Source organism: Bombyx mori, chromosome 18 (assembly GCF_030269925.1).
Source record: "Bombyx mori chromosome 18, ASM3026992v2".
NCBI lineage: Eukaryota > Metazoa > Arthropoda > Insecta > Lepidoptera > Bombycidae > Bombyx > Bombyx mori.
The window spans coordinates 1011648-1083736 of record NC_085124.1 but is presented as its reverse complement, the minus strand read 5'-3'; the positions used below and the strand labels follow the sequence as shown (position 1 = coordinate 1083736).

Below are 72089 nucleotides of genomic sequence, written 5' to 3'. Positions count from 1 at the left end.
ACTGCTTCACGGCAGAAATAGGCGGGGCGGTGGTACCTACCCGTGCGGACTCACAAGAGGTCCTACCACCAGTAATTACGCAAATTATAATTTTGCGGGTTTGATTTTTATTGCACGATGTTATTCCTTCACCGTGGAAGTCAATCGTGAACATTTGCTGAGTACGTATTTCATTAGAGAAATTGGTAGCCGCCTGCGGGATTCGAACACCGGTGCATCGCTCGATACGAATGCACCGGACGTCTTATCCTTTAGGCCACGACGACTTCAAAATTAACTCAAATTGGTATGAAGTTGGAACGTTTGGCTATGTTTGCCGGTAGGGGCGCTATTCCAACTCCATACAAATTTGAGTTAACTTTTACGCTATCGAGAACGTTAGAAAACTCGCAATAAACACACTAGTTAGTATATAACAAACTCTGCCATAAATAAATAGTTGTTAAATGTAATAAACCTTTTTTTTATTGCTTAGATGGGTGGACGACCTCACAGCCCACCTGGTGTTAAGTGGTTACTGGAGCCCATAGACATCTACAACGTAAACGCGCTACCCACCTCGAGATATAAGTTCTAAGTTTTCAGTATAGTTACAACCCTTCGAACCGAAACGCATTACATACTGCTTCACGGCGGAAATAGGCAGGGCGGTGGTACCTACCCGTGCGGACTCCCAAGAGGTCCTACCACCAGTGAACTTATAAAACTTATAAAAACATATTAATTATTAATTTAAAACAAACAAAAAAAACACAGGGAACTAAATACACGGGCGTTTGCGAACGCTCGTGCGAATGAGATGACGAAATAAAAGATTTTAACTTGATTACCATTAGAATTGTGGCCTAGTTCTTTATTGTTAAGTCTTCAAAAGCGAACGTGATAAAAACAAGCTCGAATGCTTTAAAACGATATTCTGATATTTACTGTATATATGTGGGTGCTATATCAGGTATCTGGGAGGAAGCAATGAAACTTATAGCATTATGGGTTTTTGAAGTGAAACTTCTTTATCGACGTAGGGAGGAAAAAACGTATGTAACGTTTTTCGGTTACGCGCCGTCTTAATTTCTTCCGTTACGCGCCATGTTTATTTTAATTCTATTTAGTTTCTTATCAACAGATGTCGCTGCACGTAAATTCAACAATTCCTGAATCGCGGTGACGAGATGTTACACAGTTGATAGACGTTCTCGTATTTCTCTTGCTATAACATACCAACCTGGCGTCGGGATACCGTGTTTATGCAGTCGGTTCCCCCGGGATGCGGCTGCTCCCTTGAACTGCGGAGTGGTTGACCCTTGCGATTTTTGATTTATTTAATGTATTTTTTATGCATTATTTTTATATTTAATAAGTTTCACTTTACCGTGTGTGACTGTGTGACTTGCACACACATAGTATTGTTGTATAAGAATGTAGACTTGCGCAAAACATCACTCCCCAATGTAATGTGATATGACATCACTTTTACAGACAGGTGATATTACTCGAAAACATTACACATCACTCTTAACATTACTCGGTGCGTTCAATAGATACTGTGACGACGAATACATTGTATCTATACACCCGAATCATTACCTGAGTGATGTGTTGATACACATCACTTAGGTAATGATTCGGGTGTGTCATAACATTAGTGTATTACAATACAAAGTATGAACTTTGTATTGTAATACACTGTTATATTACTTGACAGAGATTGACTTACTTAATAATATAATAATTTTATTTTTTACTTAATATAATTTATTGTGGGATGAACGGATTTCATATGGCGACATAGATTGCAAATTGAGCTCGACAATAATGTTAATATACGAGAGCAGTAGATGCATTGTTTCGGCGCGATATCCTCAAAGTGCATCCAAGGAGGACTGTACTTTCATTTAGACGCCGTTATTTCTTTCACTTATTAAACACGCATTAAAACAAATAATAAAACTATCTTCAAACAAGTGCTTAAGTAATTCAAACACAAAAATTAATATGAAATATTACTAAACAATTACGAGCGACTAGCGATTTTACAAAAGTTGCGAATAAAAAATTAAGTAACTACTTGCGGGGAGCTACCGGCTGGCCGCATGAAAAATATAAACACAAATACCTATATTAAAATTCAGACGTACCATAGGTATAAAAATGTACCTAGCGGCCAGGGCATACGGTTCAAAATCACTAGGAATAATTCCGTGTCGCTTGCTCATTTATTTTGAGTCGATCGGTCTGTCTCGCTCGCTCGGTTCCGTTCATGTATTAAGCAACATTACACGACAAAGAAAGAAACATGTTGGGTGATAGTGTGATGTTTGTTTCCTTCGCGTAATGTGTGATGTTGCATTACATCGTAGAGTAATATTACCGGAGTAATATCACTCGCATTACTTACACATGTCTATAAGAATGTTATTGCTCGTCAAGTGGTTCTATTGATCTTAATTGTTTTAAAATGGGGCTAGTTGATTCGATTGTGAAAGCAAGTTGATAAGCTCACAGAAATGTTCATATTTAAGAAACCGCACATTTTTAGTCATCGACAACAATATAGATAGATTACGCTGTCTCTTACTTTCGTAAGGGCAATCGAAGATTCTATTTTCATTTGAAATTGTTTTGCGGTGAGAGGAAATTGGCGATCCGACCTTCAGTGAGATTAGATCGAGTTTCGGCACAAACAAACAATACTTCACGTAATTACATTTCGATGGAAAAAAGAATAATAATTGGAAAATCTTGGAACGATTGATTACTTCGAATAATTATTTTTCTTTGCTTAATTTATTTATTTTTGTCTGATTTAACAGTACCGCAGCTCTGAAATTTTCGTTTGACGTAAACTGTTAAGCAGAATGGCATTTATTGTATCCTGATTTACCCTGAAAGCTCTGATGGCTTTTCGAGGAACTCTTAAACACGCCCACAGGACATGACTTAGAAATATACCAATAAATATTCCAAATTACTAAAATATTGTGATGGTATAATTAGTGGTAGAGTGCCTTCTGAACACTATCCTTGGTAACACTATCCTATTTCCTATCGCGAAGCAGCAATGCATTCAAGTTTACCATATACCATAATATGTAAAACTGAAACTTAGTCCTTATCTCAAGGATGGATGGCGGCATACATGTTGTAATGTTTATGGCCTCCATTGACCACTTAAAAATAATTAGCCCGGGAGCTTGTTCATTTTTCTTTCTAAAAAAATCCTATACTCATGGATTTTTTCAGATATACGAAAGCTAAATAATAAGTATCATTTTGGATTATTTTTTTAATTAATATTAGTATACCCTTATGGTCCACTTGTAGTTGAGGGGTAATTTAAGCAAAAGAACACTGTGATGTGAATATTGAATACTGCCCTCGATTTCAAGACCAAAGGTCGAAAACACAATTGCACTCTAATAAAGGTCTGCAAGGCAACGACTGCGAAGGGGAAGATATTTTAGTGATCGGGTGTTGTTGCTGGTTAGAACGAAGCATACGATTCCCGAGTTGTACGGGACTGGTGGAAGGACCTCTTATGAGTCCGTGCGGGTAGGTACCACCACCCTGCCTATTTCTGAGGTGAAGCAGTAATGAGTTTCGGCTCGAATGGTGGGGTAGCCGTTGTAACTATACTGAGACCTTAGAACTTATATTTCAAGGTGGGTGGCGCATTTACATTGTAGATGTCCATGGACTCCAGTGACCACTTGACAACAGGGGGCTGTGAGCTTGTTCAACCATCTTAGCAATATTTTTTTTTAAAAAGTCCATTAGCTTTCGGGCTTTCTATTCTACGATAGCTTCCACTATAAGTCTTTCTGCCCTAGAAAAGGATTGTTTCACAGTCGCAACTTGTAAGTCAGTGGTATCAACTAATGCTGTCCCACAATATCTTCTGGCACCAGTACTCTAAATTGGAACTTCGAAAAGAGTTAGTAATGAACCTACTACTACAGTGGAGATACTATTTTAATTAATGCATGGGGAGCAGTGGTAATCCCTTCCAGAGACCAGGGTCGCTTATCGATATTTTTCTGTTGATAAATGGAAATATCACTATCCCATAAGATTTCCCGATTTAAAAATGCAACTGGAAAAGAACTGCCTACTAATTTTACTGTCTATCAATATGTATTCAGATGTTGCTTAAAACTCGAATCCTATTTATGAACGATACATTACAAGCGACCACACGAATTCATTGGACTATCCAAAGTCATCAAAACCTATCGTACCAGATTATGACCAGAAAATACACTCTGAATTGAATTAAAACTGGAAGCCTCGCACGGAAACTGTCCCGACTGTTACTGTACTATAGACGGTCTGATGTCCGACGTTGTTTGAAACAACGTAACTAGTTTAAAACTTCTAAGCCCCAGCGGTCTAATGGTCGGGTGCTAACAAATACCACGTTTAGTGCTATCTGATAAACCAGTGATGAAAACTCTGAAAGGAGGGTAGTACCTATCTAATTTTAATTTTTTATTATTATTTATAGTATTGTTAAATCTCTATTAATATGTTAATGTAATGCATGCTGTGATTGCCTCTAATTAGAGTTGCAGTTATCAATTGCTCTATACATGTCAATGTTATTTTATGTCTTACTGTAAACCCTGTCGGTAATCCTTAAATAAATATATAATAAATAAATAAATAATGATGATCGGTATGAATGATCGTTAAATGCTAGTTCACTCGGACTTTCAATCAATATTTACGACGTATTTATGTCTTTTATGGCTAATCGTTGCCTGCTAATATTTGATCTAAGGGGAATTCTATTGTATCTATCTACCTTTTTTTCACCGTTCTCGCCAAGCCCGTCGCTTGCGAAGAAGGGTTCGATGAGTAAATTAACCCATAGACACAGCCTACTGAGTTTCTCGCCGGATCTTCTCAGTGGGTCGCGTTTCCGATCCAGTGGTAGATTCTGCGAAGCACTGCTCTTGCTAAGGTCAGTGTTAGCAACACTTCCGGTTTGAGCCCCGTGAGGTCACCTACACGCTATGGTGAAGTTGAAATAGCCCCTCGAGGCTATCAAATAGACAATAAAGATGTGTGGTGTCCTGGAACACCGGATAGGAAAAAAGTGCCTTAATATAAAAATATTAATTTTAAGTTCTATTCGAGGTATAAAGAAAATAAAACTGGAGGTTTCGCAACAAACAACCCACGATCATTCGGTAGCGTGCGAACTTATTGTGGTACACTTCATTAACGGTTGTTTGCATAAGAGTTAGTGTATTGCGCAAACGAACGCTCTGAGATCGTGGTCATGAATGATAAAAAAACATGTTGTTTTTTGTACGTTATTACAAAGTTAAATCGTACACTGTGTGCATTACTAATAAAAATCTTACGTTACGGACGTTTTTTCCCGGTTAGGGTACCCCTCCGCATCGTCCCATTAGGAACTTTGTTCCAAAAAAAAATTTATTTGAAGGTATGAATTAGCGCCGCGCATTGTTCTAGGAAGCGCAGCCAATATTCGGTCATAAGGCCGAGCCTTCTCAAACGGATGCTGTAAATTCGCAACCCACTAAAGAGGAAACGAACTCATGAATACAAAAATGGAATTTAAAAAGGCTGTTTAAGTTTATTGGGTAGTTATAGCACGTATGAGTTTCAAATTGTAAGACGTGTTCGATCAGCTATGTGTGTTGTTTGAAATATCTTTTCCGAGCAGCACCAGATGAGCAATCCGAAATAAAATAAGAAACGAAATACCAGTAGACCATACCCGTGATCATGGGGCTTGCAACAGCACAGAGTTCTTTGTAACCCATGAATTATTGTGCTAAAAACGCGTTATACGTTTTGCGGTAGGCATCGGCTTGGGTCTGCCCCTGGCATTGTTGAAGTCCATGGGCGACGGAAACCACTCACCATCAGGTGGGTCGTATGCTCGTCTGTCTACTAGGGCAATAAAAAAAAATACAATAGTGTGTGAAATGTAAATTAAAAATACTCCTTAATAAATGAAATTATTTTTTTACACCAATTAACGCATTTAATCTTGAACGAGACCAATAAATAATTCAGTAGTTAATGGTGGTAGGGTGTATTACGCACGGCTAAGTAATGCAGGAAAAACCGAAGGAAAAACATCGTGTAATAAAATTAAAATCTGCCAAAAATATAATTTTCGTAACTACTAGTGATAGGGCGTCTCGTGAGTCCGCACGGGTAGGTACCACCACCCTGTCTATTTCTGCCGTGAAGCAGTAACGCGTTTTCATTTGAAAAGTGGGGCAGCTGAGACAAAACTGAGGCTTACGATTCGTGTCGCAAGGTTGGTGGCGGCATTTAAGTTGTTGATGTCTATACGCTCCGGAGACCACGTGAAGACCAGGTGGGCCGTGAGCTAGTCCAACCATATAAGCAATAAAAAGAAAGGACCCGAATTCGGCGAGCGGCCGGTTGAGGGAGAACTACACCCCGACGATGAGCATATCCGAAAGTTTCCTGAATGTTTTCTTTTGTTTTAAAAATTGTATTCAAAACATGTAGTTTGCACGTATACGTTCATTTTTTTTTCCTTAACTATTCACTGGTGACCTAAGAGGCTATTCCAGCTACGCCCGGACGGGTAGGTGAGCTCACGGGCTCGACCTGAGAGAATTTGCTAACACTGACCCTAGCAAGAGCAGTGCTTCGTAGAATATATCACCGGATCGGAATCGCGACCCACTAAGAAGATCCGGCGAGAACTCAGAGGGTTGTGTTTGTGGGTTTGTTCGCTCGTTGAACTCAGGGCGGTGACCGGTGCTTGGAGGTCCTAAAAGCACCTAGAGTGAATCCGGAGGATCCAACGAGACATATTTCGGGTAAGGACCACTTTGCGTTGCCCCATTGGCGGTCAGATAAGTAAGACGCTCTGGTGCAACGGTGGTCGCATTCCATCTGACAACCTATATATTCTCACCTACCCTCGAAAGCAAGAAAATAGTTTTGAGACCCAAATTCACACCTCAATTCTCATATACGTAATATATTAATACGTGAAGCAAAAACTTTACGAAAATTGCGCGGACGGAGGAGTATGAAATTTTCCACATTTATAGAGAATATAGAGAAGAAGAGAAGAAGAAAACATTACACACACTACGTACCATGTATTTGACGCACACACGCATGCATACTATATAATGTCAATTGTCAAACTTTTGTTCTTGACGTCCGTTGTCAAATTGAGAATAGATTAAATATTATTTGTCTTTGTTAATATTTTTTATAGTGTAGTTTTGGCGAAATTTGTGATTATAGAAGTATAAAATACAATCATAATAGTGTACAAACTTACAATTCCAATTAATTATAGTCGAATTTCGACTACTGCGGGACCACTAGTATACGTAAATACACTGAAATGTTCAAATGGTGTCTTCTGCTAATTTTAGTTATGGCTTATAAGCCCGGTAAACAAGCTTCATTACAACCTATACATGCATTTATTTGTATTGTTAAGAATAATTCGAAAACCACTACTGCTCAGATCTTGATAAATTTAGAAATTTGGACATCAAGACAAGCACCGGCTTTAATATATAGAAAATAATCAAAATCGCTTCACTCAGATAAAAGCTCTGAGATAAACAAAAAAAAAACAAATACAGTCGAATTGAGACTTTATTAAGTCGGCTAAAATACATTAAAACCGTTTATTTGGTAATACTAAGGTTATATTAATATCTAGACAGTCAAAACTGTCATTCAAGTTTGATTGCTTGATATGAAATGCTCAAGATGGAGATGTTAATAAACACTGATATTAACTGCGTTCTGCAAAATGTGACCAAGCAATATTTTAATATAACTTGTTTCTCTTAGTTGATGTAGACAGACTAACTTTTTTTTATTGCTTAGATGGATGGACGAGCTCACAGCCCACCTGGCGTTAAGTGGTTACTGGGGCCCATAGACATCTACAACGTAAATGCGCTACCCACCTTGAGATATAAGTTCTAACGTCACCCTTCAAACCGAAACGCATTACTGCTTCACGGCAAAAATAGGCCGGGCGGTAGTACTTACTCGCGCGGACTCACAAAACTCACTCTCATACGAACAGTGTATGATGCTGTTGCTCTAAATTGTAGTCGAAACTTTCCACTCTTCCAGAACTGAAATACTGACTGGACGATGGTATTACTACATGCGAACTCTTAAAATGTCCTACTACTATATTTCTTGACGATGTTGTTCCTAGTTAAAATAATAATTGTTCATGGTATTGCTCCTGGGCAAATACGCCGTGGTTGAAAGTTTATGAAATAAGGCGCGCCTTACCTAATATGCCACAAGCACCTCCAATTATTTTAGTGTAAATGTGATTCATAGTAAAAAAACGACTAAAACTTAATTGGTAATGAGATTGTGCTTATAAAGTTGGGAGGAAACTGTTTTAAATTGCTATCTCAATAGCTATGTATCTATTTTGTTTTCTTTTATAGCGTTATATTGACTTTATACAGACGAATTATATTGAAAGAAATAACTATTATATTAGAACGCACATTTGTTTCACGGTATAAAACTAAAGGGCATTTTTGGGATCAAGGCTTAGCGAGTTTTCTTGGTCTACATTTGATTATTGGTCGTGGTCAACCTATTGATGTTTGGTATTTTAATAGTAACTATTACAGATCATTGTTCACATGTTCCAGTTTAATTTCTCGTAATACGCACACGAGACAATCTCAGTTTGAGGTAATTGAACGTGAAATTTCCTGTCAAGACTCAAAATGACAACATTGTCTATGTATTCACGTATTAAACGTCTAATTTAACAATATTATTGTTTAAATTGCATTTAAGTATTTAACATTTATAATCTGTATAGTCTTCCTATTCTTCTTCTTCTTCTTTGTCGTTTCCTCATTACTGAGGGTCGTGACCACCTTGGTCCAGTTTTTGCACCAGCTTCCTCCAATGTTGCCTGCATTCGGCCTGCTTAATGGCGCCCGGGACGCTTGTGTTTGTGGCCTCCTTGATAATGTCCGTCCACCTGGTTGGCAATCTTCCTCGACTTCTCTTCCCTTCCACGTGACCTACAACTATTAATTTTTCCAAGTTCTCAGGATTTTGTTGGGCCACGTGTCCGAAGTACTTGAGGAGACGCTGCATACAGATTGTAGATAGATCTTTCTATTAGATACATTTAATGAAAAATTGGCTCCCCTCTGCATGACAAGATCGGTTTAACATATCTTCGTTTAAATACTGACAGACAGTTTCCCTCGGTAGATGTATGATTTCGTTTTCTGAATAATTAGATTTTAGTTTTAATTAAGAAATATTATATTTTAGTCGAATGAAATATATTTTTAGACGATGTTATTTTTGCATCGTGAACATAATAATATATATTTCATTAGAAAATAGAAAGATATCTCTATTTTATAGAGATTTGTATAGAGAGAAAGAGAGAGAGAGGGAGAGGGAGAGAGGGAGAGAGAGAGACAGTGGATGGCTTTATATAAAATAAATAAAAATAAAAAATCCAGTATTTCCTTATCCTTAACTTTCATTTCAAATGTGGTATTTATTTGTTAATGTTTTGAAGGTTATTAATGCTTATTGTCTAAATGTTAGTAAGAGTTAGTTTTTGTTATTGGATATGGACCCCTCCTGGGGTGAAGGCCTCCTCCGGGCCTTTCCGCTGGTCTCTGTCCTTGCCGATAGTTTGCCAGTCCTTTCCTATTATTTCGGTTATGTCGGCAGCCCATGGATGGCTTTATAGTACACTAAAATAAGTAAAAGTACAAAATATTAAAAACAAAAAAAGTACAATGAGCACGAGTACATCTTATCGTTTAAGTTATGATGACTTCAACTAAGAATACTAATTCACTAGATTTGGACATCAAAAGAATAAATTGTAATGTGTACATCTTTTGCTCAAATCCACTTAATACTTATCCGATTTGAAGTCGTCGTGGCCTATAAGCCGTCCGATGCATTAGTGTTGAGCGATGCACCGGTGTTCGAATCTCAGGCGGGTACTAATTTTTCTAATGAAATACATACTCGACAAATGTTCACGATTGACTTCCACGGTGAAGGAATAACATCGTGTAATAAAAATCAAACCCATAAAATTATAATTTGCGTTATTACTGGTGGTAAGACCTCTTGTGAATCTGCGCGGGTACGAGTAGGTACCACCACCCTACTAATTTCTGCCGTGAAGCAGTAATGCGTTTCGGCTTGAAGGGTGGGGCAGCCGTTGTAACTATACTGAGACCTTAGAACTGATATCTCAAGGTGGGTCGCGCATTTACGTTGCGGATGTCTATGGGCTCCAGTAACCACTTAACACCAGGTGGGCTGTGAGCTCGTCCACCCATCTAAGCATAAAAAAAATAAGAGTTGTTTATTTTGTGTTGTTCTTTCTTGTCGTGTATAGTCCTGTTTACAAAATATTGAATTTGAAATATAATTTTAAATATTGAAATAACGGATTTGATGTAAAATCTCAAGAAATATCCGTGAAATGATTGCGCCGTCTCCACACGCAACGACTCTCAAAATTTTCATTAAAATGTTCCGCCTTACAATAAATATTACAGGAACAATTATCCTTCAAGTGTCCTTTATGATTTAATTAAATGCTCAGTTTGTGGAGAATCTGACAGCTAGTCAGCTGCTAACCAGTTTTAAATTAATTTTCTTAATAAGCATGTAAGCTTTGTGTTGACGTTGACCAGAACCATTAATATTTGGGTATGTAGGTAGGTATCAGAAAAACGTTCAACCATCTATACTAATATTATAAAGAGGAAAGATTTGTTTGTTTGTTTGTTTGTTTCGAATAGGCTCCGAAACTACTGGACCGATTTGAAAAATTCTTTTTCCATTAGAAGCCGACATTGTCCCTGATGAACATAGGCTACTTTTTTTTAAACTTTTTTTTAATTTTTTTTTTTTGGTTTCATGTGTTCATGTTTCATGGTTTCATGTTTTTTTTGGTTTTAATGTTTCCGAAGCGAAGCGAGGGCGGGTCGCTAGTTTTTAGTAAAACTCTTTGTGAATTAGCTTAATTATAAAAGTAAAAAGGACGATTCAAATTTGAATATAAGAACAGTAAAGCATGAACATTTAATTGTCGATTCTCTGTTTAAGGTTAGTACATAATTATTTCATTAGTTGATATTTGTTAAGTAAAAGTTTAACTGTATTTAATAAATAAAACTCTGTTTTAGATGAATCATTTAGTGTTTTGTTTTAAGAAGAAAGATAATAGATAATGCATTCGAAGACTTAAGCAGTAATACTTTCAGATCGATTGAGGCTACCGTAAACTTAACTACATCATCGCTATTCTCTATACGGATAGAACAATTTAATTAAAAGTTTAAACACAATATTGTATTTATAGAAAAGTAATTAAATCTTATTAGTATTAATTTCAGCTCCTTGCTCGTATCTCGATAGTACTGGGCCCAGAAACCTTTTTTTTATTGCTTAGATGGGTGGACGAGCTCACAGCCCACCTGGTGTTACGTAGTTAATGGAGCACAAAAACATCTACAACGTAAATGCGCCACCCACCTTGAGATATAAGTTCTAAAGTCTCAACTATAGTTACAACGGCTGCCCCACCCATCAATCCGAAATGGATTACTGCTTCACGGGAGAAATAGGCAGGGTTGTGGTGGTACCTACCCGCGCGGACTCACAAGAGGTCCTACCACCAGTAATACTTTACTTGTATAGCCTTGTTTGGAGTTACAAAAATAACGGTGCCAACTTTTAACGGAATAGGAAAATAATTAATACAAAAACAACAAACAAATAAGAGATAAGTTACGAGGAATATTATTCGTTTTTATTTATTTTATAAATCGATTGTTTACATAGTCGAATTTCTATTGTCATCGGTCTGCTTCTTTTATTCCGCTGACGTAAAATTTATACTTTGATGTAAAGTCTTATTATGTGCATGACCACGAAAACTGCGAAGCTCAGAACAGTTTTGTAGAAAAATAAAAATCTTTAAAAATCTATCCCTTTTTATATCCCAATCAGTTTTATCTCAATTGTATTTTATGAAGGTAATTCATTTATCAATCGGAAAAACATGTCTCATTCGCCGGAAAATTAGGTGGGATGGTGGTACATACTCGTACGCGTCTACGTTGCTTATAATCAAACCTCCTTGTCTTCCTAGCCGTACACTCTTGACACAGTGGTCGTGGTCATGCATCAGTCGGATCCTGCGATACCGATGCTATCGCGATGCAACGCCATGCGATGTTTCGCAGAGTGAGAGCAATCATTTATGTTGCAGCGAGTCATAGATTTTATGAGGTCGGTCCACCGTGTTGGAGATCGTCCGCGAAATCTCTTACCCTCGACTTTCCCTTGCACCACCAACCGCTCAATGGAGTCTTCATATGAGTGATGTGCCCGAAGAAATTAAGGATTCGTATTTGGACTGTTGACGATAGTCTCTCCTTGATGTTGAGCTTTTTCAGGATCGAAGCGTAGGTATGGTGCGCGGTACATGTCTTGTATGCTTAAGCCTCGTTTGAAAATGACGTCATGGCATAGCTATGTCCTGTACTAGTTTTAAAATGCCTTTGAAGAGCTTTTTTATCGGCTCCTGTACATCTGAATTTATTAAGAAAGTCATTGAAAGCGCTGACAGAAATGCATCGATGCCATAAGTACATATTTTGTTTGATATTGTTACGCGCTGCGGTTCGGGATAAATAAACGCCCCACCAAAGTGCAACTTAAAACTGTATTTATCACTTAGAGCACACACAGAACACTTTAAAACTCTCAGTTCGTTTCTTCCACTTCGCTTCGCAACGCCTTTATAGTTGATACGACAAACCCTAGAATCATCGAGAACATTCCTCACATGTCGAGTACCTTCGATGTGTTTCCAATATATGATAATAGATGGCGTTGTACTTCTTGAGCGTTCTAGACGTTTGGTATTCGTTTCGGCTATTCGGCGATAGACGGCGTTACTCTTACCGGCGTAATAATATAAATAAAAAATATGTAAAAAATGTTTCTGTGTACCTATTAAATGTCAATTTCATAGATAAAGACCTGATATTAATTAGTTTGTTATGAAATTAATAAATAATTATTAATTATTCAAAATTTTGTTTGCTAAAATATTAATAAGTATTTAATAATTAAATAGTTCGCACAATATGCAGTCTCGTCGTTGTATAAGCGAGCTACAAAATCGCCAACCGCATTGGGCTTCGCGATCTTATCTGTCTCCGAAAATTGCCGAGTGGTAAAAAAGAGTAGGCGTCCGCAGAAATTAAAACCCAATTCCTTCAAGAAGAGACACTGATTAAGTTAGTGGACGGTCTCTTTGTCATCCCTCATCTGACAGTTCTTCTAACTTATAAACACCGTATATAGGCTACTTAAAACCACACGACAAAATCGTAGATTCGCGCGAACCTTTGGATTTCTTAATGAGAGAAAATCCTTCCGGATAACAAAGGCAGTAATAACACAGCAAGTAGCGAACATGTAAAGATTAGAGAAGGAAAACTCCAGGATTCGACCACAATATGCCCTTTCGACCTCATGTAATAATTTTTTACTGGTGATAGGATCTCTTGTGAGTCCGCGCGGGTGTATACCACCACCCTGCCTATTTCGGCCGTGAAGCAGTAATGCGTTTCGGTTTGAAGGGTGGGGCAGCCGTTGTAACTATACTTGAGACCTTAGAACTTATATCTCAAGGTGGATGGCGCATTTACGTTGTACATGTCTATGGGCTCCAGTAACCACTTAACACCAGGTGGGCTGTGAGCTCGTCCACCCATCTAAGCAATAAAAAATAAAATAAAAAAAAGAAATAAATAGGACAGATTTCATAGCGTGTTCAATCACTGATAAAGCGTGATTTTCCTCTTAGTATACGAAACAAGGAGTCGAAATAAATTTTGCATCAATTTCGGTGGAAACTTCACGATGAAATATCTTTCGGGCTCGCGGTACGATATGGCGGCAAATAAAATTACATTTGACGCGACCGTAACTTAAGCTGTGACGCTGTAGCTGATATTCTTACAGAGTAACGTCTAAACCAAATCAAACAAGAATACAACAATGAAGAAACAAAACTATAAGATACTAGCTGTGCCCGTCCGCTTCGCTGGGCATTTAAAATTAACATTATTATTTCTTACAAAGATTCTCATCATTAACGCCACCGCAACTGGTGTAGGGAGTCCAACACTCATAAAAATATTAGTCTATCCATTAAGTACACGTATTTTCTACATGGATACCAAGTTTCAAGTCAATCGGATGCATAGTTCAGTAGTTATAACGGAACATCTATAAAAACCACTGTAGATTTATATATTAGTATAGATTTTTCTAAAAACACATTCGTATTTTGCTTTATGATGCTACTGAGACTTCTTTCATATATATTGTAATTCTCAGCAGCCCATTTACTGCTTAGCAAAAGCTGAACAGCAAAATTCTAATAGCCTACCTAATTCTGCAAAAAAATCGCAAGTCACGCAATGTGTATGAACTCGTTTTGAACGATGCAATTATATGATCTATGAATTACGAGTAGTAACTGCGAATCTGAGAGGTAGCTTATTTGAAACAGATACTAACGTATTTCCTTCCTCCTTCCTTTTTTATTGCTTATATGGGTGGGCGAGCCCACAGCCCACCTGGTGTTAAGTGGTTACTGGAGCCCATAGACATCTACGACGTAAATGCGCTACCCGCCTTGAGATATAAGTTCTAAGGTCTCAGTATAGTTACAGCAGCTGCCCCGCCCTTCAAACCGAAACGCATTACTGCTTCACGGCAGAAATACGCGAAATAATGAGGATGCTCAATGCTGAGGATCGTGATCACCCTTCTGGATAATTTTCTCTCGCACGATTTTTCTTCATCTGTTACTGTCTCTGGCTTTTACATAGAAAAAGCACCGTGCATAAAACTAAAACCAAAAGAAACAGCGTACATTTTTGACAGACGCCCAGTTTAATTTGAATTACTACGAGTATTACCTTTTTAAGCTATTGCATAGCTTCTATTGCGGGCCTTGAGCGCGGCGACTGAATCAAGAAATTCCGTAACGAAAATAACCTGACACTTCCACTACGCCTATTATGTAGCTTCACACGTTGCGCTGGTGTAGTGTTTGTGAATAAGCGCACGGCGTGACGTCGCACTGCATGAGCATCATGAAAGGTCTGTCCATCTCTCTCTCACGCGGTCTAGCTTATGAGTGTGAAGGGGACAGTTAATGTTTTGCTTTTGTTAATGTTTATAAATATAGCGTGGTCTTATTTTTATTATTGTTTTAATATTAAATTATTATTGTCTAATTGTAATTGCATAAGTTGATAAAAAATGCTTTGCAATAGCTTTACCGCGGCAGTCCCCGAGTGCCACACGTCTTTTTTATCTCCGAACCTATTCGCTGGTAGCCTAAGAGGCTATTACAACTACGTTCGGACCGGTAGGTGAGCTCACGGGCTCAACCTGAGAGAATTTGTTAACACTAGCCCTAGCAAGAGTAGTGCCTCGCAGAATCCACCACCTGATTCAAATCGCGACTTACTGAGGAGATCTGAAGGTAGTATTACCGATTATTTGAATAATATATTTGACCTCTGTACACTTTTGCTGCCCACGGACTGCTGAAACTGTAGATCTAATATATTGGAAACGTATTATCCGAAAATAATACCTATGATTAATTTTGTTTTTGCCCATGGGTAGGTTTTACCATTTTGTCTGTTTCTAACGCATATTTTAATTTTACAGACGCGATAATCCGTTCAGCCTGAAGTCTGCGCGTGGGTTTCTCATTGTAGTAAATAATATCTCTAGCACCAAATGAATGTTAAGCGTTACACAACTATAATATAATGGAGTCCCCGAATCCAAATTTGGTGTTAGCTCCGACGCGTAACTTGAGTTTATTCTTAAACTGATATTGCCCTTGACTATATTAGACAATAGACAGATTGATAAATAAACGCGATAATTATCTATATATTAATACGTGGAGCAAAAACTTTGTACTCCTTTTTACGAAAATTGCGCGGACGGAGGAGTATGAAATTTTCCACACTTAAAGAGAATATAGAGAAGAAGTGCACAATGCTAATATTTTTTTTAAAATAATGCATAAAAGATACATTAAATCAATGAAGAAAACATTACACACACTACATACCATGTATTTGACGCACACACGCATGCATACTATTTATTGTCAAACTTTTGTTCTTGACGTCTGTTGTCAAATTGAGATTAAATATTGTTTGTCTTTGTTAATATTTTTTATAGTGTAGTCTTGGCGAAATTTGTGATTATAGAAGTATAAATACAATCATATTAGTGTACAAACTTACAATTCCAATTAATTATAGTCGAATTCCGACTACTGCGGGACCTCTAGTACATAAAAATATACTCTTTGTTTACTGTCAATTGGGAAACTTTTGTTATTGTCTAAAGTCTGTGGTCGAATTGAGAATAGATTAATATTGTTTGTCTTTAATATTACTGATCTATAGTGCAGTTTTGGCGAATACTGTGATTATGTTATCGAATTATTATAGTGCTTAACAATAGAACCATAATAATGTTTAAACTTATAATTTCAATTAATTATAGTCGAATATCGACTACTGCGGGGCCACTAGTAACAATGAATGCGTGTACTACTTCTATACTAAATATTTGTACATAAATCAAGTACATATAACATAATACAGGTGCTAACATATGTCGTAAGTGTTGTAAGCAGGACAGGGCAAAGTTATTTGACTAGTAATTTTTTTAAAACAATGTTATTATTCATACAGTGTATTAAATTACTGCCAACACTTTAGTAAAAAATTACCATGTGTAATTATTTAAATCGAATTTACGGTTAGCGTGATATGGACATGTGATGCGTAGAGAGGAGATGCATGTGACTAGAAGATGTATGGAAATGGTAGTGCAAGGTAGACGAGGAAGAGGTCGACCGAAGAAGACATGGATGGAGTGTGTGAATGACGATATGAGAGAGAGAGGAGTGAGTGTTGAGATGACGGCCGATAGAGGAGAATGGAATAGAAAAATTTGCTATCCCGACCCCACCTAGCGGGACAAGATGGAGGCAAAGAAATATTAAATCGAATTAAATCAAATTATGTGTGGATATGTTACTAAAAACATACAAATCTTAGACCGTAAAGATTATTATCTGTATATATAAAAATGAATTGCTGTTCGTTAGTCTCGCTAAAACTCGAGAACGGCTGGACCAGTTTGGCTAATTTTGGTCTTAAATTATTCGTCGAAGTCCAGAGAAGGTTAAAAAGGTAGATAAATACGAAAATGCTCGGAATTATATAAAAACAAACAGTTTTGTTTTTCCTTTGATGTGTCCACCGTCGGATGGATTCCTTTTGTTTGTTTTAAGTTTATTATATACAAAAGTTAGGTCTTTTATTTATCGATTGAGGGAATACGAAGTCTGCCGGGTCAGCTAGTTTATTTGAATAAAAATCGTAATGCATGTTTGTTAATTGCCAACTTTAGTAATCGAGAAATGTTCGTAACGCGAGCTTTTAATGAATTCGATTCTTGAAGAGTAACAAAAAGCTACAAAACAACTTACTCTGAGCTCATATTCTCTCATTGGCATCAGAAGCCGGATGTCGTTCATCCCGTGAAACCGGGCAAGTGCGAGGTGCAAATTGCATCCGAGCGGTTATAAGGTCACGTTCACAATACTCTGTTTTGTTATTTAACGGCCATACTAAGTTTTCAGTACGTAACACCACAAACATGGAAAACAAAAAACAGTAGGCAGCGGCTTGGCTCTGCTCCTGGCATTGCTGAAGTCCATGGGCGACGGTAACCACTTACCATCAGGTGGGCGATATGCTCGTCCGCCTACAAGGGCAATAAAAAAAAAACATGAGTAAATACGCTTAACAAAAGAGAGAATAAAGTCAGTGCTTCTCTATTAATAAAGCTGTTACGGCCGACATGGACATATAATATATAATGCTGCTATACAACTTGGGGCAAGAGGTTATAAATTTCCACATGAGATCATATCAGAACGCGTAACAGCTTCACCTGTGTTTCTTCCTTCCGTGTTTCCAATAAGCAGTAAACTATATACCTGCTTACAATACCTACCAATGCGAACTAAACGCGTTGCCCACCCGCAGGCAATAAATATGGAATTGTTATAACTTTTACCACATTATATAATTATTTCATTGTGGAAGTCATTCGCGTGCACGTGTCTACACAAGTTCGTGTACTGTGATACCTGTGGCTTTCGGTCATCATGTAACAAGAGGACGGGAAATTCCAGCTTCAGAAATAAAAATGAAGTCGCTTAGAGAGAGAGAGAAACATACCTTATTGCGCACCAAAACACAGTTAAGATTAGAAAACAGTCAACAAACAGATACAATTGTACAATACGCGGTCTTATCGCTAAAAGCAATCTCTTCCAGACAACCGCTTAATTTTCAGTAATTCTGGAAAAGATAAAGATACAGCAGGTATGTTTTGATGTACCATTATCAAAACATTATTATAAAAAATACATAAATACAATATATATGATTTATATTTCAGTATAAGTCGCTTAAAAGGCCCTTTTAATCTATGTATATAAGAAATAATTACTAGTAATAATATTATATTGTGATAATATGATCTACACAAGGCACGCTCTGTACGCGAATAAACTCTAAGAGCACTAATCCGTAAATCAAAACCTGATTTAACCAACAACAAAAAAACAAGCTTATAACAGTTACAATTTAATCAAACATTTTAAAAATACGAACTGTAAATACGCGTTTAGCCGCTGCGATATTCGGTCATCGTTCTCATCGAACCCGTCGCTTGCGACGAAGGGCTCGGCGAGTAAATTAACCCACAGACACAGCCCACTGAGTTTCTCGCTGGATCTTCTCAGTGGGTCGCGTTTCCGATCCAATGGTAGATTCTGCGAAGCACTGCTCTAGCTAGGGTTAGTGTTAGCAACGTCGTCAGGTTAGGACCCCGTGAGCTCACCTACTAGTTCGGTGAATCTAGAATAATCCCTCGTGGTTACAAGAATAGGTAGCAAAAAAAAGCTGCGATATCAGTAAAGCAACTTTCGTTTTATCTTAATTTTCTTTTTTAGCTGCGCTCTTGTTAATTTAATACATAATTTGTGAGGAGTAAATGGCGTCAGTTGTATACTTATATGAACACTTGCATTAGAATTCCCTTTCAATTTGTGGTTTTTCGCTCTCACACTTCACTTTAAGGATTTGTCTATCGGCAGTGTTGAGAGTCACTACATAGTATTTAGCGTTTGCGTAGTATAGCGTATAGAATTTAGAGAAGGCTCTTCAAAGACTTAAATATTTGGCGCAATTTTTAAGAAGTCGTCGTGGCCTAACGGATATGACGTCCGGTGCATTCGTGTTGAGCGATGTACCGGTGTTCGAATCCCACAGGCGGGTACCAATTTTTCTAATGAAATACGTACTCAACAAATGAATGTTCACGATTGACTTCCACGGTGAAGGAATAACATCGTGTAATAAAAACGAAACCCGTAAAATTATAATTTGCGTAATTACTGGTGGTAGGACCTCTTGTGAATCCGCGCGGGTAGGTACCACCACCCTGCCTATTTCTGCCGTGAAGCACTAATGCGTTTCGGTTTGAAGGGTGGGGTAGCCGTTGTAACTACACTGAGACCTTAGAACTTATATCTCAAGGTGCGTGGCGCATTTACGTTGTAGATGTCTATGGGCTCCAGTTACCACTTAACACCAGGTGGGCTGTGAGCTCGTTCACCCATCTAAGCAATAAATAAAAAACGAAATTGTCACATATTTTATGAGAGTAATGTGTAAAATTCATAAATTATCTAGAGTTTGTCATTAGCATAATAATCTTTCACCTGTGCCACGGCTCCCGAGAACACACATACAAAACATGTAGCTATTTATTTATGTTGGCAGTGTCGATGTCAATTCATCAGAATGAGACGTTATTAGCTTAAAAGCATTTGACTCTTCGGCATTTCAAAACGCAGCTTTACTAATTGTTTTAGCACAGCGTGTGTTTACACCATTGGACGCTTTCATTCAACTAATAAGACTAGTTACTGTTGTGTCAGTATAGTTGTGAGTCGGCTTCTACGCAGACATGAGTCGAATTAGATTCAAAGTTAATGCAATACCATACTCAGGTTAGTAAGTTTTTCTTTTTCTTAATTTAAAAAATAAATCGTATTTTCATATTAATATAGCAATTTTGAAAAAAGCGACTCGCACTGTGTAAATTTCTTTTGCTGAAATCAAACAAAACGCGTCTAAGTTGTCTTTAAAGTTGACTGACTTGGTGGTGCTCTAGTTAGCGGTCTGACTATTGCTCCGAGAGTCGTGGATTCGATTCCCACATCGGGCAAACATTGTGTTATGAACAAATTTGTTTGTTCTATATCTGGCTGCTTATTATCTATACATTTATATATTTAAAAACGTATATGAATATGTTTATCAGTCTCTGGTACCGATAACACACCGAATCCTAAATCGAGGCCAGATGACTGTGCGTGATTTGTTCCCAGTTTTTATTTAAAAAAAAGCTTACCAAAACATGAAATTCTTGACTCTTCTTCTTTTTCTCCACCTTATCCCACTGGGTGGGGTCGGCACAGCTAAATTTTCTCTTCCATTCTCTTCTATCAGCCGTCATCTCAATACTCACTCCTCTCTCTCTCTCATATCGTCATTCGCACACTCCATCCATGTCTTCTCTCTTCCTTGTCTAACTTGCACTACCATTTCCATACATCTCTTAGTCACATGGAATTCTTGACCATCTATCTATTACGGAGGCTTTGACAAATCATATCTCCAAAGTATTCTTATTTTTGACTAGCTGACCCGGCAGACTTCGTAGTGCCTCAATCGATAAATAAAAGATTAAACTTTTGTATAAAATAAACTTAAAACAAACAAAACGAATCCGTCCGACGGGTGACACGTCAAAGGAAAAACAAAATTGTTATTTTTAATTATTTCCGTGCATTTTCATATTTATCTAACTTTTTAAACCTTCTCTGGACTTCCACAAATAATTTAAGATCAAAATTAGCCAAATCGGTCCAGCCGTTCTCGAGTTTTAGCGAGACTAACGAACAGCAATTCATTTATATATATTTATATAGATAGATAGATAATTAACACCACTTTTTCGGTACAATGTCGCGCTTGCGGTTATCATTTTAATATTTCCGATGATTCGAAGTCTGTTCAGCTTACGTGGTCACGGAGCAAGATATTGACAGCTGTAAAGTATTTAAATCGTTAGCATGTACTGCTAAAAGTGAAACCTTACAACTCACAAAGGCAAAAAAAAATTAAAAAAAATCACTTCTCATGGTGGGTGGTGGCATTTACGGTGTAGGATGCCTATCGGCTCCGGTAACCCCTTAACACCAGGTGGGCCGTCAACTCCTCCAATAAGCAATAAAAAAAATATGGTAAAATCGAGATTTAACCGTAAAATTACTTTTAATTTTATCTAGGACTAAGGGAAACCAAAGAAAACATATAATTTTCCTATTTAATTGTAAAATTCTCAATATTTCGTGTTAAATGTATAGATAGATATTTTAATAGAGGTTTAGAGGTTTGTTATCAAATTATCTAATTAATTACAAAAAAAGCGAACGCAAACAACATGCCTACAAGTATTTTTTTTTTTTTGTAAATTAATTGGATCATTTGATTATATCTAATTATAATAAAAATAATGTAACCAGTCAATGTCACTGTCGAAACTGACAACATTGGTGAAATGGGAAATGAAATTTTCGTGAATATTTATGTGGTCCCTTCACTTTACACCACATTATACGCTACGGTGATAATACTTTCTTTGTACAACAACATAAATAAAAAATAAACATTCACGGCTTAGTTACATAGTGCTTAAAGCTCTATCCACATCATCTCTACTTGTGAAGATTCGAAGTACTGCTGGAGTGTTTACCGAAGCCCATAAATATGACAACATAAATGACCTTGAGAATTGGGGTCCTTCTCTCAATTGTATTATATTATAATTACCCGCATTTACGGATCACACGATTTTTTTAGTACGTATCTCATTAAGAAAATTGGTATCTACGGACTTTGAATATTGGCATAATCTTTTTTTTTTATTGCTTAGATGTGTGGACGAGCAAGTGGTTACTGGAGCCCATAGACAACTACAACATAAATGCGCCACCCACCTTGAGATATAAGTTCTAAGGTCTCAGTACAGTTACAACGGCTGCCCCACCCTTCAGACCGAAACGCATTACTGCTTCACGGCAGAAATAATCACATCCCTTTATAGGAGTAGACTGGACGTCTTAGTCTTTAGGCCACGACGTCTTCTGGATAAGATCATCACATAAAGTCAAGCTACCCAAAGGAAGACTTGAAGGTAAAATTTCGACTATGCGAATTCTTGTTATCTATTCAACAGAAACATTTGACTGATCAGTGGTAGGATCTTGGCCTTTTTTTTTTTTTGTCAGGAGGAAATCGCCGGACTCCCACCCTCCACTGGGGATGGAGGGTGGGGCATGTCGGAGTTGAACCGACTAAAACCTCCTGTCGCTCAACAACCAACGTCCAATCCTCGCATGAGACAGAACTCATGAAAAGGCAAGGGGAGGAGAGTGAAGCGTTTAGTGCGGAGCACATCTCCCGAATCCCGCCTAGATGGCGCCGGTTTGAATAGGTTATCCTACGAAATACCCCGCTGGGTCAGAACCAGTGTGGGTCGAGGATAGCCGGCCTTCCATCACCCGGATGCTCTTGCGTAAAACGCGTGCAGAGCAGCTTGCACGTCGTCTTCTTAGGCCCCCTTCGCCGGGCCCCAGACCGACATATGAGGGGGAAGGATCGTGGCCTACACGCATGAGCTTATAATACCTCCAAGATCTATCATGAACCACCAAAACCAGGCCTATAAGGAGAGAGAGTATTGAGATCACGGCATATCTGTACGTGAACGACGGTAGCCAATTGGCATCAGGTGGGATATGGCTGCGTTATCCATACACTTACCATCACAAAAACGTTATAAAAGACCTCGATGTCGCGTTGAGCTTCAATACAATTCAATTCAATTTACTGGTGGTAGGTCCTCTTGTGAGTCCACGCGGGTAGGTACCACCGCCCTGCCTATTTCCGCCCTGAAGCAGTAATGCGTTTCGGTTTGAAGGGTGGGGCGGGCAGCCGCTGTAACTATACTTGAGACCTTAGAACTTATATCTCAAGGTGGGTGGCGTTTACGTCGTAGATGTCTATGGGCTCCAGTAACCACTTAACACCAGGTGGGCTGTGAGCTCGTCCACCGATAAGCGATAAAAAAAAGAGTCTCCTCAAAGAAAACAATCAATAAAATAATACACTATTTATTTTGTTAACAATTTATTTTGCCACACGCTTATAGTACTAAAACAGATAATTAGCAAGTAAAAAAGGTAATTAGGCATTGTGTGCTCATGCATTACTTTAATTTCCATGTAAAATAATGTTTTTTATTTACGATATTAGTTTATCGCTTGAATTTAATTTGAATTTTATTATTTTCAACCGATAAAATTGTTTATTTAAAGATTATATTTTTTATTTAAGTTAATATAAGCCGTTGCTTTTTTATGTAACATTATCTTCACGTATAATTAACAAATTCATATTGTTATGTGTTAACGCAATCACGAGACGGATTGGTACGAACAATTCATAAACACAATTCAACATAACCATATTATGTACGAACGCGATTATATATAACTAGCGGCTCGCTACGGCTCCACCCGGGTCTTTAACAAAAATTTCAACGATGTTGTTTTATTTTTTTAAATAAAGAACACTTATTGCGGCATAACTATAATAGTTAGACATATGCTGTCTCGACATTTTTTGTAAATAATAATGTGTTCTACAAAGTCGTAGTGCCTACATTGTTTATTCTATCATCAATAGTTTTCGCAGGGCACGCGATGTAAAGAATATTTTAGGTAATTTTTTTACACCTTGGGTTACATTATTGGAGTTTTAATAAGAATTCCTAATTTTAGTCCAAAAATATTATAGCCTATGTCACTCGGGAATAGTGTAGCTTCCGAACAGTGAAAGAATTTTTCAAATCGGTTCAGTAGATTCGGAGCCTATTCAATACAAACAAACAAACAAATCTTTCTTCTTTATAATATTAGTATAGAAGTATAGACTAGCGACCCGCTCTCGCTTCGCTTCGGGAACTGTAATTTGTTATTGATCTTATTTAATTTTCTTTTATACAAATTTGGTCTTGATAGTAACAAACATAATAAAAAGATAGTAGATAGAAGAAAGATAGACAAACAAAAAATCTAATCTAAAATCTTATATTCATGGTTCACTATTTTGGCGATAATGGGTTGGTTATAACTAAGAGGTAGATATAATAAATATATAAAAAATTATCTTTTCCATAATATACTTAGTTTGAAAAGCTCAAACTTTAAATGCACGTTAAAGTTGATGAGTTGTGAGTTGTGACCGATCAGATCCCCCAGAGCCGACTCCTCCTGAACTACTGTTGTGACACTTGACTGTCCCGAAAGTCTTACATTTATTTTTTAATTTGTTCACATTATACAAGAGCAGAATAATGACTGCTCACGGTCCTTAGAAATGTAATTAAAAAAATGTAGTGTTTAGATCGAACTCTCACGCGTTGAGAGGCGTAACTCCAACGGTTTTTGCAGCGCACGCCAAAACTTGCTCGCAGGTGGCAGATTTTTTCCTTCTTACTTGATACCTATTATTTTGGATAATTCAGAGTGTATCTCTATAAATTATATCATATGATAACACATCTGATGTGTCAGCTATATTATTGTTAAGTTTCTTCAAAATCCATTCAGTAGTCTTTGCGTAAAAGAGTAGGTAATGTTACGCGCTGGGGTTCGGGATAAATAAAAATTATACCGAAGTATCAATCAAAACTGTATTTAACGCTTAGTACACTTAAAATACTCAACAAACACTTTAAAATTCTCAATTCACTTCTTCCGCTTCGCTTCAAGTGATCCGTTCGCTGTTTCGCTTCGAGTAGTTCCGATTACTAACTGACTCGTGCCATCTCTGCAACACTTTTATAGTCGATACGACATCCCTAGAATTATTGAGAACACTCCTTACAAGTCGAGTACCTTCGAAGTGCGTTTCCGCTATCCGATAATAGATGGCGTTGTACTTCTCGAGCGTTCTAGATGTTACGAGTTCCTTTGATATTCGTTTTGGCTATTCAGCGATAGATGGCGTTACTCTTACCGGCGTAACAGTAACAAACACACATCATACATTCTAAAAACGCGTTCGCATTCTAAAATTCGCGTTTATAGTTTATAATATTCCGTTGTAACTATACTGAGACCTTAGAACTTATATCTCAAGGTGGGTGGCGCATTTACGTTGTAGATGAAAAAAAAATAAGGAGGATTATTTGGAAAATTTATGATATCGTAAAGGGAAAATACTAAATGCACGACCAGTAATGTAAAACAAAAAATAATAAAATAAATATAAGCACAAAGGCGAAGACCTCTAAAACAATTATGTAAACTAAAAAAATGGGTTTTTTAATAATAATAATAACATTTATTCAAGCCTCTTAAAATGCAAACACGTACAAGAATTCTTAACACTAGTATAATAATATACATGGCTTTTTTATGAGGTATACAATAACAAGTGCTAGGTCACCAGGTAAAGAAAGTTAACCAGGAAGACCGATCTGTAAGAATACAGTACGTACGCGTGTGTGTGTGTGTGTGAGAGAGAGTGTGTGTGTGTTTGTGTGTGTGTAGGTGTGTCATACAATAAAGTATAATAAAATGTTAAGTTAAAATTAGCTACAATAAATGAACAGTATATCATACTATATAATATAATCATTATACATTTTTACAACACGACTTGTTCTGTTTCAAAATAGTCTAAGCTTAAGGGTTACATTGCGAACGAACATAAATCGAAAGTCTTCGTTACCTCCAAAGCCACCTATGGATAAGCTGTGTTATTTTATAACCCTAACTTAAATATATTTGTAAGTGATAATCTAAAAAGAATGATATCCAAATGTTACATTGAAAAATTAACTCTAACAGCAATTAGACGAAAGAAAGGATAACTTCTTTTATCATGATCAGTTTGATTTGACGTATGATATTGTAGGAGTATTTTACTGGTGGTAGGACCTCTTGTGAGTCCGCGCGGGTAGGTACCACCACCCTGCCTATTTCTGCCGTGAAGCAGTAATGCGTTTCTATTTGAAGGGTGGGGCAGTCGTTGTAACTATACTTGAGATCTTAGAACTTATATCTCAAGGTGGGTGGCGCATTTACGTCATAAATGTCTATGGGCTCCAGTAACCACTTAACACCAGGTGGGCTGTGAGGTCGTCCACCCATCTAAGCAATAAAAAAAATTAAAAAAAACTAGACCAAACAAAGGTTAACTTCTATCATGATCAGTTTAATTTGACTTATGATATTAAAGGAGTAAGTCAAGAAGTTCTCGTGTACGCGTGTTACACCTTTTTTTTTTATTGCCCGTGTAGGCAGACGAGCATACGGCCCACCTGATGGTGAGTGGTTAGCGTCGCCCATGGACTTCAGCAATACCAGGGGCAAAGCCAAGCCGCTGCCTACCGCTACACCAGTTAAAAAAGTATATAATAAATCCTGGCTTGCTGTGTACTAAAACCTGTTTCGTTCGCAAGAATTCCACAAAAAACTTTCTACAACATTACACCACAATTGTCTGTGGAAGTGATCTAGATAAGAGGCGATAATTATTTTACTAGTTATTACGAGTATTCGCTTATAATTTTACTCGCGCTTGTTCAATAACATAATCTTTGTATTTTAACAAACGACATAATTTAAAATATCCGTCCTAACTATGTATGTACTCACGAGTGTTTATATAATCGTGGAATACTTTTGCTGGTTAAATTATTTATTTTAGGGAATTATGTACACAAATGTATATACATATCTTTGATTTGTAGATCGGCATTAGCAATGGCCACCTAAACACTTAAAGTAAAATATTACACAGTTAGTAAAATAGTAATTAGTATAATATTACAATTAAAGTACACATGAAACATTACGACTTGTGGCGCTTAATTCAGCAGAGTTGATGCTTGTCTTACTCTGACCATCAAACTCCAATCCTTTTCTTGAAATCCTTTCAGTCTTTTTACGTTAAGAAGGATGAAATCTAGTAATCAGATCAACGCCAAAAATACGTTAAAGCTAAGAGTCCTAATGCGAACTAAAAGTAAACTTGAGAATCAATAATTAAGTAATTTTAATGAAATCGTATTAATATCGTTTAGTGGGAGGTGAGGTTAGTTCAGACCTGACGTTGGCGGACTATATCCGACAAAACCTAGAGCTGCGTGGTACCAAGTACATGTGTCGTGAGGCTGGGTGCGGAGCTTGCATTGTGTCTGTCGTCAAATGCCCAGGAGGACCGGTCGAAGCTGTTAATTCGGTAAGATTAATCTCCAAAAGAACTTCCTACAATATTACCTCAGAGTTTCAAAACTTTGTGTTTAAACTGTGTATAAGCGCGTAGCTTTGTATCATGGGTAATAATTATCGCGAAGACCTTAAGCTCTTCTGCTTTTTAAAGTGGCATCTTAAAACAAGAGCCAGCGATTATTAAGGAGTCTTGAACCTTATCCAAAACAACTTCTGCTGTTTCCGTAGGCTTATAAAATCTGCGATGATAATACGTTCTTATTAGAAAGCATTATATGACTAATTTATTAAGATCATATACTTTATTTATTCTACTTGCAATAGATCATACTGTTGCTAAATAATAACCAAATATTTTCAGTGTATGGTATCAATTACGTCATGTCAAGATTGGGAAATTACAACGATAGAAGAATTGGGGAACAGAAACAAAGGGTACAACGTTCTACAGAAGACTTTGGCTGATTATAATGGGACCCAATGTGGGTATTGCTCTCCAGCTTGGGTCATGGCGATGCACAGGTTAGAACTAATTTTTTTAGATTTTATTAATATCTGTACTTGCAAATTTCCAATACTTTAAATTCATTGTAGCTAAAGAGTTTCTTTACACGATATTTAGCTGTACTGAAAAGGTATTTTAAAATAACCAAATTATTATTATGAATATAGTTCCAAGCATTGGCGGTGTCAATGGTATGGCCAGTAGAAGTATCAAACACGACGAAGAAAGTTGAACAATAAATTATGAGTCTTAGATACTACTTCAATCAGACTTAGCTTAGATGTAAGAACATGTAAACAATTGAATAGCCTATGATAAGGTTTTAAGAATATTTCCGACACAGTTGAATTTAATATTCAATATAAAATAATTTAAAAGTTAATGTGGCTTTAAAGAAAATACAACATGAACTTCTTTCAGTCTCCTCAAAGGCAACAATGATTTAACGATGCTAGAAATAGAGAAATCCCTCAGCAGCAATGTCTGCAGATGTACTGGCTACAGACCCATATTGGACGCCTTCAAAAAATTTGCCAAAGACTGCCCTAAAGAGCATAGAATTTTAGACATAGAAGATTTGACTATCTGTAAGAGAACTGGTAAAAAATGTGATAAGAGTAATTGTAATGACGAAGACTGGTGCATAATTGAAAAAGAAGAATACAAGGCCGAGGGTATTATAGAAATACCGTTGCATGACAATAAATATTGGTACCGTGTTACGAATGTTGATGATATATTCAAAATTCTTAATCAGAAAGGATATGACTCATATATGCTGGTCTTTGGGAATACGGCTAAAGGTATTTTTAATTATTATATATTGTAATTTATCGGGTTCTTACTACACCTGTTTTAGTGATTTAGCCATATATTGATGTTATTGGTGGCAGATATTATTGCATAGATCAGTGAACGAACTAATAGCCCAACTCGTGCTAAGTGGTTCCCGGAGCCCATATACAACATCACAAATGCCTTCACTTACATACCGGCATGAGATACAATGTATCTAAATTATGTAAGTGTACAAATTATATTTTTCGGGGGATTAATAATAATTCTTATTACAAGATGATCATTCATGAAAATTTTGTGACTACGTATTTCATTAGAAGAATTAGTACTATACTTGCCTGCGGAATTTACCAGGAGCATACCAGGCACACAATACCGTACCTTACCCGACGACTCAAAAAAAAGTTTATCGACCAGAAAGTATTCCGCTTAACTGCCAGCGATTTATATAGCTTATAGACATTACTATCACCAGAAATACAAAAACTAAGGAGTGTACTGAAAACTTAAAACTTCGAAAAGTAATTTTACACTACACCCCGGAAAGGCCGTGGAGGGGAGATATTCTTGTCGGATGATATGTAACAAAAATGTTTTTGAGAAACGCAGATGTATTGAGTAGCAGTAATTAATTGTGCTCTGGTCGCATGGTATGGTGAAAAAAGATGGAAAGGATCAGCATAAATTATTTTTCAGAGCATTCCCTATCGATGAGCAAGGCTTGAAGCAGATATCAGCGCTGACTTCGCAATGCCTTTTGGCTCGCTTAACTACTAACGTTATATAACAGAAAATTCCTCTCTGTTATTTCAGGTGCATATCCAATCTTCGAATATCCGAAAGTATTGATTGATATTAGCGCTGTAGCCCAATTAAAGATTTGCCTTTATGACCAGAATTTAGTAGTAGGTGTTGGATTGACGCTTACCGAATTATTGAATACTTTCGAGACAGCTTCAAAGGAAGAATACTTCAAGTACCTGAGGAAGCTTTACGAACATTTGTTATTGGTCGCCCACATACCCGTCAGAAATGTATGTAAATCGATACTAAGTTGTATGTTGTATCAAAAACGAAATCCATACAATAAGTAAGCGCATTTAAAAATAACTAGTGGTCCCTCTGTAGTCGAAATTCGAGTATAATTCGGCTTTAACAATAAATATATAGGTATGCGTGTGTGTGTCAAATACATGGTAATGTGTGTAATGCTTTCTTTACTGATTTGAAGATTTGTTTATGCATAACTAAAAAATATGTTAGCATTCTGCACTTCTTCTCTATATTTTCTATAAGTGTGAGAAACTTTATATTCTCCATCCGCGCAATTTTCGTAAAAAGGGGTACAAAATTTCTGCTTCACGTACTAATATACCTAGTCAGGTCATAAATTCTGTCACATGTTTAATGTAAAATAATTGAAACAAGTTTATTCATTATGTAATCATTCATATACCAAAATGAATTTAACAAAACATAGATTCTTATGACACTAAAGTTTATTCAAAATGACCTACGTGATTTTGAATACAGGCCTTCAATCTGCGCGGCCAGTCGTCTATCGCAGCACGAACGAGGTCCATGTCAATATCGGCGGCTGCCTTAATCAAGGATGTCTTGAGTGACTCCAAATTGGGATGAGGCTTTGAGCACGCCTTTTCCTCCAAGTGTTGCCATATCTTGTAATCTAACGGATTCAAATCTGGACTGGAGGAGGACCAGTGTTCGTGCCGGATGAAGTCGATTTCACGCGCCGCCAGCCAGTCTTGTGTGCTCTTCGCTCTATGAGCTGGCGCCGAATCTTGTTGGAATACCCAGTGCCTGTTATTGAACATGGTATGAGAAACAGGTTCTACAAGGTTCGTCAGGACTGTATTTTGATCCACAACTGCATTCGTTTTTACACCTTTCTCACAAAAATGTACCTCTGTTAAGCCCCAATAAGAAACTCCCAACCATACCATGAGCGAGGATGGAAAATGACCTCGTTGGACACGCGGAATACGGTTGCTCGCTTCTTCACTACTGTGTGCGTACACCTTATCATTTTGTTTGTTGTAGCTCTCTTCTACGGTAAAAATTTTTTCATCCGAAAAAAGAATTTCCCGATATTTTTTTCCCGCGTACCGCTTCAACAAAGCGCGGCATCTCTTCAGTCTCAGGTCCATTAGACGAGCATTCAAACGATGTCCTGTTTTTCTTCGATATGCCCGAAGCCCTAAGTCTCATTTAAAACCCTTTTTACCGTGGTTCTGCTTAACCCTATCTGAAGGGCCAACAGTTTCTGCTTACGTTTGGGATTTCTTTGAATTCACGCCTTCACAGCTTTTATCACTGCTGGAGTCCTAACAGACCGAGGGCGACCACTTCTTGACCTGTCATCTACACTAGAGTCTTCACTGTATCGTTTAATGGTACGATAAACGAATCTTTTGGTTATATTCAAATTTTTCAGTATGTTAAAAATTTGAATTGGCGCGTAACCGCAACGATGCAATGCAATAACTGCAACACGGTCTTCTTTAAGCGTCCACTCCATATTTAAAAATGAGTAAAATTCTAAAAGTACACATTTTTATTTTCATGAACAATTCGAAATTCGAATTCAATAAACATTTTTGTGGCCAGCATTCTAAAAAAAAAGTTTTTACTGTGTGACAATACTTATGACCTGACTAGTTATAGATAATTAAAAAAAAACGATTCTTTAACTCTAAAGAGTAAAATAAAATAAAAAAATACGTAGAAATTCCTATGAAATAAATAGACATAAAATAACGCATGGCAGACGGTTCTAAGATTAAATTAACTACTTATTTCCGTTGCAATGCACATTAAGAAGTTCCTGTCAAAATTGCAAAAAACCTATTAAAATGAACCGGTTTGTAGCGATCACTTACTTAATTTTAATTATTTAGAATGCGCGAACATTAAGTTATACGAAACACTTTCATTGTCTATCTGCCAGCAAAATATAAATATGAACTCGTTTTTAATTGATGCATTTTTGTAAAATAAGTGTTTTATTTTCGTTGTTACAGATTGGTTCCGTAGGTGGTAATTTGATGATAAAACACATGCACAATGAATTTCCGTCTGATGTGTTTTTGTTGTTTGACACAGTTGGGGCTCAGCTTGAGTTGCGTAAGTTGAATGTCTTGTTGTCAGATTTCAGGTATTGGTCACATCATGCTACGTGTTTCAATCCCAAATAGATCTTAATCCAATGCAACCCAACTGAACACTTTATCTTAGCATCTCAAAATGGTCTGTGGCAATCATGTTATCTTAGCGCTAGATAGGCAGACCATAAGGAACATATCACGATGGCCCAATGATCTACTTACCGTTCACGTCATGGCAAATGATGGAGACGAAAGATTGACTTATAGTTTATGAAATATTCAGTACTTTGAAGTTACACGTCAACAATTTCCCAAGTGTGACACGATATTTCTCCACGGACACCTGACTCTGCCCTATGACTCTTCATAAATTTTGAATACAGTTTGGATCAAACATATTTTTAGTCGATTTTTTTTTCCAGAGAACTCAAGAGGTCAAACCAAAGTGGTCACTATGCAGCAATTCCTAAAAGAAGACATGAAAGGAAAGATTATTCTACACATTCTTTTACCCCCACTGACGGATCAGCATCGCCTTGTTACCTTCAAGGTGAATCTTTAGAAAAACTCAAACATTAAAAGCATTAACGCTGGATTAACTGGGTGGTTATTTATACTCAGAGCATAAATTCTAAACTCCATTTGCCATGATTAAACGTTGCAGATACGATTACCTAAGTTTGAGTACCTATTCTCCTGTGTTACGATTTAGTTATCGCGCTATACTTCGCTTCGTATTTAGAAAGTCTCAATGATGAGAGCATTCGTATAACTAACATTCTGAACGCCTACTGTATGAGCTGCAAGTGCCGCCGACTTAACAGTGAAACGTAATAGTTCAACATTTCTGGCGCTTACTCCCTTTTTTGTACAGTAAATACTAGTTGGCAGCCGCCTTGGGATGGGAGGTTGATGACTTCATTTTATTATATGGCGTCTGTCCTACTCTTCAAATCATATATAATAGCCGGCAAACTTCTTGAGCATTTGTCGACGTAGTGGGGGTAAGTTTGCGCATGGTACACTCACGTGCAAAAACATTATTTACTCTGCGTCATAACGCAATTAAATTATTAAAATCAACATATGTATTTATTTATATATTTATGAGAACATCAACAAAAAATATAGGTTAATAATTGTAATAATTTAATCTTGGGGTAAAATAGATATTCCTTCTATTAAGTCAAAACTAGAGCTGTTGCCAGGTCTTGGTTCAGTTGAAGCGAAGCTGGTATTTGTAATTTTTTTTTTCGTTATCATAATCTTGACCATCATCATCACTGTTTTTATCACCTGAGTTGCTATCATCGTGATGAGTCGACATAGGGATCATCGGTGTAGTTTACAACTCGGTCGGTTCGGTCTACTTTTTTGTCTATAATTAATTCTTTTTTGAAGATATTCGATTCGTAGTAATCGAATGTAACTTTTTTCAATTACCAGCTTCCGATTATTTTCTGTTTTTTTTCCATCTGAAGCCTAGCTCTTTCATAATTCGTCGTAAGCTTCATACCGAGCCATTAGAATTTATATCTTCTTTAAATTTTTCGAAGCCTTACTACGGTACTGAGTTTCGCTGCTTGTTATGTAGTTATTATGATTACATCTTTTTATTACAGATTGAACGAAACTATCCATTCCGGTAACTTTCTTCTTCCCTGATCTTTTCTTACCCGGAGTCCGAAACACGGCGAGCAAGCCAGAGCCTTTAGCTTCCTTAATAATAATGCACCTAACAGTACTCACTGATGGTTTTGTTACTTCCGAAGTCTGTTTTAATTTTTCCATATCATTCTTCCCCCGTTTTATAATGAAGCAATATACGTCGTACACAATTTTTCTACCCTTTCTTTTGAATAGTACACCAGTTTGTCGCGGCATAGTGTATGTTTTATAAAAAATCAACAAACAATCAACAAATAGCAATGGCAACAAAGTCCACAAGTAATTATAACAAATAACTTAACGATTAATAACGACAGACTTTTCACTGTACGCAAGCGTACTTTTGGGAGCAAGCGGAATGAAGGCGCGGTGCGGGACGCAAGGTTCGATTGATCTACCAATAACGCGCTCGATACGATTTCCCCTGCCGTCGCGCCTCACCCTCACCACCAAAGTGATCTAAAATTCGGTTCTGCGCAGTCAAGGTCATTTGCTCAAGAAGTTTGCCGGTTACTATACCTACTGGCAGTTTGGTTTTTTTTTTATTGACAAGCCCACCCGATGGTGAGTGGTTACCGTCGCTCATCGACGTCAGCAATGCCAGGGGGCGAGTCAAGCCGCTGCCTACCGCTATCTAGATCTATACTAATATTATAAAGAGGAGAGATTTGTTTGTTTGTATTGAATAGGCTTCGAAATTACTGAACCGATTTAAAAAATTCTTTCACTGTTTGGAAGCTACACTATTCCCGAGTCTATAATCTTTTTTGAAAAACATTAGGGATCCTTTCCTTACTAAAACTCCAATAATGTAACCCAAGGTGAAAAAAAATTACCTAAAATACTCTTTACATCGCGTGCCCTGCGAAAACTATTGATGATGGAAAAAAAATTATGTGCTATGACTTTGTAGAACATATTATTATTTACAAAAAGTGTCGCGACAGCATATATCTAACTATTATAGTTATGCGGCAATAAGCGTTCTTTAAAAAAAAAAAAAAAAACAACTTGTCAAATATCATTGAAATTTTTGTTAAAGACCCGAGCGGAGCCGGAGCGGACCGCTTGTTTTTAATAAGTATACAAAATTCAAATAGCCGAAGAAGTATTTCTGTCATGATATTTTTTCCAAATTTCAAACTTTAAATGGCTCTCCTGAAAAAGTTGCAAAAATGTCGCTTAAGCCTCATAACCTTTCACCCAACGATTTCAAATGCCTATTTCTACTGTGAAGTGAGTTCCACCGCGTTACCTTAAGACGGAAACGCCGCCTTTTTTAGGGGCTCTAGGAACCATTTAACACCAGTTGGGCACGATCACAAATCTAGTGACTTCAAAAAAAGTCGTAACATCATCATCGAGAATTTCTGATCTAACAGCTAAATTTAAAGTTGTTTTTAAACTATTCTTGTTTCAATCATTACCATATTCCCAATGTGAGTTTAGCTTCGCTGGGTAAAATATTATCAACTATATTTTTTTTTATCTTCAGCATGTTCACAACTGTATATTAACTTTATTTTGCTTCGTAAAAATTTAAATAATGCGAAACTGAACACGTAACGTAATTTTGGAAGGCACTTGAACTCAGAAGTTGTTTATGTTAAAATAATACTCGTTGTTCATCATTCCTATATTTTTGACCGTTTCATTAAGTTATATTTATATAGGTACAATCGTTCTGACGATTATTTCTAATATCATTGATTAGTATTTTTTAATATCAATAGTCTTTAAGTTACTTTAGTTGAGCTATATAATAATTTACAGCATTATTATTTTTTATCAGCTTTACTATAGGTATTATTAGTTATTTTAGGGAATTTGAACCTGGCTCTTGGTAGCTATTAGCTTACGGCTCACGAACTAGAAATTTCAGTAGAATATGTCCTGATTTTGATCAAGTTTGAATTGATTCTAGGTAATGCCGCGATCACAGAGCGCTCATGCGATCGTCAACGCAGCGTACCTATACAAACTGAATAGCAACGGCACGGTGATAGAGTGCAGAATCAGCTACGGAGGTCTATCTTCACAATTTACCAGAGCTTTCGCGACTGAAAGCTTCTTAGTCGGTAAAGCTCTCTTCACGAACAACACTCTACAGAGAGCTCTTAATATACTGAAAAACGAACTGGTCGTGACAGAGATGCCGCCTGAACCTTCGGCAAAATATAGAGAGAAATTAGCTTTGAATCTATTTTATAAGGTATGAAATCAATTGCAATTTCAAAACAGTCTTGACTACTTTTAGTGGGGTATCTTATATCTATAAAATTATTTCAATGTTGAATAAGAAATTTGTTTGAACTTCGCAGGGACTCCTAACGCTTTGTCCAAACAATCAGCTGAATTCCCGCTATCGATCAGGTGCTATTAAGATCCATGAGACACGACCCGTATCCGAAGGCAGACAAATCTTTGACACCAATCCTACGGAATGGCCTTTAGGTCAACCCATACCCAAAGTTGAGGCTTTGGTAAGCGTCAATATACAAAAGTATTTAAATAATGAATTTATAATTTCCTGTGTTTTTGTACCTATTGTTCCATGCAGTTAGCAGTTTATTGTAAATATTGAGATTGTTAATGGTTTGTGCGTAGTAGTAGTAGTAGATGCAGAAATTATGTACCGAACATGTTATTTCAGATCCAATGCGCTGGAGAAGCCCATTTTTCTGAAGACATACCAACCTTACCTCGTGAAGTGTTTGCCGCTTTTGCATTGAGTACAATATCTAAAGGAGACCTTGTGAAAATAGATCCATCTCAAGCTCTGGTATGTAGTTGCAGATCGTTATGGTATATCCTTCTTCAACAGCTAAAAGAGTCCACAGTGCAGGTAGAGGTATGACCTAAAAAGTCTGGTATACATAAGCCCTTCATCAACCGTATACGCGGGATTTCAAACTATAGTAAACTTGCCTTTAGGCATATTTTGAACTTCTAATGGTACTACTATTCTGCTTATTACTACATGAAGCAGTTATACATTACATTTCCTATGGTGAAATAGCGTTTATACAGTAAACACGTTATCTTGTGATCTACAGGAACTGCTGTGGTCATTGCTTATCAGTTATTCGACGACCCGTGGTACGTCTGACAAGCAACAGAAATAAATGTGCAAACTGTAATCTATACATTATAATATAATATATCTTTCGAAAATAGTACCAGATAAATTGTATTAGTCCATATTCGCTCCAAAATATTATCACGAACCGTTATTATTTATAGAACGTACCCGGAGTGATTGCATTTTACTCAGCGAAGGACATTCCTGGTGAAAATTCCTTTACACCAGCTCAAACTCTATTTTACATTGCTAACGAAGAAGTCTTCTGCAGCAGCAAAGTTGAATATTTCAATCAACCCATAGGAATGATTGTAGCGGAGACCCAACAAATAGCTGACCGTGCAGCCAAACTGGTGAAGGCTAAATATGCCAACATTAAAAAACCAGTCATAGACATCAAAGAAGCTAAGAAGGATCCGAAAAGGAATACTTTGTTTACTTCTATGGAAGCAACAGACAGAGGTACCGATGTAGTCAAACTTATTAAAGGCAGTAACACAATTTATGGTCAGTACCATTTTATGATGGAGAATTTGAGCTGTGTGACTAAGCCTACAGAAGAGGGTTTGGAAGTCCACTCAGCCACACAATGGATGGATGGAACCCAGGTCATGATTTCAAAGGCATTGAATATTGACTGCAATCGGTAAGTATACTTTGTTCAGGTACTTAATCTATAATAACGGAGGAGCATAATCATAAAATCTATAGAGAAATGTAAGCCCCCCATTAGAAACTCGCATCTACTAGTAGACACGATCATTACCCAGTTGTTTAATGCTCACGTTCTTGACTAAGCAAATGACAGATTGATTATTATAAAATAATAATATACTTATTTTTATACCATTTTATCCATGCCATTTTATCCATAATAATATTTTTTTTAAATTGAAAAAAAATATTTTTAATCCTCATCGGATACAATTTCTATATTTATGAGATAAAGTACCAAAAAGCCCTGTGTAAGTTTTGTCTTATACTAACAAGCGTCATTTCTAACTCAACAGAAAGGGACAAAATACGGTGTAACTATTCCAAGGTGTTTTTGTATGAAATCAAATACTGATTTCTTTCACCATTAGCTAGTACTGGTAGCGTAGATTAATATTATTAATACGTTTTTCACCTTAAACACAGATTCGTGCTAATTTCAAAATTCCAGAACAAATATCACAATAAATATGAAGTTCCGGTATTTTGGAGGCATATCCATATTATCCTCTACGTTTGACTTAAATCAATCTACCTTCTCCGACCTCTACTGATAAGTCACTGAATTTGGGCTCATGAAAGTTGTATTCAGAAAGTGAGTTTTGACTACAACGGTTCTTGATGAAGCTTTTTGTTTATATCAGGATCGATGTGCATGTTAGACGTCTCGGAGGAGCTTATGGCATGAAGATTTCTCGCCCAATCCAAGTAGCGATCGCCTGCAGTCTTGCTGTTCAGAAGTTGAACAGACCCTGCCGATTTATTCAGTCGTTGACCACCACCACGAGGGCTATTGGAAAAAGACTTCCGTGCTCTACCGATTTCGAGGTATTTCCGATATGTTTAACATCAATAAATAGTAATTATGGTACCGCCTCCTGGAGACTTACTTTCTAATCATCAGTTGCACAGGAATAAAGGTTGTTTTATTTTTCAAACCATAACATATTTGCTACAAGCTTAAAGTGTGGTGGCAAATGCCACCATCCACTTTAAGCAACGTAAATACGTTGCAGATGTTTATGGGCTCCAGTGACCAATGGTGGGCTGTGAGCTCGTTCACCCGTCTATGATATAAAAACAAACTTTAGGGGTGTGTTTGAGATGTCAACTAAGTAATTCTGATGGTCCCAGGTTGGTGTGAACCGTTCGGGCGTGATTCAGCATATGAATTTTATTATAAGCTATACGAAGACAACGGGTACAAGGTGAACGAGACGCTGACGTTTTTAGGAACCGACATGTTTAACAACTGCTACAATAACAGCAGGTGGAACTATCAATGTTACGATTCCATCACTGATACTGCCAAAAATACTTGGTGCAGATCGCCTGGTAAGTTAAGCTCACTTTTTTTTTCCCTACCTATGGTGATAGGCTTGAGAGGATGTTTCAGCTTCTACTTGACCTGTAGGTGAGCTCACGGGGCTCAAACCGGAAGTGTTACTAACACTAGTCCTAGCAAGAGCAGTGCTTCGCCGAATCTACCATCGGATCGGAAACGCGACACACTGAGAATATTCGACGAGAAACTCAGTGGGATTTAAGCTAAGGTATTGAAGTCGTCGTGGCCTAAAGGATAAGACGTCCGGTGCATTCGTATCGAGCGAAGCACCGGTGTTCGAATCTCGCTGGCGGGTACCAATTTTTCTAATGAAATACGTACTCAGCAAATGTTCACGATTGACTTCCACGGTAAAGGAATAATATCGTGCAATAAAAATCAAACCCGCAAAATTATAATTTGCGAAATTATTGGTGGTAGGACCTCTTGTGAGTCCGCACGGGTAGGTACCACCGCCCCGCCTATTTCTGCCGTGAAGCAGTAATGCGTTTCGGTTTGAAGGGTGGGGCAGCCGTGGTGACTATACTGAAACCTTAGAACTATATCTCAAGGTGTGTGGCGCATTTACGTTGTAGATGTCTATGGGCTCCAATAACCACTTAACACCAGGTGGGCTGTGAGCTCGTCCACACATATAAGCAATAAAAAAAAAAGCTCACAATGTGGACACTTTAATTTTAATATCTTCCACCTTTGAGCTTGAGGTCTAAGTGTCGGGAGAAGTGACTTTTAACGTTTAATTAAAACAAGTCAAAATGCGAAATTTAACTCTCTGCATCCAATTAAATATAATATCAACCTTATTTTATATATTTCAAATAAGTAACTTAAATTTTGTAATGCAGTGTGCGTTGGTCTAGTTTTAATAATGACTGACTCGGTGGTATTGTTGTTAGTGCCCTTGACTGTTGCACCGAGGGTCGTGGACTCGATTCCTACAGCTGGCAAACATTGTGTGATAAACATGTTTGAATTCTCTTTGTCTGAGTGTGTATTATCTATCTATATATCCTTATATATACAGTATATTTATCAGCCTCTGGTCTCCATAGCAAATGGAATCTTAAATTGGGGCTGGATGAGCTTGCATGATTTCTTCCCAATTATAATTATTTTAATAATCAAATTTGAACGAATGTATAAAATTTTAGGTACCTTAGAAAATATATCTATGGCCGAATATGTTGTAGAGCAGATATCATACGAACTATCTCTGGATCCATTTGATGTTCGACTCGCAAACTTAGACACAACACGCTTCAATGACTTAAAAGAAATGTCTGATACTCTTAAAAAAAACGCTGAGTATACCAAAAGGCGTGCCGCTGTCACGAAATTCAATGCTGAAAACAGATGGAAGAAACGTGGCCTTAGGTGCTCCTTCTCTAGGTGGACGCCAGCAGGAGGTCAGTACTTGGACACAAACATGGCAGTCTACCACGAAGATGGTACTGTTGCCATTTGCCACGGTGGCATAGAAATGGGCCAAGGGCTGAACACAAAAGCGGCCCAAATCTGTGCGTATTACTTAAAGATACCCTTAGAGAAAATTCAGGTTAAGGCCAACAGCACGGTTTTGACACCTAACGGCTTTATATCCGGTGGAAGTCAGACGTCACTGAATATAGGCGTAGCTGTTACGAGGTGTTGTGAGGAACTGTTACGAAGATTGCAGCCAATAAGATTGCAGATGAACAACCCGACTTGGGAGGAATTAGTGAAGAAAGCTTTTGATTCTAATGTCGATTTGCAAGTTCATGGTTTCGTTAGCGCTATCGATGCACAGATCTATAATATTTTCGGAGTTTCCTTGGCAGAAGTTGAGGTGGACGTTTTAACTGGAGAGTCGGAGATATTAAGAGTCGATATCCTACAAGACGTCGGGAAAAGCGTCAGCCCTGAAATCGATATCGGACAAGTAAGATATTTTTAGATTATGCGGAATAAAGAAATTTTGATATAATTGAAACATAACTTAAATTAATAATTAAATTGATTATTTAATTAATGATATTAAGTCTCCTTGAAATCAGAAACCAAAATAATGAAATAATTATATTTATTTTATTGATTTATAACATTTACTTAAATTTATAATATTAGCTGTATCAACAAAGTGATCACCAATTCAATAAACACTAGCCTACATGACAAATTTAAAGTCAATGTGAAGTTAACGCTTAATGTTTTGGGACTTAATTTTTCCTAATACTTTAAAAAAAATGTATTATTTATAATAATAATATTATATAAATTATGTAACTACTAAACAAATTTTAGCAAAAATATTAAAATTTGTGCACTTTTTAGAGAAAAGCGAACTTTCTCGTGGGCTATACCGCTTGGGATAATTCCTTATGGGAGATTAACCTTCAAACTTTCCAGGTTGAAGGGGCATTCATCATGGGTCTTGGGTACTGGACATGTGAGAAGTTGGTATATGAACCTAATACTGGGGAATTACTCACTGACCGCACTTGGAACTATAGCGTGCCCTTAGCAAGAGATATCCCGCAAGATCTCAGAGTATACTTCAGGAAGAACTCTTACAGTACTGAACTTTTTCTTGGAGCCAAAGGTACGCTTGTATTGCTATTGTCAAGAATGAATGAATGAATGAACGAACGAGTGAATGAATGAATGAATGAATGAATGAATGAATGAATGAATGAATGATTTTATTTCAGACAACGACAAGTCCATATGTGTACATAGTATAATTTTAAAATACTTAAAATTAACAAAACCAATCAAATAAAAAAGATACATTTATTAAAAATAATTATCAGTGGAATACATTTCAAATATTCCATTCAACTGATACCATAATGGAATCGTGTAAGCAAGCTGCAGGTCTGTTGTTTGATGCCATTTACTAAACGTAAATAAAACGTAAATAAAAAATAATTAAATGACGCAAATGATCCGTGAATATGATTCAACGGGTGAAGTGTTTTTCCCATTTGCATCTCATTAACCGATTTTAATAGAATATGGGCTAAGTATTTTATTTATTGGTCTGGTTGGTCGGACTATAGCCCATTTGGTGTGTTACGTTATTGCAAAATACTTAGATAGGTGCCACAGCGAAAATCTCAATTAGTTTATTATAATGGCTGTCCCACCCTTAAAGTCACAAGGATATAAGCAAGATATCGTAACAGTAATTTATTTATTTATTAAGTTAAACCAACAAAGTGATCATCAAAACAAAACATTGACAAACTGACAAAATTTCATGGCAGATGTCAACTCAATTATAGGTGCAATCGACAGTGCATTAACAGCAAAAATATATAACTAAAACTTGATTACAATGCAATCTATGTATAATCATTTATATATATATACATATACACCTATTTTGCATAAAGTTCAATCTATACTAATATTATAAAGAGGAAAGATTTGTTTGTTTGTTTGTTTCGAATAGGCTCCGAAACTAATGGACCGATTTGAAAAATTCTTTTTCCATTAGAAGCCGACATTGTCCCTGATGAACATAGGCTACTTTTTTTTATTATTTTTTTATTTTATTTTTTTGGTTTCATGTGTGTTTTAATGTTTCCGAAGCGAAGCGAGGGCGGGTCGCTAGTAAATAAATAAAAATAACGTTGAAGGTTTATTTTAACATAAGTCTTATTTTTCGAATATATCAGACGGTTGCAAATAATGTAAAAAAAAATCAAAGACTACTCTGTATTATGTTTTCCCGTGCGTGCTGAACTTCAATTTTTTTCCTACTGTTTTCAGCTACGGGAGAACCACCAATGTGCTTATCTATAGTCATAGCATTTGCGCTTCGAGAAGCAATAGCGGAAGCCAGGCGGGAATCCGGGATACCTACTACCGAATGGTTTCAAATTGGTATGATTTTTAATTATTATTTTTTTAAAGTCGTTGATATAAATGTTACCCTATACAGACAGATATATAATTACCCTAGTCTTTAGTAGAAGCTAGTATTAAACTGATTTATTTATTTACAAAAATTTTACATAAAAAAGCGTATTGCTTACAATTCAAAAAGTTGAAAACTTTATTTAATTGTTTTTGCCATGTGGTCCCCATGAGAAGAAGAAGAAGGGTCGTCGTACCCCCTTTCGGGGGCACGGAACGGGCCTCGGGGCAATCCCCACTGCCCGGGACGAAGCTCCCTGCCACATAGGGCAGGGGTGATATGGATGCAGGACGAGATGGGAGGGGACTGTTCGCAGCGTGCTCGGCACACTCACATCGACAAAATAAATAAATACTTAAATATAATACGATGGGCTTGTTGTTTTCCTGGGTGGAGTGATACCCGCGGAGGAGTCACCCCGGCGCCGGCTGCTGTCCTCTGCTTGATTTTTTTTTTTTTTTTTTTTTTTTTTTTTTTTTTTTTTTTTTTTTTTTTTTTTTTTTTTTTTTCCTCTAACTACTAAACTATAAACTAACTACTAACTAACTAACTATACACTATATACAAAGCAGGGCAGCAGTCAGCAACTAAACCGGGGCCCGCCACCGGCCCCATGCCGCGGCCCCACCTCTACAAGTCAGAGGGGGAGCCGCGGCACTGGTTTGGCGCTCACCCGCTAGGGGCTCCCCAGAAGGGGAAGACCGTCGCGGGGAGGGACCGACGTAAATACTCCCCTTAAGGGGGAGTGGTTCACCCAAACGGGTGATAGAAATGGGTCCCCATAGGGGGGCACCCCAACAGTGTGGGGGGAAATGAAGAGTGTGGAGTGTGGACAGCTCAGTCCCATGGGGGCACTCATTATGAGCACTCCCATATCACTCCGGTTAAGCCGACTATCTTACCATAGCCGGGGGTTCCAGTAGCTCCCTTGGTAGCGCCCTACCATCAGGTGGTCTGGCGTGCAAGGGAGCTATATTGTGGAGATGCTCGTGGGGTCCACCGTCAGCCCGCTCGTACATATTACGAGCTAGCCTCCGAATGAACTCCTCGAGCGACTCCACATCTAGATCCCGGGCGATTACGTCATTTCTGACGTAACGCCCTGCTCCGACTATCGTGCGAAGAGCCAGATTCTGCTGGGCCTGTAACTTCACCCGCATGATCTGCGGGATGAGGTGATACCAGGCCGCAGCTGCGTACGTGATACGGGAACGAACATACGTCTTGTAAATGCCGAGTCTAGTCCTGGTCGGCAACCTGGAGGCCAACACCGGCCGGAGGAGAAACCTCGCATAGCGGGCGGCCGCCAACGCCGACTTGGCGTGGGCGGTCATCCTCAAACTCCGGTCGATATTGACTCCCAGGTATCGGACACTGGGCCTAAACTCGACATTGACTCCACGGAGACTGAGCTGTCCTGGGACGACTCTTGTGCGGACCGGACCGAAGAGGATAGCCGCGGTCTTCCCCACGTTGACCGCGACCCTCCATCGGTCCAGCCACTGGGGCAGTAGGTCCAACAGCCTCTGCATCCTCGAAATGGCCGCAGAGGGGAAATTAGAGGACGAGAAGTAGGCGCTGTCGTCGGCAAACAGCGCCAACTTCACGTCGGCTTCCCACGCTTGGAGGTTGCCCTCAAGCGTGGGAATGTCGTTGGTGTAGAGAGCGTAGAGGACTGGTGCCAGGACGCTTCCCTGGGGAACTCCGGCCGTGACTGGGCGCACCGACGGGTCCCCATGGGTGGCATTTTTTTGTACCTATACGCATCAGAAGAAGAAAGAGAGTCGTGATTCATCTTTAGTCTTCTGTTTCTTTCCATCTTATCTACACTAGCTTTTACCCGCGACTCCATCCGCGTGGAATAGCTACTTTGGCATAACGCTAAATTTTACTCCCCACTTCATTTACGTACAAAGTGAAAATATATTTGAATTATAGAATGTTAAGGAGTTATTTAAGCCCCTATTTTAAAACATTCTTTATTGGTGCTCCACTTGTATTGGTCTTACCGTGATGTTATAAATGGTCTATCTAATACTGAAAGAATTTTTCAAATCGGACCAGTAGTTCCTGAGATTAGCGCGTTCAAACAAACAAACTCTTCAGCTTTATAATATTAGCATAGATTTTATCTCGTGGTGAGCTTTTTTGATACCACATCGTGAACATAATTGCCCACCTTGATATATGAAGTCGGAGCTTAAATTGTATCATATTATTATATTGACAGGTTTACCCTTCAAACTGTTCACTGTATCACCGAAAAAATAACCAAGGTCGTGATATCCTAATATATGTATGAGCGGAAAGTACCACGCCCATTAAGACTGTTATTTCATATTTCTAAAGAGAAGGCTGGCAGACCATGTATTTGGTGTTTAGTGCCATTAGAGTATGCTCACAAGGTACCACTACCCTTTCACCAGTAATCAAGAATGTTTTATTATTTTTTCCAGGTTTTATTTAAATTACTTAGTGATAATGAATTTCTCTTGTTGCTCCTTAGAAACTGGATTGCAGTTTATCAGGAATAAGCAAAACAAGACTTTCCTTGTACATTAATATTTTGCATTCGTTTATTTGATACCAAAATATTTGGTGTGTGTCTAAAAACTGTAAAAACTTTGGGACTTATAGAGTGCTATAAAAGGATCTTATCGCTTGAAACGTTGAATTATAATTTTTCTTTTCAGATGGTCCGTACAGAGTGGAAAGTCTGTGTTTGGCAGCCGCAAATAAAACCGATGACTTTAAATTAAATTAAAATTTTACTAATAGTTTGAGGAGGTCCCCTAAATGAGTGCAGTAGAATGACCTCGAGCAGGGAGAGGTGGCGCGACATCGTGAGACGCATCAAGTCTGCCCCTTCCAACACTACATGACGATCACGACCACTCTGTCAAGAGTGACACGATTGAGAAGAAGAAGAAGAACTAATGGTATGCACTAAAATTCGATGATTTTATTATTTTATTACTATTAAATTAAAATGCAATATGGGAGGAAGTGGTTTTTTTTTTCTCTTGATTAATTTTTCACGGTAACATTTAGCTTACGTGTCGGGGCCTAAACGATAAGACGCCCGGTGCATTCGTATCGAACGATGCGACCGTGCCGGTGTTCGAATCCCGCTGACACGTACCAAATTTTGTAATGAAATACATACTTATGAAATTATCTCGAATGACTTCCGCGATGAACAAATAACATCGTGTAATAAAAATCAAACCAGCAAAAATTGACTAGTGGTAGGGTGTCAAGTGAGTCAACAAGGGTTGGTACCACCACTAAAAATAATATTATTTGCGTTGTGTATATAAAGTAACACTACAAAAATAAATATTTGATAACAACCCTAAATTTGATTATTTTAATTATTTTAATGCGGATATTTTTATAATCTATAAATCTATAAATGATATATTTATGAAACTAAATAGTGGACCTGCTATGCCGTGCGGCCGATATTTTTATCAAAAATGTCCTCTCCTGACAACGAGCACAACGAAAAGCAAATCTGTCAAAGCCATCGAACATTCTCGAGTGACGCGCCGTCATGCATGTAGCAATTGATTTTTATTTAAAATCCTGTATGCGCGAATTTACGACCCGTCGTTCGGTTTTGAGTGGATTGAATGCGGTATTCATTAGTCATATCAGTTTTTAGATCAAGGATAAAAGTTGGACCTTGAAAGAACTTCCTCGGCGGATTTCTTCGTTTTTACGTATCATCAGTTTCTGAAGTCGAAACGTCTTCTCAGCACTATTTTTACTGCTGGTAGGACCTCTTGTGAGTCCGCGCCGTTAGGTACTACCACCCTGCCTTTTTCTGCCGTGAAGAAGTAATGCGTTTCGGTTTGAAGGGTGGGGCAGCCGTTGTAACTATACTTGAGACCTTAGAGCTTATATCTCAAGGTGGGTGGTGCATTTACGTTGCAGATGTCTATGGGCTCCAGTAACCACTTAACACCAGGTGGGCTGTGAGCTCGTCCACACATCTAAGAAATAAAAAATAAAAAAATCGGCGATTCTCGGAGATACAAGTAAATGGGAGACACAATATAGCTGGCGTTTATATAACTCTTTTCTTAACATCGGGGACCTCTATCAACGATTTAATTAATTTATTAAACTCAGCGGCTTACGCGATCATACTTTTTCACTTCTCATTTTTTGACGGTATTTTTTTAAGGGATTTTCTGACCTGGTAACTTAGATGTTTAGGTCATGTCTTATTTTAATTTATATTCTTATTTTTATGAAAAATGATAATACGGACTGAAATGAAATGAAAATGATTAATTTGAGATATTAATCAACTGGGATGAAATTTAATGAAATGAGATGAGATGATATGGGATGAAATATAATCTCAATAAAATGGTGGTCGTTTACTGAGATTCCAGCGGCTTTGTTTCATTTTCCCACATTTGTGCACTTTCACAGATACTAAAAAGTTAATAAACCACCGTTATTACACATTTAAACCTGAAGAAACACTAAATAGACAAAATAAAACAAATCACTCAACTTCACTCCTCGCGTTCCCGCCAAAAAACCTCTTTTGGCGGTAATTTTTGTATTACCACAGATTATATAACATGTATACCTATAGGATAAGAATTTATTGATTTGTAAACTCTTTGTATGCTTTTGTTATGGCATTACCAAGTCACGTGTCATTTATAGTCTCACTAGATATGAATAGCTCATAAAGCTATTCCTATACGTTTGGATTTGTAATCCCAAACTCAACGATATCGGTCACAAAGTAAATTACTATCTCGCAAAGCTCCTAAGAAATAATTACAGGCAAGGCTCTGAATAACTATAAATAGATAACATTGCTTAAAGATCAGGCGTTTCGCTGGCAAATAAAATTCCTTACTTCTTAACTTTTTCAAGTTCAAGTAAACGATCACAATAGTTAATATTATGAAGCAGTAATGCGTTTCGGTTTGAAGGGTGGGGCAGCCGTTGTAACTATACTTTAGAACTTATCTCAAGGAAGGTGGGTGACGTATTTACGTCGTAGATGTCTATGGGTTCCAGTAACCACTTAACACCAGGAGGGCTGTGAGCTCGTCCACCCATCAAAGCAATAAAAAAAAAAACCTATGACTGGACTTCAGGCAGAACGAAATTTAGTGCTTGAATTATTGTACCAAACTAACAATGTAGGTAGTAACAATGTAGGTACATTTTGACCGTTTGATTCCGAAATGACATTAAATTCATCGTCTTTATATAAATAGACAAAAAGAGTCCATTGCTTTTTCTGTGTGTTGTGAACCAAATTTTTTATTTATTTTCAGTAGCGTTTGTGAGCTTTATTGTTATCAATAAACAAAGCAACTTTAATATACAATTGAGGAAGATCAATACGCTCATATCTCATTGAACACTAGCACCTTCTTATGGGCTTGATTAGCTTAGGGCCAAAAGAGTCTCGGCCAGGGCGGCTGATTTCGTAAGCTGCACAACCTGACGCTCACTTTTATTTACATTTAATGAGACGAAGTTAAAATAAATAAATAAAAGCTACCTAATTAACAAAACTTTTTTAATTGTAAATTTGACAGATTTTAGTATATTCATTCATTATCATCAATCTCAGTCGACATTAAATTTCATTTCCTCTTGACAATGTTCCCTTTATTTCCTACCAACACTCCATACTTATTGAGCAGCTATTCCGGGCTAAACAACCTATCTCACACTCAATCGGACTATGCTTATGCAATGAACAAATTATTAACTCACCAACTCCTACTATAATTTTAAATATAGTGGTCCTAGATCAGAATCAAATGCAATTGTTTTCTTATTGACCGAAACCTTGAAAAATAATAACAACATCTATTCAAATTAAAATCCTTTCAAATCTAACATACGTAAGTGCAAAAGTTTTTTTTTGATTCAGTATCAAAATTTATCCATTTAATAATGAGTCATTGAAAACTACGCAAATCGATCTATGGTTAGATTATTTATTTATTGGATGAATGAACGAGCTCACGGCCGAGCCATACCGATCCTTTAGACCGAATGGTAAACAGTCGATGTCGCCCAAATTACGTCACGTCATTACGGATCCTCCCGATTAACGGTGCTGTTAGGTACCACAAGCACCGGTCACCATCGTCTTCGAACCCGTCGCTTGCGAACGAAGGGCTCGACGAGCGAATTCATCCATAGACACAGCCCACTGAGTTCCTCGCCGGATCTTCTCAGTGGGTCGCGTTTCCGATCCGGTGGTAGATTCTGCGAAGCAGTGCTCTTGCTAGGGCCAGTGTTAGCAACACTCCGGTTTGAGCCCCGTGAGCTCACCTACACGTTAGGGTGAAACTGAAACTCAAGGCTATCAGCTTAGGGAGGAAGAAAAAAAAAACAGTCGAGCTGTCACCAGAATTCATTAATATATTGCCTCCACCCGTCTTGAGACGTTAGGCCTCAAATGTATAACGGCTGCCCCACTCTTCAAATGGTATAGCAAGTGGGATGTTACTTATCCACGTTCCTACCAGAACGAAAAGCCACAAATAGATTCTAAGCTAATCTAAAGAAAACTAAATTATCCTAAATTGATCTTTTAGAGTATCATGAATCCGAACAAATCATTTTTTGTAAAAAGCCAAAACGACTGTTCTGGTTCCAATTATCTGATTTGGTCTATTTAAAAATTTTCAGACATTGGCTTGTGAAATCTAGCACAATCTAGCAACCTATAGTTATGAACAACTATGTCACTCAATGCTAATAGTTTATCTGTCAGCTAAAACCCCCAATTACACCTGCCGTTCTCTAAAAGACCTTGACCGTAATAGCATGTACCAGGAAACGATAAATACAAGGAGCCAAAATATAATGACCTCTCGCTGCATGAATAGCTCAATTTAGGCAAATACCTAGTAAAATCTATAGAATTAAAAAGGTCGCAAGTAGCGGTTTTGTAAAAAGTTATTGGAGTTTATTGGAGTTTACTCCTTTAGAATCGATTTACATATATAGGCCCGGGGTATGAAAATTATGGGGACCAAAATCGTACTAGCATGTCACACGAAATGCGTTATGCGCCTGATTGGCTCCTGATTGCGTGATGCGTGCGCGCGCCAATCAAAATCGTACTAGCATGTCACACGAAATGCGTTATGCGCCTGATTGGCTCCTGATTGCGTGATGCGTGCGCGCGCCAATCAGGAGCCAACGCGCGGCCGCGTTATTGCAGGTGACGCCGGGCTGCTGCGCCGGCAGTCCGCCACAAAGCCTCGTACTGATCGCGCGTTTCTCTCATTATTGTATTTTCATATATTTGTTAGTCGTTTGTTTTGTGTCTCGTTAATTTGTTAATAATCTGTAGTGTATCGTGTTGTCGTAATATAGAACTATTTCTCGTATTGTTTCGTTTAATTTTTTATATCCAGTAAACTCCAGTCGTGCGTCGGAGCGGACACACACACTTTTTTTTTTTAAACTTGTGTATGAACCTAAAAGCTTTTTATTATTTGAAGTGTTTTCGAAGTTATCTGTTTCACTCATGGAGTTAATAAGTACCTAGAATAGTAACTCTATGGTTTCACTTGAGATCCGGGAAAGTATTCCATTTGGTCAACTGACAGATTGGTTATTGAAGCTTTCAAAATACTATTTGTCTTCAGATTTTGCGAGGTCGCTTTTAGTATTTTCCGGTAGCCCCTCGATATGTGCAGGTTGTGAACCCATCCAACAATTAAAAAATGACAGCGGCTTCTAACGTTACAAGAAATAGAAATTAAAAGAGTTTTAAACATATATTTTTTATTGCTTAGATGGGTGGACGAGCTCACAGCCTACCTGGTGTTAAGTGGTTACTGGAACCCATAGCAATCTACAACGTAAGTGCGCCACCCACCTTGAGACTTAAGTTCTAAGGTCGCAGTGTAGTTACAACGGCTGCCCCACCCTTCAAACCGAAACGCATTATTGTTTCACGGCAGAAATAGGCCGGCCAGTGGTACCTACCCGTGCAGACTCACAAGAGGTCCTACCACCAGTAGATCTATCCATTCTAGTCTATCCATTAAGGGGCATTTTGAAGTTGTGATTTTTTTCCAAAACCTTTTTCAAGTGACCATTGTATTTGACTGCAAGATTCACCATGCATTCGAAGTTAGTCTCAATATAATTTACTATTCTACGCTCACATAATTACAAACTGCAGCGATATTTAAAGTCTTTGACCAGTGTATCTCTTGAGCAATAGTGTGCGGCGTTGAGACGTGTTCATGGTGAGACTCGGAAGACTTAAAATCATCCAAAGAGGGACGGAGAAAGCTACACCCGAAATTTCTTAACAGGATTGATTTAGACTAAAAGCATTGATAATCAACGTAGCTTTTAGTACTGAGAAACTGAAACAACAGTATGTTAAGCACACTGATACAGAACACATTAATGATGCCAAAAAGATCACAAGTAGTCACACATAGTCAATTTGGTGATGATGCAAGAAACTACTGATCCAATGAACGTCTTATGACTAGTCTAAAGGGTATAAAGAACCCATTTTTATCAATCTACTCCATTACGTACCGAAAAATTAAAACCTGACTACAACAATGAGAAAAATCCAATATCCACAACCTTCAATCGACTATGAAGCCTCAATATCGTAAATTGATACGAAACAAACGTATTGTACTTAAGTACTGTAATGGATTTACAATCTCTTTCGTATTGTTTCGCTCATGCTGGATTTGTGTTATAATCAGTGTACTGAAATTGTATCTCAGTTGAGCTGAAAATACTATTTTTGCTATTAAATACTTTATCCAGTTAAATGTAGGCTTACATGTTGTTTGGGAGTCAAGCGACACATTGTTAAATATTATATTTGCACAGTTTGAACATTTTGGAATACCCTGAAGAATAAAATAAAATAATTTTGTTTTTACGCGCCACTTTTCCTTCGAGTAGAATCGATCTCTACCAAATGCATCCCCTGTTTTTATTCACAGTACGATACCAAAGAAAAAACTTTGTCATCATGTACCATTAGACTCTGGGCTGAAGTTAGTCGAACTCTTCTGACGAGGTTTCAAAACAATTCTTAGTAGGAGGTAACGTCTTGACTATGCTCCTAGCATTACTGATATCGACGATAGACTGCAAAAAGGATTGCCTTGACTCGTTGGTGCAGTATTTAGGGCCCCTGACAGTTGCGTCGAGGGTCGTGGGTTCGATTCCCACATCGGACAATCATTCCTGTGATGAAAATATTTGTTTGCTTTTTGTCTGGGTATTTTTACATGCATATATTTAAAAGTATATAAGTATGTATGTCAGTCCCTGGTACACATAACACAGGGAATCCTAATTTAGGACCGAATGACCGTACGTGATTTGTTCCCAGCTGTTTATTATTATTATTATTATTAGCAATCAGCCACTTGGCTGAAGAAAAATGAAGGCTGTATAGGCTGAAGCTGACCATTTAATACCAGGTGGGCCATGAGCAATTTTAATAAAGGCAAGTATAGCGGAGCTAATTTGACCACATCAGCGTCCTGTCGAGAAGTAATCGTGCGGTCAGTTTCAAAGGTAGATTGAGGTAGGATTTTAAGGGCGGTAGTGGCGTGGCTAATTGTGAATATTCGCCGGTCCGTGAGTTTTTAAAATAGCCGTTTAAGCTTGCTTCGGTGAGTTCCTGCACCGGATCGGAGCCGAGCCGACGGCAGAGTGCCACCATTGTGGTTGCGACTTGGACACGGCGGAGCACACGCTCGTCGCCTGCCCCGCATGGGAGGGGTGGCGCCGTGTCCTCGTCGCAAAAATAGGAAACGACTTGTCGTTGCCGAGTGTTGTGGCATCGATGCTCGGTGACTACGAGTCGCGGAAGGCGATGCTCGACTTCCGCGAGTGCACCATCTCGCAGAAGGAGGCGGCGGGGCGCGTGAGAGACGCACAGGCCCGCCGCCGTCGAGCGGGGGCCAGGGAGGCGGATCACGCCCAAGCCCTGGCCCTCTAAGTGTTTCAGGTTTCCCTCACATGTCGGCCTGGGGACCGGCGAGGGGGGCCTAAGAAGACGACGTGCAAGCTGCTCTGCACGCGTTTTATGCATGAGCATCCGGGTGATGGAAGGCCGGCTATCCTCAACCCACGCTGGTTCTGACCCAGCGGGGTATTCCGTAGGATAAACCATTCTTACCGGCGCCATCTAGGCGGGCATCGGATAGCCTGCCGACCGAGAGGGCTGGTGGTCGTGGCGCCGATGACCGCCAGTCCGGCGTCCCGAGGGGGAGGGTGATGGGAGAGATGTGCTCCGCACTAAACGCTTCACTTTCCCCCCTTTGCCTTTTCATGAGTTTTGTCTCATTCGAGGTTTGGACGTTGGTTGTTGAGAGACAGGAGGTTTTAGTCGGTTCGACTCCGACATGCCCCGCCCTCCATCCCCAGTGAAGGGCGGAAGTCCGGCGATTTCCTACTGACAAAAAAAAAGCCGTTTAAGCTAACAACAAGTAGGCGAAATAAATTTACATTAAGACGAAAGTCGTCGTGACCTAAAGGATAAGAAGTCCGGTGCATTCGTATCTAGCGATGCACCGGTGTTCGAATCCCGCAGTACAAATTTTTCTAATGAAATACGTACTTTAAAAATTTTCACGATTGACTTCCACGGTGAAGGAATAACATCGTGTAGGTAATAAAAACCAAACCCACAAAATTATAATTTGTATAATTACTGGTGGTATGATGTCCGCACGGGTAGGTACCACCACCCTGCCTATTTCTGCCGTTAAGGAGTAATGCGTTTCGGTTTGTAAGGTGGGGCCATCGTTGTAACTATACTTGAGACCTTAGAACTTATATCTCAAGGTGGGTGGCGCATTTACGTTGTAGATGTCTATGGACTGCGGTTACTTAACAACAGATAGACCGTGAAATCGCCCACCTATCTAGCATAAAAAAACCTTTTGGTGCGTGCAGTGGCCATTGTCAAGTTCACTGGCAAGCGTTGTTGTTAGGCAAACCTTTTGTGTAATGATTGCATTGCATGACAAAGAATGAGATTACTTAAGAGTTACGTCAGCAGCTCAGTTGAGAGTATGAAACATAAATATCTAGGATGTTTCTTTTTTTATCGGCTTCGTTTACTGTTAAAAGGAAACTGTATGGCTTTTTAAAGTTCTCGATAGTGTAAAATCTAACTCAAATTTGTATGGCTTTGGGACGTTTGCCTACTTTTGCCACTAGGGGCGCTGTTCCAACTGCATAAAAATTTGAGTTAACTTTTACGCTATCGAGAACGTTAAAAAATTCGCACTAAGCAGACTGACTTATTACAGCGAAGTTCGATTCCTGGTAAAAAAAATTACGAGTTTTTAAGCAATTGCTTAACTTTTATTGCGGGCTTTGAGCGCGGCGACCGAAACAAGAAATTCCGTAACGAAAATAAAACCTAACAGCCCCACTCCGCCTACCATGTAGCTCGCGTTCAACACATTCATACGTTACACTTGTGTAGTGTTTGTGAATAAGCGAGCGGCGTGACGTCGCGCTGCATGCGCATCATGAAAAATCTGCCCATCTCTCTCTCGCGCGGTCTAGTTTATGAGTGTGAAGGAGACAGTTAACGTTTTGCTTTTGTTAATGTTTATAAATATAGGGTGGTCTTATTTTATTATTGTTTTAATATGAAATTATTATTGTCTAATTATAATTGCATAAGTTGATAAAGAATGCTATGCAATAGCTTTACCACGGGAGTCCCCGAGTGCCTCACGTGTTTTATTTTTATTTTTTATTTCCCTGTGTATGCACACTGCCCACCTAGTGTTAAGCGATTTCAGAGCCCATAGACAACTAACTAAACGTGAATCTTAACACCCACTTTAAGGCACGAGATCGAACACGTAACTGTATTAGAACACTTTTTTCTTAATAATTTACATTAAAACCAGAACCTTTGATCAACTAAAGCTAAGTTTACCACTGAGCTATAGTAAATATGAATAATTAAGCAAAACACGTACATTCAATGGCAGATCTAATTTCGTAATAATAATACGGACATGATGGTTTAACGTGAGAAATGATTATCACAATCCTCCATGTAATATGAGTTGCTTAAGGCGCACGCAAATTTCGACTTTACAGCCTCTAGAAGTAAGGATGAGTTTGTTAAGAAATTAAAATAGGATTTGTTACTAAATGGTTTCAATGTTGTTTTTTAGTCAAACTGCGTGCTGTGTGTTTGAACTTAAGAAATTATTAGTAAGTGACAATTTTACTTACCGTTTAACCCCTTGCTTGACACTTGAGGTCGTTGTCTCATAGGTAATGGCCGCCGACTTTTAAAGTCTGAAAACAAAATTTCTTTCTAAAGCAAATAGGTACCTTCTTTTTTTATAAAAGTTTGATTTTGATTTTTTTTTATTGCTTAGTTGGTTGAACGGGCTCACAGCCCACCTGGTGTTAAGTGGTTACTGGATCCCATAGACATCTACAACGTAAATGCGCCACCCACCTTGAGATATAAGTTTTAAGGTCTCAGACAACACGGCTGCCCACCCCTCAAACCGAAACGCATTACTGCTTTACGACAGAAATAGGCAGAGTGGTGGTACCTACCACCAGTCCTACCACCAACTAGAGGTCCTACCGCCAGTACCTACAGATTTCAAAGAATTGAATGCAACGAGGCCTCACTCAACTCTATCAGTAAAGTCTTCTTAAATGTCGTTCAATAGTAATGTTCAATAAAATAATTTCCCAAGTCTCAATATTTCGTGGCAGAACCTTACCTAATAGTAAGAACAGTGCGTGAAATCTGTCCGTTTGTCTCAAACAAACATACAAACGAGTGACCCAAATTTTCTACAAGGCGTTACCAATTGCATACAATGCAACTCATTGTATGTAAACACGCAAAAAAAAAACATAGTAGATTCAATTAATTCTTAGCGATACTATTTTAAGATATAAAACATTAGTTGTCGTAATTTGAAAGTTTTTTATGTTTTCTTTTTTACCGAATGCTGTTTGAAGATTTAACGCGTTGAAAGATAGCTAGGTATATGATATTGCGTACTAATAAGTTAGAAGTCGTTGTGGCCTAAAGTTTAAGACGCCCGGTGGACTCATTTCGAGCAATGCGACTATGCATACTATAAAGAGAATACTTTTACTCAACATACATTAGATAGGCAGATGAGCCGACGCCCTGTCAGATGTTAAGTCCAACCAACCCAACCTGAGTAGTGAACGCCTACTCGTTCTCCTGTGAATCATTTAGTCGCCTTTTACCGGAAAGGGACGAGGTGATGCTATCCTAGACAGATACTTTAGTAGGCGAGCTCACGGGGTTCAGCTTGATAGAAATTCCTAGTATTAGCTAGCTCTAGCAAGAGCAGTGCTTCGCGGAAACTACCAGCGACTCTGACTTGCGATCTACTGAGAAGAGAAAGAGAGAGAGAAAGAGAGAGAGAGAGAGAATACACTTTATTGCACACCAAAACACAATTTACATTCAGAAAACAGTCAAAAAGCAGATACATTTGTACAATAGGCGGTCTTATCCCTAAAAGCCATCTCTTTCAGACAACCGTTTAATTTACAGAAATTCTGGAAAATATAAAAATATAGCAGGTATGTTGCGGTGTACTATAGACAATACATTATTATAGAAAATATCCAGCGGATTCCGGAAAATACGGCGAGACACTCATCGGGCTGTCTCTATGGGTTAGGTTCCATGACGAACTCTTCTCAAACGACGAGTTTGACAAGAACTGTGACCGGACTGACACCAGACAACCAAGTAAGCTAGGCAGGTCAATTAAGGTAATCGAAGCCTTTTGTTGATATTTTTTTTTATTGCTTTTATGGGTTAACGACCTCGCAGTCCACCTAGTGTTAAGTGGTTACTAGATCCCATAGACATCCACAACGTAAATGCGCTACCCACCCTGAGATATAAGTTCTAAGGTCTCAAGTATAGTTACAACGGCTGCCCCACCCTTCGAACCGAAACGCATTACTGCTTCACGGCAGAAATAGGCAGGGCGGTGGTACCTACTCGCGCGGACTCAGAAGAGGTCCTACCGCCAGTAATTACGATAAAGTTCAATTTGTATATTACAAGAACCGAACAATTGTGAAATAGGCCCTAGTATTATTAACACAATTCCCACGGCTTAAGTTAACTGCCTACTAACATAGCACACATACGCGAACTGGCATTAGGTCAAGGACCCTCACTACGTTAATTGTCTTTGTTGTTTCAATTGCTCAAAACAGTCGAACTGCCTACGACCGCCTACTGTTGTCTGGGCATAGTGAAAACAGAACATTCCTACATTTCATAATTTTGTACTAGCTGACCCGGCAGACTTAGTAGTGCCTCAATCGATAGTTAAAATACCTAAACCGGCCGAAAGACCGTCTGACAGGGGACACATAAAAGGAAAATCAAAATTGTTATTTTTATTTCTGAGCATTTTCATATTTATTTACCTTTTAAACCTTCTCTGGACTTCCACAAATAATTCATGACCAAAATTAGCCAAATCGGTCCAGCCGTTCCCGAGATTTAGCGAGACTAATGAACAGCAATTCATTTTTATATATATAGAAGATTAAGATAGATTATTTTCCGTACCTATTCGCTGGTAGCCTAAGAGGCTATTTCAGCGACACCTGGACGGGTAGGTGAACTCACGGGCTCAAACTGAAAGAATTTGCTAACACTAGCCCTAGCAAGAGCAGTGCTTCGCTCAATCTGCTACCAATCGGAATCACGACCCACTGAGAAGATCCATAGGCCGAGAAACTCAGTGGCCCGTTTTGTATCTTAGTGTAAATTCATTCATTTGGTGTCAATATGGTGTGTCTATTCTCAACACAACGTAAGCCAACAATCATGAATGACAATAGTTCAGTATTGCTCACAACCATCTGTGAGGATGTCTAAGAATTGTTGGTTTATCAGCCCTAAAAATGACGGAACCATCTGACATTTGAGATCCGTCCATTATAATATAATAATGGCAGTAAAATAGTAAATCCAATAAAATAATGACACTTGAGCATTATTCGTTCAAGTGGGATACTGTTACATCAATAATTTGGTTAATTTAATAGTGTGGTACTTCACAAGAAGTAGGACCTCTTGTGAATCTGCACGGGTAGGCAGTAATGCGTTTCGGTTTGAAGGGTGGGGCAGCCGTTGTAACTATACTGAGACCTTAGAACTTATATCTCAAAGTGGGTGGCGCATATACGTTGTAAATGTCTCTGGGTTCCAGTAACCACTTAACATCAGGTGGGCTGTGAGCTCGTCCACCCATACAAGCAATAAATAAAAAATCCTAAACAAAGTCGGACTTAAACCACGATATTTCTTAAAACAATAAAATCTATATTAACAAAACGTAATTTCTCAGAAACAACACAAAAATTGATTTATGATCTTTAAAACAATAATAATGTTCTAATGAAGGTCACACTAAAACTTGTGTAATGTAAGTAATTGCCGTAATTAGCGGCTTCAATTTCTGAATAATTAAAAAGTTTATTGTTTATAGGCGACTAAGACGGTCGAATATTCGTTGATACCGACAAACGTACAAGTTTTGTTTGAAAATTGTTGAATTTTAAAAAGATTTGTAGGTATCTCCTTTGTCACTCTTGTCAGAGGGGTCGTGGTCGTCATTTAGTATCATTGCTGTGGGCAGATATTGTGCGCCTCACGAGCGATCGCCACTTATCCCGATTTGTGGTGAGTCTGGTACACTCATGGAAACAACTGCCAACTGCTGACTTGACTGGGTCGATCCATCGCATGGGCAAACTTCCATAAAAATCAACAAAGACCTCTCACATCTTTTATTATCCTCATTTAGCTGACTAATTTTTTTTTTTGCATAGATGGTTGGACGAGCTCACAGCCCACCCGGTGCTAAGTGGTTACTGGAGCCCATAGACGTCTACAACGTAAATGCGCCACCCACTTTGAGATAAAAGTTCTATGGTCTCGAGTATAGTTACAACGGCTGCCTCACCCTTCAAACCGAAACACATTACTGCTTCACGGCAGAAATAGGCAGGGCGGTGGTACCTACCCGCGCTGACTCACAAGAGGTCCTACCATCAATAATTACGCAAATGATAATTTTGCAGGTTTGATTTTTATTAACTACACGACCTTATTCCTTCACCGTGGAAGTCAATCGGGAACATTTGTTGAGTACGTATTTCATTTGAAAAATTGGTACCCGCCTGAGATTCGAACACCGGTGCATCGCTCAACACCTATGCACGTCTTATTCTTTAGGCACGACGACTTCGATGATAATACTTACTTATAATTTTATAATACATAAAATACTATATTTATACTTTATTTATTTTACCAAAACGCTAGCTCAAACAGAATAATTTAAATAAAGAGAGTGACGAATAAAATATTTTACTTTTCCTGTAGTGTTACTTAAAAATATTTACTTATTAATAATTAATTAATATTTTAATTTTCTCTCTAACGTGACTGAGATATTTGGCGGGAGATATAAAGATAAAAAAAATCCATCTGTTTTTGAATCATTTGCCTAAATGATTTCTTTTTGACTTATTATTTCCGCAGTAGATGAAAAGCTTCATCGACTTATTCGTGTTATTCGCTAAAAGTTGTCTTATTCAACGGTCCAGCTCTCTTCCAACAAAATACTCCTTCAGAGTCATGATTCTGACCGGTCTCATGAGACCTCGAGTATAAAACTAAAATCTAAAACGTATTCGCTAAGCGCCGTAATATCGCACGTGGACGTTACGGAAGATTTATCGCACGATCAGCGATTCTGAGTTAGATATCACTGATTCATGTGGAGTCGGTTCCTTGCCTCCAAACGTTACTACGGAAACTCGCTCATGGCTTCCAAAGAAAACTGCACTTGAAGGGAAAAGAAATGTTTTGGAACGAAGTTCGTTATGCGACAATGCGGAGGGGCACCTTAACCGGGAAAAACGTCCGTAACGTAAGATTTTTATTAGTAATGCACACAGTGTACGACTTAACTTTGTAATAATGTACAAAAAATAACATATTTTTATTACATATTTTTTATAAATCATTGTGAATGAAATAAAGTTGATTACTTTGTAAAGTAGTTTTTTTTTTATTTCAATCAATAAAAAAATCATAATAAAAATGTATACCCGAACAATTATTTTCTTTATACCTCGAATAGAACTTAAAATTAATATGTTTATAATAAGGAACTGCGTTCCTATCCGGTGTCCCACGACACCACACATCTATTCAATTTATGCACATAATTAAAGAGCACCAGACATACTATCGTCATGCTACAACGTAGTCATGGAATGTGAGTTAAGCAGCTTATACACTTGAGACTTGGACCTCAAGGGGGATTTATCTTGTCATCACTACGGAATCCATTTAACACTGAACAACCAACGTTTGTCTGTTTATCTACATCTATACGTATATACCGTTCGTTAAATTTATAAACAGAAAAATAGTAATCGACATACCTAAGAGAGAAAATTTAAAAGCAAATAACAGAAGAACTAACGCAGCGTAAATTTGTATGACATACGCCTTTTTCTCGGTCATTTTCATATGTAATCACACATCTAGGAAAATGGGCTCACATCTGATTTGCTGTCAGATGAAATCCACTATGTAAATAATATGTACGTTGGGACACAGTTGTACCGTATAAAACGGACTCACCTCTGAAACTATATAGAATATATTATTGTTTGATGGCGGAAATAAGCGGAATGGTGGTGCCCAAACGTACTTACTGGTAACTGGACTTACGAACAGTGATTAAGCAAATTGATAATAGTTTTTGCGGGTTTAATTTTTTTTATTTTCAATTGGCTTGCAGATTTTATTTTATTCGTCCATTAACACATGCCAACTATAATTTCCGTAGAAAACATATTGAATGTAGGCGGTATCTTCAGATGCAATTACACCGGGCGTTTTATCTTTAGCCCTGTTATTGAGATTGAAAAAGATTTATACAAGTTTTATAAATACTAATTTAAAGCTAGTAGAAGATAAAATAAATTATGAATGGATTCTGTTAAGTTCATAGAAAAAAGGAGATCGGATGGGAAATATCCAAGCCAATCACACTTTAAAAAAAAAAGAGCTTGAAATTACGCTATGTTCATTGAATCACCATCTTTTTATTTACTTATTAATGAATGAAATCCTTGGTAGGAGTATTTGAGCTGCAACCGAGTGTCGCGTCCTGCACTCACGAGGTTTGGATTCTATGCCAGAGATTTACGTTAAGATTGCCGTCCTTTTTATTTTGGCTTCTCGTATCTTCAAAACCGGCAAACGACTTTCAAATGGTCCACTGAAATTTTAGGGTATGTCTTCTGCTTAACCCTTCTTGAAGATCATCGGTCCGTAACTGGGCAAAAAAACCGCTTAGTTTTCAGTATTACTGGAACTTACATTGTGACAGAATGGATAACATCTGCTCTGTCATCTTTAGCTAAATATCCTGTATTATTTAGTTTTATCCCAAAAATCTTTAGTTTGCTACTTCTTAGACTACTATAAGAGAATATTTCTTGAGTAATAAACGGAAACACAACATGGAAGAATTCCAGATGTCCCTTTGGTTTTAGGATTTTAAAAATTTCCATATTTTATGGCCGAATACGAGTTAAGAATAAGAACAAGTGCAGTGCAAACAGTTGAAACTGGAACTGTATCGAGACCCCGTGTAGCAAAAACCACAGACCAACGAACGGATGTGGACAAGAAGAACTGAATACTCAGAGACCCACGACCAACTGGGAAGAATGTCTTCAACGACCTTCAGCTATTTAAATCAATTACAAATAAACCGTTTTAATCCTTAATCTGCCTTTCTAACCACAAATTAGCGACAGTTCGGATCAATGGCTAAATTAATTTAACCTTTTGTTTCAATATTGCTGGTCTCTGAAGCGTTAAATTTATCAGCTATTTAACTGTAACTTTAGCTTTAATGATTCATAATTAATGTTCAGTTGAATATGGATATAAATAGTGCCTGTCACAAAGTTATTATGTATGTATCGTTTTAAGAGTTTCTATGTCAGCTGTGGCTGTATTAAAATTGAGATCCACGGTTTTACTATCCATCCAAAACCAGGTGGGCAGAGAGCTCGTCTTGTCGTCAATAAATATACGATAATTGAAACAAAAGTATCTCATGAATATTTAATCCTTGTCATCCTTCAATGATTTGGAATATATTATAATCATAAAACAAGAGATAACACATTATAAATATCCACATAAATTTTGTTATGATATAGCTTATTTTGCGCAATATACATTTCTGTCTTCATATTACATTTTAAGCTGCATAGTCGGTAATAAAAGTGCTGTTACACTTATTGAATACCAATACATTGTTGTTCTCCTGACTGTAATGTTTCCTATTTTATTTTTATTTATTGCTTAGATGGGTGAACGAGCTTACAGCCCACCTGGTGTTAAGTGGTCACTGGAGCCCATAGACATCTACAACGTAAATGCGCCATCCACCGTGAGATCTAAGTTCTAAGGTCTCAGTATAGCTACAACGGTTGACCCACTCTTTAAGCCGAAACGCATTACTACTTCACGGCAAAAATAGGTAGGGTGGTGGTACCTACCCGTGCGGACATCAAGAGGTCCTACCACCAGCAACAGAGTTTCCTAAATTTAATGACACCAAAAATGACAGTTAAATCTTTTTACGAACGCAAAAAGAGATGGTTACTTAGAAGAGAATAGGTGTAAGGGCTGACCCCAGCTCTCAGCCCATAGGCGTGTGCGGTTCCGACGGTAATGCAGCCTCACCTCGAAATTTTTGATGTTTCCATTTTCCTTGTAATAGCATACGTGAGAACTAAGAGGTCATGAGTTAGGGATCTAAGTAACCAAATTGTGTAGGAAGCTGCTAATGCACATCTATATTAGAACAGCGGTTGTAGTTTGAGGAGATTGAACCAGGAAACTTGAGATAAACGGTTAGCTTGTTGTTCTTGAGATCTTTCCACCTAATTATCCTAGCTTGGAAAGGCTAACCAGGCGACTGAAAGGAGAGCTCAACATTTATTGGTTTTGTATTTTTGACAAAAGTTTTAATTGTAAAGTCTCTTTTTTAACCCTTTTTTGTTACAGCGATGTAATAAACGACTTAAGACAATTTTTTTTTTTATTTCTATCATGCTTGCAAAGCTACTGAAACAACGGGAGCTCAATAAAGGCCAAAATCCTAACAAAACCCTGATAAATTCCTCAATTCATTTCCATGGTAGCTGCCGAGTCTTATGCCAAGTACTTTTTCAAACTAGTTTAATGAGTAGGCAGTGGCTTGGCTCTGCTCGGTAGGCAGCGGCTTGGCTCTGCTCCTGGCATTGCTGAAGTCCATGGGCGACGGTAACCACTCACCATCAGGTAGGCCGTATGCTCGTCTGCCTACAAGGACAATAAAAAAAAAGCCGATGTCAATTAACAGCGTGTGAACCATCAGATTAGGCACCTCTCACCTACATATGAAAGCACTAAAACGGAATAAAGTTTTGAAATTGACCACTTTGGACTAATAAGAAAACATTTCCAAATGACCAGTTCTCGTTCAAGGTTTTCTCACAAAACATCGGCCATCGAAAGGCTATATTAATCATTCAACAAAACAAGCATAATTTTACTATTTACAACTTTATCTTAGATCGTTATTACCGCTTATTTATTAGCCTTGATGCCATCATCGTTATCAGGTTACTATGGTGATTTTATGTGTAACACTTTTCTTGATTTAATCCTGAGTTTTTTTTTTAATAATAATAAAATAATTGCTTTGCTATTTTATGTATATGACTGCTACGTTCCTCCTCCTCGAGTCGTGTTCCTCATGTCTGAGGGTCGTGACCACCATCACCCATGAGCTTCAATCTTAGGATCTTTTTCCACTTTCCCCTGTCCACGTCATGCAGCGTGCTGTACACTGTACTGTCCAAAGCGGTGCGGATCTGATCGGACCAACGAGTATGGCTGCGGCCTCTAGATCTGTTGCCTTCAACTTTCCCTGTGATCATAAGTTGCTACTACTGACTGCTACGTTAATAGAATAATATTCTCAATTAAATCCTTCAAATGGAGAAATGACTATTACTCCTAGTGGCATCGTTTGATTTATCTCATCCTTTACTCTGATTATGATGTAGATAAATCCTGAAAACAATTTTGGGCAACAGGTGGCTGCGCATCTTGCTTATAATGCTATCCAGTGTCGTTCCTACTGTCCTTCTTGTGAGAGCCGGGGAGTGCAAGGGACTCATTTAGATAATAAATCAAACTACCGTCCATCTTTGGAAGGAAGGAGTTTCACATACCTCGCACACCCCTTAGTGAGGACACCCCACAAAGACCAAAATAAATAAAGAAATATGGGCCTCTATCATCCATATCACACGGAAAGAGTCGCCATTCACTCAAATGTATCTCTTAGTTCTATTATTTTAAGGTTTTCCGTAATGGCTTACCAAATAAAAACAGCTTACCCACGGCACCTTCCAAAACTTTGTTACATAAATACCTTGGACCCAGGAACTTGTAACTATGACCGTGCCAACAGCTACTCTTAATTGCAATCGTTCAAAACATCAAAGTATATTTTGATAATGTTGTAAATTAAACAACCATATCCTCTATTAATTAAAGGATGTTATTATGAAAAGTGATAAATTAAAATGCAATAGCCTTAATTATTATCATTGAAACTGAAGCACTGTATCTCGAAACCGTTGTAAAGAAAACGAGACGATAAACTGATGCTCAATAAGGTCGGGTTTCGCATGTCATTCAGATTTCAACAATAGACAGTCTAATTACAGTGTTCAAACGAATTGACTTAGATTTGATGAGGGTTTGGTAGCCGAGTCTCTGATAACCAAAGGTAGTTACAGGGTTCGATACTGTTTATCATGATTTTCAAATGTGCTGCTATTATTTTAGTTTAATGCATAATGAATGGTCGGGCTTACGACCTACATGGTATTAAATGGTTACCGAAATCCATAGACACTACAACGTGAATGACTAGACCTACTTGACGATTGGCCCAAAACGCATTCAACTCAACATCAACGGCAGTAATGGGCAGAATGGTGTACCTGCCCTTGCGGACTTATAACACGCCCTGACGATACACAAAATCTTTTTGGGAGCCAATTTTGAACACGCGGTAGGTAACATTTTCTTCTGTACTTTAAGGTGGTATAAGTTTTGGAATGGTATGAGACGAAATGACAATGAGGTTGTTAAAAGAGTGACTATGAATGTGAAAGGCTTTAGAGGAAGAGGTAGACCTAAGAAAAAATGGATGGATTGGGTGAAAGGCGATATGTGTAAGAGGGGAGTGAGCGAAGAAATGGTATATGATAGAGGAGAATGGAAGGAGAAAATGTTGCGCCGACCCCAGGTGACTGCAAAAAGGACAGGACAATGATGTAACGTGGTGTAAGCACACTCAAAAACATTTTACTGAATAGAGGATAGAATGAACCCCTACGTTAAGTACCGCCGTCTGGGGCAATAAAAAACAAATTAGGACAATACAAAGACGTGCTAAGAAACACAAATGTCAATATCTCTTTTATTACACACTTAAACTTTAGTAGCACAATACACGTATCGACACGTAGCAGCTTAGTCCTCGAAAAGTTTAAGTATTCGATACTTCGATAAACTAAAAATAGTAAATGATGTATGACTAAACATTTAATTATCTCATTTGTCTTGCTCTCCAATCCCAAACCCAGTCACGAGATATTTATAGAACAACTAGCTGACCCGGCAAACATTGTTTTGCTATATATAAGATTTCTAGGGAATTTCTAGTGTAGAAAAAAAAACTTATTGTAAGTGTGTAAGGATGTGGTAAATGAGTGAAAGAGGTATGTAGTGCTGTGAACGATGAGGGAATATATAATAAAAATAACAAAACCTCATTCAAAGACATAATACCTCATTATAACAAAAAAAAACAAATAAAAAAAAAAAATTAGGGGTGGACAACCCTAATCAGTTAGGGGTATGAAAAATAGATAGTAGCCGATTCTCAGGCTTACTGAATAAGCATAAAAAATTTCATGAGAATCGGTCAAGCGGTTTCGGAGGAGTATGGGAACGAACATTGTGACACGAGAATTTTATATATTAGATTTATGCACAACGATATTTCGTTTTTTTTTATTTTTTTATTATATATAGGTAACATCTGTAACACATTAAACTAAACTTGTATTTTATAAATCAATAAAGAATTATAAAAGTTTCCACTAATCATGAATGCTAATTGAAATGATGGACAAACCGGTAACCGTTTCCCACACAATCTTGGAGTAGGTGACCAATATAAGTGTGATTATCAACAATATGCAAATTCTTTTAAAGTCACTTCTGGGTTGGGGCGCCGCTAGAGTTGGTCGACCTCCTGCTGGAAGGTCGCTTGGGCTTCAGCATCCTTTAACCACCAGCAGCTCCGTTAATACCTTTAGACCCTCAGACAATGCAAATGTAGTCAGTCTTTTTTTTACGTATTGCATAGATGGGTGGGCGAACTCACAGACCACCTGGTCTTAACTGATTACTGGAGCCCATAGACATTTACAACGTAAATGCCGCCACCCACCTTGAGACATGAGTTCCAAGGTCTCAGTATAGTTACAACGGCTGCCCCACCCCTCAAACCGAAACGCATCACTGCTTCACGGCAGAAATAGGCAGGGTGGTGGTACCTACCCGTGCGGACTCACAAGAAGTCCTACTACCAATCTTGATTGCGTAACGGCGGATGCACCCTTCAAAGTGGAAGAACTCCTGCCTCGCGCCAGAAACAGGATTATGCCACCTACTCTTATACCTACTCTAGTAAAACACACTTGCTACCGTCGTATATAATTAACCGAATTCCAATCCAAAAAGATGATTACCTAATTTAAGACCGTGTAAGTAATGTCTAGATCAGTGCTTCCTAACCTTTTTTGTGCCATGCCCCACTGTAACATTTCTAAAATTTTTATATCTCTCATACATAATATTTAACATAAAAAAAATTTTTTGTTCACTTGAGATACATAAATGATCGGTTTTAGGAAGAAATCACTGTGAAATTTTTATCACAATAATTTTAGTACAGAGACAATGAGATTGCCCCCCTTAATTATTAAATTGCCTCTTGTAGGGCGTGTGCCCTACATTGGGAAACACCGGTCTAGATAGTGTATTTTAAAAATAGCTAGTGAATGTTTTGATGTCAATAGACCGCGAAATTCACGTAGGCCATACGCTCATATTTCTGTTACGACAAAGAAGTTCTGGTGAGGAAATATTAGTCAAACCACCCGTTTTATTCAAGCACCGCTAATTAAATTTCATGCGACAAGACATATTTCGCAAAAAAAAATCATTATTTTTGTTGAATTATATATTTCGTACGTACGTGTTATTCATTAAAATTTGAAACAAAGAACAATATGATATTTATCTGAGCGTTTCAATAGACACTTAAATTGTAATATTATGTGTTTAATTACGTATATAAAACGTTATGGACCAAAAAAAAATACATCGTTCAGTCCAAGCAACAGACAGAGGCCAAAGTCCTTATTGTGTACTGCATGTGTGTTTTGCGGCAGAAGTGGGATGATGGTATCGCCTCACCATTTACCCTACCATATATACCATCTGCTGCGACTATTACTATGATCTGGCGGATTATGCAACAAAATCTTCCGTATAACCTCCGTTAAATATTCCGTAAATCTTCCGTTGTCTTGTTCTGACAATTACGAACGCAAAGAAAATGAAAGCTATCATTTTTATCTACTTAGGTGAGTGGACGATCCACGGTCCACCTGGTGTTAAATGGTTACCGGATGCCATACACATCAAGGTAAGCGTCGACACTCTTGAGACATGAATTCTACTCAGTTTTACCGTTTCACGGCAGAAATACGGTGGGTGGTAGTACAAACCCGTAGTGGCTACGTGTAGTTAAGCAAATTGTGTTTTTTGCTGGTTTGATTTTATTACACGATATCATACCTTCGCTTTGAAAAATATTCGTGAACATTTGTTAAGTACGTATTTCGTTAGAAAGATTGGCACCTGCCTCCGGCCGGGGTTCAACACCGGCATAGTTGCATCACTTGACTAAAATGCACCAGGCATCTTATCCTTTAGACCAGGATAACCTAAAAAAAATTGTCTTCTCGAGTGGACATGGACGTCGCAGTTGATGTTTATTTGTAGCACCCTGGAAGCTGTTACTGGACACGTGTGAACCCAACAGCATATAAGTACAGTGACAATGGACCCTAAGTTCGGCACGGTTTTGTATCGATCAATTTTGATTAACAAATATTTTATATTTACTCACGCGAACAAGAAAACTTGTTAGGCTTATTGATATTGTGATAATGATTGTGATACGCCCTACTTAGCACGTCCGTCAATAACACAGCTCGTTAACCTTTGGAGGTAAAAAAATCGGTCAAAGGATCTTAATGACGAAGACAAATATCGCAATATATCGATATGGGCCTTAAGCCTGATCTAGCTGGTGATTCCAGACCCACCTAGCTATACTCAGGTATTTTTGGATTTGCACATCGTAAGCCCTCACGGTGGACGCGTTGAGGCCTTATAGCACCTCTTTTTACCAATCGACCCAGAATCATGGCGTTTGCAACAAAGCCGAAATATCGCGATCTCATGAAATGTGAAAATCGTGCCAAGAACCAGTTCAATAGTGGTGCGTGTAATTATAGCACAGCAATTGAAACTTAATTATGCTGTTTATGTGCTCGGATGACCACTTAACGTCAGATCAACGATGACTTCGTCAAGCCGCTTCATAATAAAAATGTAATAAGTGTGTATTTAAACCATAAAAGTACTTTTAATTCTGTCTACAAAAGCCGAAGAAAATACAATAGAATATGCTGCAATTTCATTATATTTGACATTTTAACAGATAACAGCCTAGTTTCTATGCTGTGACTCTGTTTACTGTAAAACAGTCACTAGTTACGTATCATATTATAAAATATATCAACATCTACGTGCGTTTCATTGAATGAGTAATACCTTGTTCTTAAGGTCGATGCTTTGTGAGAAAACTGTAAGAGACCTTGGGATTTTATGACGCGGGAACTTTATATTCACACCTGTTTAGGACAGGCAGCTCTGTTAGTTGAATTTCTACGATTAGAGACAGCAAGTAATTGGGTCAACAGCTAAAAAACATAATGTGTGAAACCAATGGGTTGTGGTGTAGAAGTTAATTCAATGATTTGCTTGCTCATACGACTTTTTACCACTGGTGAACGCCTAAGCGAAGTGAACATGGTTCATAATGCGCCTTTTTTATTTATATTTTATTGCTTAGATGTGTGGACGAGCTCACAGTCCTCCTGGTGTTAAGTGGTTACTGGAGCCCATAGACATCTACAACTTAAATGCGCCACCCACCTTGAGATAGAAGTTCTAAGGTCTTAGTATAGTTACAACGGCTGCCCCACCCTTCAAACCGAAACGCACTACTGCTTCATGGCAGAAATAGGCAAGGTGGTGGACCAGTAAGGTCTTAAGCACCTTCTAAGTCCGATGATGAGCAGCAATAGGGACAACTTGGCAATCATCTAAAAAAGTGGTCTATAGATTCCTTCTATCAAACGTATCATCTATAGTGGTGTTGTTTTCCATATAGTTTTCACAGTACACTTTTTAATGCATATGTTGGAATCAGGACTAAGATAAATTAGTATTTCCTTCGGCTTCCAGGAATTCGTTTTAGATTTGAAACAAATTTATCGGAAATGAATTCTAAGCTTGTATTTAAGTTACAGATCGTATTTAATTACGTAAGTTATACTAAACACCAGTCTAGGTTACCTACGGTTATAATAGAGACTATTACACACAGCTTTGACCTAACTGCAATGTTCGTAATTAGTATTAATTTACCGTGCCAGTTTTTGCATTCGATGTATGTAACTATACTTGAGACCTTCGAACTTATATCTCAAGGTGGGTGGCGCATTTACGTTATAAATGTCTATGGGCTCCAGTAACCACTTAACACCAGGTGAACTGTGAGCTCGTCCACCCATCTATGCAATAAAAAAAGTGAACAACTTTCTACCATGTCTAGGAAAACACAACCCTTAGAATTTCCGTACTATCGTAATATCCAGTTCACTAGTTACTTTACGGTAGGCAGCGGCTTGGCTTTGCCCCTGGCATTGCTGAAGTCCATGGGCGGCAGTGACCACTCACCTTCAGTAGGGCCGTATGCTCGTCTGCCTTCAAGGGCAACAAAAAAATAAATATTATTAACAATCTGTAAAAGGTGAAATTTGAAACCGAAAACACGACTTAATTTCTATCTCGATATTTCTCGATCTTATATCTCGATTTTTAGACACATACTACACATACACAATTTTCCACTCACTTCTTTATTTTTATTCAACATTTCCTAGTATGTTTGTTGTAATCGTATTAGCAACTACCTTTTCTGAGACATGAGTTGTAAGTCTCAGTTTTTGCAGTACAACGGCTGCCCCATCCTTCAAACTGAAACGAATTAATGCTTCAGCTGTTGCATTGATGCTGCAGAAATAGGCAGGATAGTGTGGTACCCACCCGTGCGTATTCACAAGAGGCCCTACCACCAGTATCTCGAATAAAATATTTGATGATAGATTCTGCCAAGCACTCTTGCTAGGGCGTGTTAGAAAAAATTTTCAGGTTGAGCCCCTGAGCTCACCTACCAGCGAATAGGTACTGCTAAAAAAACCTATATTTCTCGCGTAGCATACGATATAATTAACGTGCTTTTTTTTTCCAACCTAAGCTGATAGTCTTGAGAGACCATATCAGCGTCACCGGGTTAGTAAGTGAGCTCACGGGGCTCAAGCCTGACGCTGTTGGTAACACGGACCCTAGCCAGCGCCGTGCTTCGCAGAATCTACCACCGGATCGGAAACAACGCGACCCACTGAGAAGATCCGGCGAGAAACTCAGTGGGCTGTGTCTGTGGGTTAATTTACTCGCCGAGCCCTTCGTCGCAAGCGACGGGTTCGACGACAACGATTACCGGAATATTGCATTGCACTGCATTGCTCATACTACGACAAATACCTTCCCTGAACTGCCAATAGCAAATATGCCTATGCGATATCTCATCCATAGTGACTTTCTTGAATGAACTTCTCCACGATGTTTCATGCGTACTATGATATGAGTTTCTTCAAACGAGGCATTAAAGTAGTCAGCGGTAGGCAGCAACTCGGTTTTGGCATTGCTGAGCGTCGCTGACCATAATCATGTGGGATACGTACTTGACATTCAAATTAAATTTCGTGTCAGAAACCTTTACTATAAACGTTTGACGCGAAAATAGAAATACATACAACAATTGACAAGTCATCATTTATAAAAAAAAGATTTCATATCCGATAATTTAATTTTGATAATTCGAAAAAAATAAGGAAGATGGATAAGGTAAGACATACTAAGATAAGAAAAACAACTAACGTGACCGACGCCCTAACTAATGCACTAAAACTAAAATGGAAATGGGCTGGTCATGTCGCGAGATATACAGAACAGAGATGGACTGCGAAAGTTACATCTTGGAGCGGCCCAACGGGCAAGAGAAGTCGAGGGAGGCCACTGACCAGATGGGAAGACGATCAGAGAAGACAGCTGGCCCAAACTGGATAGACGTAGCACAGGATAGAGACGCTTGGGCATCTTTGGAGGAGGCTTTTACCCAATCTGGGGTTCTTGCTAAGTAAATTTTACTATTTCATTACAAAACTCTCTTTTACATCCTAAATACTAGTACATACATTTTATTTTTTTTATCCTTGCAAAAGCAAGAAATAAATGGCTTATTATCATTATTATTATTTATTTATATTTATTTAAAATCTTATTAATTACATAATATTTTTTAAAAAATATATCAAAAATACAATTTTTAAAAAACACTATATAAAAATAGATTGCCGCTGATGGCGGTGTCTACGACACAAGCCACCAGTGGTTAGGACTCCAGAGTGAGAAACCTCCTCACAATTCGTGCAGTATCGAGGATAACTGCTTTCTGTATTAGGCCCTTAACCCAGCTGGATAACGAAAGTTTCTTAAGATGTTGATCGAAACTTTTCGCTATCAAGCCGTGTACCGATACAACTATTGGAACAATGATGGTTGAATCAACATGCCACATGGCGGTAGTCTCGTGGGCCAGGTCTAAATATTTTA

The 72089-nt window shown here is 38.1% G+C and overlaps 1 protein-coding gene across 1 annotated transcript; it reads left to right on the top strand.

The window, feature by feature from the left end:
• Positions 1 to 20130: 20130 nt before the first annotated feature.
• Positions 20131 to 45748, top strand: LOC101738607 (uncharacterized). Its single transcript, XM_012690179.4, is given in 18 exon segments — positions 20131 to 20242; positions 27457 to 27614; positions 27966 to 28126; positions 28530 to 28912; positions 29721 to 29941; positions 31949 to 32051; positions 32455 to 32582; positions 35625 to 35912; positions 36022 to 36183; positions 36354 to 36482; positions 36944 to 37428; positions 38141 to 38324; positions 38631 to 38672; positions 38675 to 38831; positions 39993 to 40759; positions 41227 to 41419; positions 42595 to 42708; positions 45436 to 45748. Coding segments are annotated over 18 exon segments (3789 nt in total). The 5' UTR covers positions 20131 to 20199; the 3' UTR covers positions 45507 to 45748.
• The last annotated feature ends 26341 nt before the right edge of the window (positions 45749 to 72089 follow it).